Raw genomic sequence first — 72,089 nt, forward strand, 5'->3', positions numbered from 1 at the left:
CGGGACCCTAGTGACGCCCCTCTCCCACATTTGCCCCCTATGTCTGCTTAGGTGATTTAGGTGAGACAGCCAACCTATAATTAACTGTCCTGCCGTTGGTTTGAAGTAATGCTTGGAGCTCAATACTTCCTCGGCGTTCCGGCCACCTGCTACGCGCCTCAGTAGGATGTTGCCTCGATCTTACAGCACGACTCCTACTGGTGTTATCTCCTTTTTGCTTTGATCTTGTTTCTCACTCTCCACAATAAACCTCGCTTCTTGTCCTTTCTTGAGATACCGCCGCGATGTAGTGCAGGCGCGGTTCCTTAACGTTCTTTCCTGTTCGCTAGGCCTCTGTCAGGATCGAAACACTGACAGGGACCCCCCTGAATCTTCCCCTGCGACACCCTCTGCCACAGGATGTTGCCTGGTTCCAACCCAGTCAGCTTCTGTTCTAACTTTCTATCTAACCCCCAGTTTTACCAGATTGTGAGGACTGGCCTAATACATAGCGCCCTTAGCTCCCCCTGGAGGCCAGACTATGAAGTGTATTGGTGTCTGTGATACCTGGTCAGATGAACTCCTTCAGTGCCATCAGACGTACCATCACTCCCCTTAGCGGCGGAGCATCAGTACTGCAACAACCAGGACTCTGGGGCGCTGCATCTACACAGGGCACCATTAGTACTGGTCAGTCCCCGTGTAAAGGTCAGCCAGGGCCGTAGTCGTGGCTGAGCTTATCGGATCTTGCATGCCCTGGCCTCCCAATACATATAAATCATGCTTCACTGTAAACTTACTTGTTTCTCCATCCCCTGCGCCGACAGGGTCTTTTCTCCATTCTTTAAGGTCACCTCTTGCAGCTTCTGAATAAACAGAGACACAGTCCAGGTGCAACTCAAAACGTATAACTTTACTCTCATATCTTCACAGCATATCCAGACTCATTACAACATCAGTGACAGCATGTACGTTACACGTTACTTCATCTTTCCCTGAGCTTCCCTCTTTGCCACTCTGCACTTGCCTGAGTTGGACCATTTCCAATGGCCCCTCAGCATCCTCCGTGACAGCCTCACTGCATACAGGTGTTCCCTCAGCCATTTCGCAACGGATCTGAGGGCATCAGCCCAAGCAATGACCTGCCACCTGGTGAGCGACCTGCCCAGTTTTGCTGCGGTGACTTTTCCTGTAGCCCAAGTTCTTTTAGATAATGTAGCTGCTTTGTCTGTAGCTATGCTGGATGGCTGGGTTCCACCTTAAACATTGAGTGGTACCGAGTAGATCGGGCATTTAGCCCTTCCGAGCTCTTCGGGCTCCCTAGCCCCTTGTGACTCTACCCAGGAAATGCTTCTCTCTTATTCCCCAGCTAACCCCTCCTATGTTAACTATTACACAGATGAACTCTTGTCATACTTATAATGCTCCCATCTAGTGACCGAAGAGTAACACTACACTTTCCTTAATCAGATACATATATGCAGGGCAGCATTATGAGCACATCTTTACATTACACAGCAACAATATATACATTTGTACACTCTAACCCGAGACAAGTGTGGGAGTTCAGGACAGCTTCTGTGACCCCCTTACACCTGCTCCTCAGCTGCTGACACTTCTCTATATGTGGCTGATCACATATAGTTAACCTGTAAGACAAACATTTTTCTGTCCATATGTGGCCTCCTATTTTAGGTGTTGTTTTGCCTGTACCGTGTGATCTCTTTGGTTTTTGTATGTCGCTCTCTTCCTGTAAACTTTCATGTTGTGATGTTGTGATGATGCAGATAATTTTTTATGTATTTTCTAAATAAAACAGTTAATTTCTTTACAGGCATATTGTACTGGTAGATGGAGATACAGCTCTCTATATAAGGCATCACTCAGACGTCTATTTTTCATGTACAATACATGGTTTTCATAGATAAAACATGTACTCAATATCATCTATTTAGCTGTTCACAAGTCTGTATTTTTTATGGACCATGTGTCAGCAAAAAATGTATACTTTTTTTTACCTGTCACAGATGAAAATAGCATATAGCTGCCTATTGATCAATGAAAATCATGGACAGTACATAGATGGCATCAGTGTGTAGTCTGTGTGATTACAATTTATTTATTCAGTCTGAGAGCTTGTGGAAGGTCAGTTTTATTGTCTCCTTTTACCTGGTGTTGGTGTTGTGTGACGGCCATTGTTGCTGTGGTTTTGTACTTATGGGGCGGTGTGGCCAGGAGTTCTGGGGACTCGGTCTTGCAGCATGGACGCTGAGAGGCACCAGGCCGCCCACCCTGTTGGTGCATTGCCGCCGTGCCGTCAGGGTGCGTGTCCACGATCAGGATGGCCGGCGGTATCGCCGGAGCGGCGAAGCCGCTCGGCACTAAGCCCCACCCCCTTTCTGGGACTTTCACAATCGCAGCATTCCAGGAGCTGGCAGAAGGCTGACAGCCCCTCTGCCTTTGGATCGGAGAACCCACGTCCCGGTCATTGGCATGGTGACCCATGTGAGTCACCAGAGGTAGGAAACTTGCTGATAACTTGCACAGTGCATGATCAGCAAGTTTCTCTGTCAGTGCAGAGCTGACAGTTTGTACAGCATGGGAATGATGCTGCTGCTGCATGCCCATAGTATACAAGTGATCAGCCTGCAAAAAATGAAAGTCCCATAGTGGAACAAAGTAGAAAAGTAAAAACATTTTTTTAAATAATTGTAAAATATTTAGAAAAAAACTAAAAAGATAATAGCAAAATAAAAAGATATTGTACCCATAAATAAATATTTGAATGAAAAAAAATATGAACAATAAAAGAACACATGCTTGGTATCGCCGCATCCACAACGACCCTACCTATAAAACTGCCCCAATAGTTAACCCCTTTAGTGAACACCATAAAAAATAAATAAAAAACAAGGCAAAAAAACAATGCTTTATCATCATCCTCCGAACAAGTGGAATGAAATGCGATGAAAAAGATGAATGTAAATAAACATGGTACTGCTGAAAACGTCATCTTGTCCTGCAAAAAACAAGCCACCATTCAACTCCATCAGTGGAAAAAAAATAAGTTATATGTGACATGCAGAAGTAGTGCTGATTGCTATTTCTTCAAAAGGATCAAGCAACTGGAGGGGTTAACACAGTCACAAGAGACAGGTAGTGGGTAGCAGAGCCCCAGGGGAGATTGTGAGCAACTTGTTTACTATTCTGGCAGCAGCAAAAGAGATGAGTAGTGTGTGATCTGTCTATGACAAAAGAGAGACATAGGATTCCATTAACCCCTTTACCCCCAAGGGTGGTTTGCACGTTAATGATCGGGCCAATTTTTTCAATTCTGACCACTGTCCCTTTATGAGGTTATAACTCTGGAACGCATCAACGGATCTTGATGATTCTGACACTGTTTTCTCGTGATATATTATACTTCATGATAGCGGTAACATTTATTTGATATTACCTGCATTTATTTGTGAAAAAAAGGAAATTTGGCAAAAAAATTTAAAATTTCGCAATTTTCCAAATTTGAATTTTTATGCCGTTAAATCACACAGATATGTCACACAAAATACTTAATAAGTAACATTTCCCACTTGTCTACTTTACATCAGCACAATTTTGGAACCAAAATTTTTTTTGTTAGGGAGTTATAAAGGTTAAAAGTTGACCAGCAATTCCTCATTTTTACACCACCATTTTTTTTTAGGGACCACATCACATTTAAAGTCATTTTGAGGGGTCTATATGATAGAAAATAACCAAGTGTGACACCATTCTAAAAACTGTACCCCTCAAGGTGCTCAAACCCACATTAAAGAAGTTTATTAACCCTTCAGGTGTATCACAGGAATTTTTGGAATGTTTAAACAAAAACGAACATTTAACTTTTTTTCACAAAAAATTTACTTCAGCTCCAATTTGTTTTATTTTACTAAGGGTAACAGGAGAAAATGGACCACAAAAGTTGTTGTACAATTTATCCTGAGTACGCTGATACCCCACATGTGGGGGTAAACCACTGTTTGGGCGCATGGCAGAGCTCGGAAGGGAAAGAGCGTCGTTTGACTTTGCAATGCAAAATTGACTGGAATTGAGATGGGACGCCATGTTGGGTTTGAAGAGCCCCTGGTGTGCCTAAACATTGAAACCCCCACAAGTGACACGACTTTGGAAAGTAGACCCCCCTAAGGAACTTATCTAGATATGTTGTGAAAGCTTTGAACCCCCAAGTGTTTCACTACAGTTTATAACTCAGAGCCGTGAAAATAAAAAAATTTTTAGCCCCCCAAAATTTTTATTTTCCCAAGGGTAAAAAGAGAAATTGGACCCCAAAAGTTGTTGTCCAATTTGTCCTCAGTACACTGATACCCCATATGTTAGGGTAAATCCCTGTTTGGGCGCGCGGGAGAGCCCAGAAGGGAAGGAGCACTGTTTGTTGGAATTGAAATCGGACGCCATGTCGCGTTTGGAGAGCCCTTGATGTGCCTAAACAGTGGAAGCCCTCAATTCTAACTGAAACCCTAATCCCAACTCTAACCACACCCCTAACCCGAACATGCTCCTAACCCTAACCCCAACCACACCCCTAACCCCAACACACCCCTAACCCTAATCCCAACCCTAACCACACCCCTAACTCCAACACACCCCTAACCCTAATCCCAACCATAACCCTAACCACACTCCAAACCCTAATCCCAACCGTAAATATAATCCAAACCCTAACTTTAGCCCCAACCCTAACTGTAGCCCTAACCCGAACCCAGCCCCAACCCTACTATTTACTATTTATAGCGGGTTTTTTAGCGGATTTTTGTGATTGGCAGCTGTCACACGCTAAAAGACGCTTTTTATTGCAAAAAAATAGTTTTTGCGTCTCCACATTTTGAGAGCTATAATTTTTCCATATTTTGGTCCACAGTGTCAAGTGAGGTCTTGTTTTTTGCGGGACGAGTTGACGTTTTTATTGGTATTTTCGGGCACGTGACATTTTTTGATCGCTTTTTATTCCAATTTTTGTGAGGCAGAATGACCAAAAACCAGCTATTCATGAATTTCTTTTGTGGGGGGCACTTATACCATTCTATGTTTGGTAAAATTGATAAAGCAATTTTATTCTTCGGGCTAGTACGATTACAGCGATACCTCATTTATATCTTTTTTTATGTTGTGGCGCTTTTATACGATAAAAACTATTTTGTAGAAAAAATTATTATTTTTGCATTGCTTTATTCTGAGGACTATAACTTTTTTATTTTTTTGCTGATAATGCTGTATCACGGGTCGTTTTTTGCGGGACAAGATGATGTTTTCAGCGGTACTATGGTTATTTATATCCGTATTTTTGGTCGCTTGTTATTCCATTTTTTGTTCGGCAGTATGATGATAAAGTATTGTTTTTTGACTCGGTTTTTTTTTTACGGTGTTCACTGAAGGGGTTAACTAGAGGGACAGTTTTATAGGTCGGGTCGTTACGGACGTGGCGATACTAAATGTGTGTACTTTTATTGTTTATTGTTTGTTTTTTTCTTAGATAAAGAAATGTATTTATGGGAACAATATTTATTTTTTTTCTTTATTTATGAATTATTTTTTTTTTACATATGTAAAATTGTTTTTTTTACTTTATAACATTGCCCCTGGAGGGGCATCATGTTATAGGGTCAGATCGCTGATCTGACACTTTGCAGAGCACTGTGTCAGATCAGCGATCTGACATTCAGTGCAGAGACGCTTGCAAGCGCTTACTCTGAGCAGGCGCTTGCAAGCCACCTCCCTGCAGGACCCGGAAGGAGCCACATGGCCATATTGGATCCGGGGCCTGCAGGGAGGAGGAGGTAGGAGACCCTCCCTGCGCGATGCTTGATATGGAAATATTTGGGTTGGATAAATTTATCCCTGTGTGTGCTGTGGCCGCTCCCAATAAGACTGAGTATTTTGAGCGCTCAAGGAATGAGACAGCACACCATGTTGTGTCAATAACATTCCATCAATACTGATCCTTTATTGTACATACATAGTTTTTATGATAGCAGATAGAAAGGAGTGGTTAGGGGTTGTTAGGGGTGGTTAGTTAATGACCATATTGTCTAGCTCCTCTGTCATTGGTTATCTAAACATATATGGAATATTGTGATTAATGCTCATATGACTGCAGATTAAGGAACTAAAATGTAGCTCTGTATGTAGGACAGAGTTGAGACATCTGACCCAAGTTCCGCTTTTGAGATGAAAAACCCCATACAATCTGTCTGGCTTATATCAGTTCATTGTCAGCCATTTTAAACCATTGATTATAATGTATATATTAGCTGTGAGCATATGAGTATATATGATTATAGAGGAGTATACATGCAAGTGAGATCTACATGATATATATATTTCTATCACATGCTTCCCTATGCCGCCGGAACACTGCGATCATGTTTGATCGCAGTGTGCCGGGGGTTAATGTGCCGGGAGCGGTCCATGACCACTCCTGGCACATAGTGCCGGATGTCAACTGCGATAATTCCGGCCTCGATCAGCCGCGCTCCCCCATGAGCGCGGCCGATTGCATATGATGTATTATCTCGTCGCTGGGAATTAAGTCCCATGTCACCTCGACGGGATAGTACATCATATGGGATTAAGGGGTTAAATTGAAGCTGGGCTAACCCATGTACTGCTAGTAGATGAAATCTATCAGGAGCAGGAAAATAAGGACTGGAAGGAATTGTGTCGCAAGGATCATGTCATGGTTAGGACATGGTTAATGTCCTGTTCTCTAAAGGTTAATATTGTTGGCCTCTCTTTCAAGATGGGAGGGGTATTTATACTCACTCCTAGCTGGGTTTCACTGTCGGCTATACATTCTGCTTCAGTCTGTGTGCTAGACCCCTGGAGTGTCTGCCCAGTTTGCACTGTGTTTATCTTGCTCTCTGTGCGGTACTCTGTTTGCTATTCTGGATTTCTGACCTCTGGCTTTGCTTCTGACAATCCCCTGTCTCTCCCTTTTGGTTCCTTGTGATCTCCTGGCTCCGATCTTTGCTTGTTTGGTAACTCTCTAGTATTTATCCCTTCTCTGTTCTCCGACATCTGGCTCCACCCCCTGACCTCCTCCCACTCTGTCACATGTCTATGGTCCTGTTTGGTTACCAGGTTAGTACCTGGCATTTAGCTCAGCTCCGTTGCTGCTGTGTGCAGCTCTCCCCGCAGCATTAATACCCGGGAGCTATGACATTATAGCTGGCCATACAGTCTTTCACCCTGGTGGGAGGGTGTTGGTATGCCATGGATCCGGTACAGGCTCTCACAGGACAGATTAATGAGCTCTCCCAGCTGTTTCAGATGCTTTCCCTGGAGCAGCAAGCCCTGGTCCGCTCGCACCAACAGCTGATGTATCCCTAGCAGACGCCGAACCACCGGTAAAGTTACCCCAGGGCCGGACTGGCCATCGGGCAGTTCTGGCAAATGCCAGAAGGGCCGGTGGCAGTTGTGGGCTGCTCGCCAGCGCCGATTTCACCCCCCCCAGTGCCGCCACATTCAACTATACCGGCGTCTATGACGCCGCTACAGTAGAATGCAATGATGGAGGAGAGAGCGTCTGCTGATGCTCCCTGTCCCATCATTCCCTGTTCTACCTCTGACACTGCGGGTGCGCGATGACGTCATATCATCGCGCACCTGCTGTGTGTCGGGCGGGCAGACTACAGCCGCTGAGACCGGAGCTGGGAGCAGCGCGGGGCACGAGGAGAGGTGAGGAGAGTGTGTTTTGTTTTTTTAAATATATCAATGAGTGATAAGTGGATTGTGGGGCTATTGGGGGGCTGCTTTACATTCTATGGGGGCTGTGCTGTATTACATTCTATGACGCTGGCGGCATTACATTCTATGGGGGCTGGCTGCATTACATTCTATGGGGGCTGGCTGCATTACATTCTATGGGGGCTGGCTGCATTACATTATATGGGGGCTGTGCTGCATTACATTCTATGGGGGCTGTGCTGCATTACATTCTATGGGGGCTGGCTGCATTACATTCTATGGGGGCTGTGCTGCATTACATTCTATGGGGGCTGTGCTGCATTACATTCTATGGGGGCTGGCTGCATTACATTCTATGGGGGGATGTATTACATTCTATGGGGGGGCTGTATTACATTCTATGGGGTGATGTATTATATTCTATGGAGGGGCTACATTATATTCTATGGGGGGCTGCATTATGCTCTATGAGGGGGCTACCATATATTATATATGCAGGTGCTGCATTATACTATATGAGCGGGCTACATTATATTCTCTTGGGGGTTACATTATACTCGGGGCTACAATATATTCTGTGAGGTGGCTGCATTATACTCTGGGGTGGCATCATTATACTATATGTGGGCTGCATTATACTGTATCGAGGACTATGGGAAATACATTATACTATATGAAGAACTATGGGGTGCATTATACTATGGGAAGTGAATTGTACTACATGGATGACAATGGTGGGGCATTATATTATATGGAGCACTATGAGGAATGTATTATACTATTTGGAGGGCTGAGGAATGTATTATACTATTTGGAGGACTGAGGAGTGTCTTATACTATCTGGAGGACTGTGGCAGTACATTATACTATATGGAGGACTGAGGAGTGTATTATACTATATGGAGGAATTGCAGTGTATTTTAATATATGGAAGACTATGAGGAGTGTATTATACTATATGGAGGACTATGGGGAGTGTATTATACTATATGGAGGACTGAGGAGTGTATTATACTACACTGTGTTCCAAATTATTATGCAAATAACATTTCCTCAAATTTTCTCTAAGTTACCTATCTGAATTACAGTCATTGTTATTTTCCAGTCATCTACTATTCTAGTATAATTGCAATGTTTTGGAAAAAACTGCCTATGAAAACAGTATCTTTTTTAAAAAAAAATAAACACTCAAAATGCATGTTCCAAATTATTATGCACAGCAGAGTTTTCAACCTTTTTTTTTTATTTTGAACAAAAAAATGGTCAATTGTGAAGTTATAAGCATTATCAGCTTATTACAAAATGAAATCAAACAGTTTTCAAGTGAAAACTTTATTCTAGGTGATGTTACATTTGCACGTAGGACCCCTTGTTCAAAAGAAGCTTCTGAACTCTCTCGTCCATTGAATTTGTCAGTTTTTGGATGGTTTCTGCTTCAATTGTTTTGCATGTGGACAGAATACCCTCCCAGAGCTGTTGCTTAGATGTGAACTGCCTCCCGTCATCATAGACACTCCTTTTGATGATGCTCCAGAGGTTCTCAATGGGGTTGAGGTCAGGGGAAGATGGTGGCCACACCATAAGTTTGTCCTTTTATGCCCATAGCAGCCAGAGATGCAGATGTGTTTTTTGCAGCATGAGACGGTGCATTATCATGCATGAAAATGATCTTGCTGCGGAAATCACGGTTCTTCCTCTTGAACCATGGCAGGAAGTATTGTTTCAGAAACTCCACATAGATTATGGAGTTCATCTTTACCCCTTCAGGGATCATAAAGGGGCCGACAATCTCTCTCCCCATGATTCCAGCCCAAAACATTACTCCACCTCCTCCTTGTTGGCGCCTTGGCCGTGTTTTCATGGGGTGTCCATCCTCCACTCCATCCATCTGGACCATCGAGCGTTGCACGGCACTCATCGGTGAACAAAACAGTTTGGAAGTCAGTCTTCATGTATCGTTTGGCCCACTGGAGCCATTTCTGCTTGTTGCAGTGGATAGAGGTGGTCGACAGGATGGCTTACACACAGCTGCAAACCTCTGAAGGACCCTGCATCTTGTTGTTCTGGGGACGTTGGAGGCACCAGCAGCTTCAAAAACTTGTCTGCTGCTATGAAAAGGCATTTTTGCAGCTGCTCTTTTAACCTTACGCAATTGCCTGTTGGAAAGAGTACTCAATTCTTCCTTATCAGCACGCACACGTGTGTGCTGGGAATCAGCTACATACTTCTTGATTGTGCGATGATCACGATGAAGTGTCTTGGCAATGTTGATTGTAGTCTTGCCTTGACCTAAATACTCCACAATTTGTTGCTTCTCAGCAGCCGACACATCCTTTTTCTTTCCCATTTTGGCAAAAAATGTAGGCTGCTTAATAATGTGGAACAGCCTTCTTAAGTAGTCTTGCCTTTATTTGGACACACCTGCCAAACTAATTTGCACAGGTATCTGCAATTGCTTTCAGTGATATAAAGAGCCCTGACACACATCACCATCAATGAGTTTAAATGTCAAATAAAAAAATTCTAACCTTATCACTCCTAAACTCTATGTGCATAATAATTTGGAACACAGTGTATATGGAGGACTGACGTTACTGATGTCACCGCTCTTCAGAGTCACCGGGTCTCGTGCTGCACAGCGGAACCAAAAGTGGCTGTAGGCAAAGTTCATGGAGCATCAGAATGAGGTTCCATAGCCTTTGGTCGTCTCAATCCCTTCATTATCTACGAGATCCAGTTATGTAGGTAAAGAAGTGGCTTTTCTTGGTACTGCAACTAAAAGCAATAAATAGGACTGAGCTATAATGCTTGATACAGCTGTGATTATATGTTATATAGTTGTGTTACACTCCCCTCACTTCTTGTAACCTACAAGTGTACAAAGATATTATACAGTCACCATGTGACAAGTGGGCCTGTGTAACTTCAAATGCCAGGGCTGAATTTTAGTCCCAGTCCGGCCCTGCTCCTCACCCACCAAAAGAAATTCAGCAAATTCTCCGCTCCCAAATTCAAATGCCCCCTCCCTTTTGAGCCCCACAGTGTACCTAAACCTCATATTGCTTCCACTTTTGGCATTTCTGAAGCAATGAAAGCCCGTCTAACTTACGGTGCATGCCTCCAGAAGCATGGGTTGGGCATAACGTACTGGTGACGGCAACGTACTGGTCACTAGAGCATACTGCTCACTACAACGGCGGTTTGCAATCACTTGGCAACATTCATTGCTGCTTGTTTCTGGAAAATACCCATGAATTCCAAATCGTCACTACACCTGTAGATAAATTCCCCAAGGGGTATAGTTTGCCAAATGGGGTCACCTGAGGGGGGATTCTGCTCTTCTAGTAATTACGGGCTCTGCATATGGAGTACTATACAGCCACATAAGGGGCATTGCCACATTCAATAGAAATTATGGGACAAATTTTGGTGCCATTTTTACCCACTTCTTGTGTGAAAATGTAAAATCTTTGGCTAAAGCAAAATTTTGGTGGTAAAAATTTAGTTATTTTGTATTCACTGCCCAATGGTATAAAATTCTGTGACACAAACATGGTGTCAATATGATCACTGCACCCCTACATTAATTTATTGAGACGTATAGTTCATAAAATGGGGTCACTTATGGGGGGTTGTGCTGTTCTGGCACCTCAAGGGCTCTCCCAGTAGGTCATGGCCCCTGCAAACCATAAAAGTAAAATCTGGCGCTCCTTGCCTTCTGAGCTTTGCACTGCGCCTGAAAAATATTTCCCGATTACATGTAGAGTATTGGCTGACTCAGGAAAAAATGGACCTCAGTTTGTTGTAAAAAAAAAATTCCTATTAGCCCTTAGAAAAATTTAAAACTTGGGCTAAACTGGTAAAAATATAATGTATTCTTTCTTCACCGCTCATGATGGTGTCAATATGATCACTGCACCCCTACATGAATTCATTGAGGAGTGTAGTTTATCAAATGAGCTCACATTCAGGGGGTTCTGTTGTTCTGGCACCTCAGGAGCTCTGCCAATGTGACATGGCACTCTCAAACCATTCCAGCAAAATCTGAACTCCAATATGGTGCCTCTTCTCTTCTGAGCTTTGCAATGTGCCTCAAAAGTTGTATTCCCCCACATATGGGGTATTGGCGTACTCAAGAGAAATTTCACAACAAATTGTATGATGCAATTTCTCTTGTTACCATTATAAAAATGCTAAGTTTGGGGCTAAAATAACATTTTTGTGAGGAAAATGTGATTTTATTATTTTCACGGCTCAACATTATAAACTTTTGTGAAGCACCTGGGGGTTCAAAGTGTTCACCACACATCTAGATAAGTTCCTTGGAGGGTTTAATCTCCAAAATGGGGTCACTTATGGGGGGGTTTCCACTGTTTAGGCACATCAGGGGCTCTCCAAACACGACATGGCTTCCGATCTCAATTCCAGCCAGTATTGCATTGAAAAAGTCAAACGGCACTTCTTCCCTTCCAAGCTCTGCCATGCATCCAAACAGTGGTTTATCCCCACATATTGGGTATCAGCGTACTCAGGACAAATTGCAAAACAACTTTTGGGGTCCAATTTATACTTTTGCCCTTGGAAAAATAAAATTTTTTAGTCTGAATTAATTTTTTTGTGAAAAAATGTTAAATGTTCATTTTTTAAAAACATTCCAAAAATTCCTGTGATGCACCTGAAGGGTTAATAAACTTCTTGAATGTGGTTTCGATCACCTTGAGGGGTGCAGTTTTTAGAATGGTGTCACTTTTGGATATCTTCTATCATATAGACCCCTCAAAGTGACTTCAACTATAATGTTATTTAAAAATGAGAAATAGCGGGTCAACTTTTAACCATTAAAACTTCCTAACAAAAAAAAAATGTTGGTTCCAAAATTGGCTGTTGTAAAGTAGACATGTGGGAAATGTTACTTATTAAGTATTTTGTGTGACATCTCTCTGTGATTTAAAGGCATGAATATTCAAAGTTGAAAAAAATGCTAAATTTTCACAAAATTTCCATTTTTTTCATGAATAGCGCAACTCATATCAAAGAAATTTTCCCACTGTTATGAAGTTCAATATGTCATGAGAAAAAATTCTCAGAATCACCGCGATCAATTGAAGTGTTCCAGAATTAATACCTCATGAAGGGACAGTGGTCAGAATTGTAAAAATTGACCTGGTCATTAACGTGCAAACCACCCTTGGGGGTAAAGGGGTTAAAGGAGTTCAGTTTATAGCCAAAGAATTTTAATTATCCCTTTTTGCCGATGATATCCTCCTAACACTCACAAAGCCTCATACATCGCTCCCTAGCCTCCATTTATTGCTTTTACAATTTGGCCAATTATCAGAGTATAAAACAAATTCAAGTAAGACTGAAACCCTTCCACTTAACATAAATGACTTCCATTTAGATCACCTCCAGAGTAACTTTAAATACCACTGGCGTACCACCTCTCTCAAATACCTAGGAATTAATCTCACAACCTCGTATTCTACTTTATACGAGAACAATTTCCCTCCATTATATATAGAAATGCGATCCTTATTGACGAAATGGAAATCACTCCCTCTTTCACTATTTGGACACATTTCAGCAATAAAAATGACTATCCTCCCAACAATGTTATATCTTTTTGCATCTTTTTACCCATATTGGTCCAACTCAGAGATAAATTTAATTTTTTTTTAAATTTCATATGGACAGGAAGACATCATAGAATTCCAAAGTTGGTAATGTTGGCTGACAAAAAGATGTGAGGTCTAGCAGCTTTATTCATTATTATTGGGCATTGCACCTCCGCACGATCCCATCATGGTCTTCTAAACCTGCCTATATGAAAAGGATGGAGATTGAAAAATTATGGTTAGCCCCAACTAGACACTCTTATATGCTCAAATGGGAGGAATATCTGGGTAAAACACTGACCGTGGTAGAATGGAGAAATGTTTGGATCAGAGCAGCCAAGGCTACAGCTTGAATTTCATACAAAGAAAATTAGCACAAAATCATTCATGTTTGTTACCATACGCCTGAAATTTTACATAAAATGGACTCATCTATTCCTTCCCTTTGCTAGCGTTCCGTCCTGTCTTGATGTTCTATATGCCACATTTTTTAGGACTGTCCACTGATTAAACCATTCTGTGTGATATTCCAACTCTTTATTAAGCACATTTTTGGAGTGGATCTCCCATTAAGTCCTCAGCCCTTTCTTTTAAATATTTTCCCTGAATCCACATCCAAGAGATCCATTAGATTGCTCTTACATATGTTAACAGCAGCACGGTGTTTGATTTACTACCATTAGAAGCAAACCTCTCCACCTTCCCAACTAGATCAATATTCTCGCATCAAACATATCAGGAACTTTGAATACTGGGCAGCACTTAATGACAACACTGTAGAGAGATTAACCTTGTTTGGTCTCCTTGGAATTCCTTTTGGTCCATGTTAAATATATGACCTCTATGTGATGGCTATAACTAGGGCGTAACATTCCACATAATTTCCCACCCTTTCCTTTTGTCTGAGTCTGTGTGTTTGTTTGTAAACTTTTACTTTTTTTTCTACTTGAAAATGTTTAACTATTACTATAGTATAAGACTGGTTGTTAGCATATAAATGATACTGAAAAATCTAAAATGCCCAATCATTTTTTCTTTTCTTGTATAATTTGAAAAATTTTCAATAAAAATTACAATTTATAAAAAAATGAGTGGGCTCCTGTGCAATTTTGATAACCATGAGAAGGAAAGTCCACATCGGGTAGCTGATGTTAATAATCTATGAAAAGGGACAATACCTCATAAGGTTCCCGGACTATTAATAACAGCTGTTTGCTTAGCCTTTCCTGGTGTGAGTTGATATCAATAGCCTGGGAAGGGGTTAGAGATATTGCTTTTCCTCCTACTCCCCGGCTACCAACATCAACCCTCAGCCACCCCTGAAATGGCGCATCCATAAGATGTGCCAAATCTGGTGCTAAGCCTAGCTCTTCCCACTTGCCATGTGGCCGTGGCAAGTGGGGTAATAGGGTTGGGGGGTTGATGTCACCTTTATATTGTCCGGTGACATCAAGCCAAGGAGTTAGTAATATTGTCCCACGACGCAATCCATCTCAGCTATTACTGCTTTACAATCTGAAAGGTGCCAAGATGCATCTGTCCAGGCAGAAGAACAGGACACAATGAGGTGCTGCGAGCGCAGATTCAGTGACGGGCGGTTACGTCACAGAGTTCACAGCCAATCTCTGAAGAGCTGCGTTAGCACTCCTCAGTGTGAGCGGCCCGATGAACTGCCATGACTTCAAGGAGATCATCACAAGCACCTTGAGAAAATTCCTTTTGCTTACATTTAAAATTTAAATAATAGGTGCAGAAGTTCTGCAGAGTCAAAAACTCAGCAAAAGTTCATCGTGGGAATGTAGACATAGGCCACGTTCAGTATTTAGTCAGTATTTTACATCAGTATATGAAAACCAAAATCAGGAGTGGAACAATCAGAGGAAAAGTATAATAGAAGCACGTCACCACTCCTGGTTAGGCATAGTGCGCATATACCTTTGGGCTATCACACTGAGTTTCTTTAAGAAGTTTTGGATCAAATCCCCACTAAAATTCTCAAAAATTGTAAGTGGAGATTTTTAATATTTTTTTCCTTTAAGCCCATGATGAGTTTTTGGTGGGTTGTTGAAGCTGCAAATTTTAACAACGTCAAAAATGCAGCGTCTTAGAGGTCCTGCAAAGTGGATGAGATTTATAGAAATCTCATGCTCTCTGTGCTTTTTTTTACCCAGCATATTCTGACCTGTCTTGTGTGTTTCAAGCCAGTAAGGCTGGTTTCACACTTGCGTTTTTGTCTGCAGCGTTTTTTGCACAAAAAACGCATGCGTTTTTTCCCCTTTATTTAACATTGAAAACGCATGCGTTTTTTTGCACATGCGTTTGGTCGCGTTTTCAAACGCATGCGTTTTTTGTCTGCATGCGTTCATTTTCAAAAATGCTACCTGCAGTATTTTCTTGCGCGTTTTTTTGCCGCAAAAAAACGCATGCGTTTATTTCGCGGCAAAAAAATGCATTGCTGTCTATGTAAACGCATGCGTTTTTAAGCACATGCGTTTGCGTTAAAAACGCACGCGTTTTTATAGAAAAAAATCAGAAAACACACTGAAAAGCCACCCACCACCATCAAGGTGATAAAGGGATCCAAACCCTAACCCTAACTCTACCCCTAACCTCACCCCTAACCGTTTAATGAACATTTTCTGAGTCATATTGCCACGTATTTAAGTGCCACGTATCACGTATTTAAGTGCCACGTATTTAAGTGCCACATATTTAAGTGCCACGTATCACGTATTTAAGTGCCACGTATTTAAGTGCCACGTATTTAAGTGCCACCTATCACGTATTTAAGTGCCACGTATTTAAGTGCCACGTATCACGTATTTAAGTGCCACGTATTTAAGTGCCACGTATTTAGTATTTAAGTGCCACGTATTTAAGTGCCACGTATCACGTATTTAAGTGCCACGTATTTAGGTGCCACGTATTTAAGTGCCACGTATCACGTATTTAAGTGCCACGTATTTAAGTGCCACGTATTTAGTATTTAAGTGCCACGTATTTAAGTGCCACGTATCACGTATTTAAGTGCCACGTATTTAAGTGCCACGTATCACGTATTTAAGTGCCACGTATTTAGGTGCCACGTATTTAAGTGCCACGTATCACGTATAAGTGCCACGTATTTCAGTGCCACGTATTTAAGTGCCACGTATCACGTATTTAAGTGCCACGTATTTAAGTGCCACATATTTAGGTGCCACGTATTTCAGTGCCACGTATTTCAGTGCCATGTATCACGTATTTAAGTGCCACGTATTTCAGTGCCACGTATTTCAGTGCCACGTATTTCAGTGCCACGTATCACGTATTTAAGTGAAACGTATTTAAGTGCCACGTATTTAGGTGCCACGTATTTAAGTGCCACGTATCACGTATTTAAGTGCCACATATTTAAGTGCCACGTATTTAGGTGCCACGTATTTAAGTGCCACATATCACGTATTTAAGTGCCACGTATTTCAGTGCCACGTATTTAAGTGCCACCTATCACGTATTTAAGTGCCACGTATTTAAGTGCCACGTATTTAATTGCCACGTATTTAATTGCCACGTATTTAGTATTTAAGTGCCATGTATTTAAGTGCCACGTATCACGTATTTAAGTGCCACGTATTTCAGTGCCACGTATTTAAGTGCCACGTATCACGCATTTAAGTGCCACGTATTTAGGTGCCACGTATTTAAGTGCCACGTATTTCAGTGCCACGTATTTCAGTCATGTTTAGGGTTAGGGGTAGGGTTAGGGTTAGGATTTTCTTGTGTTTTCTTGTGTTTTCTTGTGTTTTTCTATAAAAACGCATGCGTCTAAAAAACGCATGCGTTTTACCGCGTTTACATGCGTTTTTCACACATGCGTTTTTTTAAAAAACGCATGCAGATAAAAACGCAAGTGTGAAACCAGCCTTACACATCATTTTTTCTAGTACCCTGAGTATTATGTAGCAATGTTTTCCCATAGAATTACATTAGATGTAGACCGTCAGCAGATAAAAGACACACATGAATTTTTACTGCATTTCCAGCATTTCCACTGTGGAAACCAACTAGAAACGCATGTAATCCACACATGACTATATCAATAAACTTTTGTCAAAGCCAAATACCAGGAAATATAAAAAACAAAGCAGCTTTACTTAAAACATGACAAACTAAAAAGAGGCAAAAAACACATTAAAAAAATGCACTCAGTGAAAACACATAAGTAACCCAATTTACTTAAGGGGTGTAGCAATACTGCAGAAAATCTGCAACATCAAAAACTCATCAAAAGCTCCTTGTGGAAATGTAGCCTAAAGGTACCTTCACACGAAGCGACGCTGCAGCGATAGCGACAACGATGCCGATCGCTGCAGCGTCGCTGTTTGATCGCTGGGGAGCTGTCACACAGACCGCTCTCCAGCGACCAACGATGCCGAGGCCCCCGGGTAACCAGGGTAAACATCGGGTTGCTAAGCGCAGGGCCGCGCTTAGTAACCCGATGTTTACCCTGGTTACCAGCGTAAAAGTAAAAAAAACAAACAGTACATGCTCACCTGCGTGTCCCCAGCGTCTGCTTCCTGACACTGACTGAGCTCCGGCCCTAACAGCACAGCGGTGACGTCACCGCTGTGCTTTCACTTTCAGTTTAGGGCCGGCGCTCAGTCAGTGTCAGGAAGCAGAGGCTGGGGGACGCGCAGGTGAGCATGTACTGTTTGTTTTTTTTACTTTTACGCTGGTAACCAGGGTAAACATCGGGTTACTAAGCGCGGCCCTGCGCTTGGTAACCCGATGTTTACCCTGGTTACCAGTGTAAAACATCGCTGGTATCGTTGCTTTTGCTTTCAAACACAACGATACACAGCGATCGGACGACCAAATAAAGTTCTGGACTTTATTCAGCGACCAGCGACATCACAGCAGGATCCTGATCGCTGCTGCGTGTCAAACGAAACGATATCGCTAGCGAGGACGCTGCAACGTCACGGATCGCTAGCGATGTCGTTTCGTGTGAAGGTACCTTTAGAGATCTTGAGAAATGCCCGGTGGTGTGTATGTCACTTCTCTAAAAGGCACTGTCAAATCAAAAGCATGCAAAAAATGTTTCAGGTAAAAAAAACAACTATTCAAAACCACTTCAGTAAACTCTTCAAAGAAAAACACCATCAAAAACTCAATAAAAAAGAAGGAGTTTCTACTTAAAAAAAACCTGTCACCCCCAAAATCGAAGGCATCAGGGGCTAATCTACAGCATTCTGTAATGCTGTAGATAAGCCCCCGATGTATCCTGAAAGATGACAAAAAGAGGTTAGATTATACTCACCCAGGGGTGGTCACGCTGCGGTCCGGTCTGATGGGCATCCCGGTCCGGGGCCTCCTGTTATGATCCGGTGACCCTGGAGCCGCATGAGACTATCTCTGGAGTAGGTGGTACCTGTACTGACCGCAATCCTAATACTGACACCGCAACTAGAAGTAGCCGTGGGATGTACCTAACCAGGCCTAGACACCTCGACACAGCCGAGGACTAAATACCCCTAAAGATGGAAATGGGAAATCCTATCTTGCCTCAGAGCAGAGCCCCAAAGGATAGGCAGCCCCCGACAAATATTGACTGTGAGTTTAAGAGGAAATACGTACACAGGCAGAAAAAACAGAGTTTAGCAAAAGAGGCACTTCTAGCTAAATAGAAAAGGATAGGACAGAGTTCTAAGCGGTCAGTATTAAAACACTAGAAAAAACCACAGCAGAATATACTGTATACTACATCTAACTAAAGACATAGGATGTATATCTGCATCTCCAGAGAAACCAGCATGACAGAAAAATCCAAACAAGTCTAAGCTGGACAAAAACACAATAGATTGCACTGCACATAAAAGCACACTGCATGCGTGCTACAGAGAACCATAACCAGACACTTATCTTAGCTGAAATGACAGCAGGGCAAGTGGAGCCAGACAGAGATGCAATCCCTCCAAGATACAATGGACAACTGGCAGGGATTGATGGATCCTACAAACTTAAATACCTAATAGAGCTGCAATAAGCAGAAACACCTGCCCTGGCAATAATCCAGAGACCACTGCACTACCACTAACAACCACCGGAGGGAGCCCAAGAGCAGAATTCACAACAGCCTCCCATCTTCTTACGATGACGTCCTCTTCTTGTATTCTTGTATTCACGCTGCAGCTCTGGCCATAAATCATAATGGAAGTTCAGTTTTAGCATTTGGTGAACATGGTAAAAAAATAAATAAATAACTGTGGAATTGCACTTTTTTTGCAATTTAACCGCACCTGGAATTTTTTTCCCATCTTCCACGGTAAGTTAAATCAATGGTGTTGTTCAAATGTACAACTTGTCCCACAAAAAGCAAGCCCTCCCATGGCCATATTGACCAAAAAATAAAGAAGGTATGGCTCTGGGAAGAAGGGGAGCAACAAACAGAAATTCAAAAACTGAAATACCCCAGGTCATTAAGGGGTTAAAAAAAGGAAAAGTGTGTTTTGTTTTTATTTCAAATAAAAGACTTTATACTTGCTGTGTGTTTATTTACCACATAAATATAGGATTAGTAATGGATAGTTGTCTTATAGATGGCTCTCCATTCCGTGGGCTTGATGTCACCAGACACCAACCCCACAAATATGAACCCCACTTGCTACTGCCACAGGGCCAGTGGAAGTGCCAGGCAAAGCGCTCTTCGGGTGGCTGTGGGCTGCTATTTTTAGGCTATCCATGGCTCCTAAGGGTATGCTTCCACGTGGCATATTTTCTGCGGATTGGATGCTGAGTACAGCCAGAGCGCTCCAATCCGCTGTGGCCAGATGTTGCAGCATAGTGGAGGGGATTTATGAAATCCCATACCCACTATGAGTACAAAAACGCAGGTGGCAAACCTGCGTTTACGCACATGCGGCATGTCTTTATAGACCGCAGCATGTCTATTTACCTTGCGGAGATGCACCTTTCTATGTATAGGATGCGGTGATTCCGCATGTGTTCATGCGCTTTGGACGGTACACCACGTGGAAACATAGCCTTACCAGCCTGAGAATACCAGCCTCCAGCTGTCTGCTTTAGCTTGGCTGGTTCTGAAAAATCGGGGGAACCCACGCCGCTTTTTAAAATGATTTGTTTAAATAATATAAAAAAACAGCGTGGGGACCCCTCTATTCTTGATAACCAGCCTTGCTAACACTGACAGCTGAGGATTTCAGCCCTCAGCTGTCAGCTTTGCCTGGCTGTTTTTCAAAAATACAGGGAAACCCACGCATTTTTAAAAAATTATTATTTATTTAAAGCACAGGAGCGGCTGATGAATACTCCCACCAGCCGCTCCTGTTCCCACTATTAGCCAACACCAGTGACTGGATGTAAACTTTATACCTCCAATCACTAATGCGGGCTCATGCGTGGGAACGGCGAATGTCTGACCAGCGGTAATACTTTTAACGTCGATCATAAGATCATCATCATCACTTTGATGATTAAGCATTTATCTCAAGTTACACATTGTTTTTTATGTGTTATAGTTATTTTTTAATTTATATATTTTTTAAAATTCTCTTGGGATCTTGTATCTAAACTCTCCAGTATTCACTTTACATTTTGTACCTTTTGGTCTGTCATAAGTACACATTGTTGCAGAATTATTTACATTTTTTAACCTGATTTTTACCCATGCACAGGCACTTGTTTTTAATTTTGTATTAATACTATCTTTGCCATATGTATAAATAAAGGCATTTTTATCTGAATTTTTCTTTCCCCGTTATTTATATCCCAGTCTTTAAGTTTGGGATAGTTCCTCTTTTGGCTTCATTTGAGTGGTTTCCACTTTTTTTTTTTTTTTTAAGTACACCTGGTAGTAATAATAATAATAGAAACTTATATTTTATCTTTTAGTGTTCAATATTTTTAGGATCCTCAGGTGTACTTTATTGTATTTATTCATAAACCAATAATGTATGTTCCTCACTCTGGCTCCCATACAGGATTTATGTTCCCATCCTGAATTCCATATGTCCATTCCCCATATTGCTTTTAATTAACAAAATTTAAGAAAAAATCTTCTTACTTGTCTGCTGTTCAGTGGTGTCCTCTTCCTGTGCCAAGCACCGACGACGTGCGCGCCGACATCAGCTGCCGGCCTCTGATAGGATGGCGGCTGTTAACTATTACGGCGCAGGAAGCCAATGGCTTTCTGCACCACAATATATTTCAACTGAATGTGCGTCTGAAGATGCACATTGAGTTGAAAATAGCGGGCACACAGAACCAGATCAGGGCACCACTTCTTGCCAGTTCGGTGAACCAGACGTATTTTGAACAATTGCCAAATTCTACCCCTGAATAGGATACACTGGGGTTGGAGCATACACCACAACAAAGACACTGGGGCTGTTGCTACAAGTAATCAGAAGAGAAATAAAATCAGTGATGTATTTTTCTAGGTTTTGGGGTCACCTATTCAGCAGAAAAATAGTCTACAAATCTAGAAATCTACTACCCTCCCCCCCCCAACATAAGACAAACGGTGTCCAGAAGAAGGCCTGTTTCTGATCAGTCATTTATTCCCAGCAATCAGCCCCAACACAAAAGAGAGAAATAGCATATTTAATCTGTGACCACTCTGACTGTGCTTCGGCAGCGAGGATGTGTAACATCAATAAAATTATATATATTTCTCTACAATTTATCTTTAGGCCACCTACAGAGGGGTTTACTGTTCCTAATCAGACTTCAATCCTTCCTTTGCATTATTTATCAGATTTATTTATTTTTTTGCTGCCATAATGTAGAATTTTATCAAAAAGCAGAGTTGGAAGCCATAAATATAGGTAAAGAATAACTTTTTCCGCAAAACTGGCGATCAGATAACGAGCTTTTGGCAAAGGCGATGTGAGAGCGTCTACAATAGTGTCCACAACTTCATAGCTCTTTCTGCTGCCGCTATTAAATATCTTCTTTATAGAGTTTATCGCACGTTCAATGGATTTTTTGCTGTAGGCCTCCTTTACCTCTACAGACAGAGAGTCCCAGATTTTTTCTGCATCCACATATGGTTGAATTTTTGTGGCTGGAGCATAATTTCCAGGCTCGATAATACATACCTACAAGAGAAGAGAACAGTTATAGAAATACAGTATAATAGCTACAGTTTTGGGGAGTGTTCAGTTTCTAAGGTTGTAGATAACTTTTGTACTTTTATCTATTCAATAGTAAATGTGGCACCACAGTACTAGGGCTCCTATACAGGCCTTCCTTACCCCTGACCTGTACAATCTCTGTGCAGTCTGAGGGGGTATTAGGCAATGCAAGTCCTATTACAACTCCTTACAAAATGGTCCCTTAGTCAAAAAATCTACTTATAAGGCTTCTTTCACACTTCAGTTGTTTGGCGTCAGTCTAAATCCGCCATTTTCCTCAAAAAACGGATCCGGTTTTTTTTTCGACGGATCCGTTTTTTTCCCATAGACTTGCATTAGCGACGGATTGTGACGGATGGTCGTCCGTTCCATCCGTCATGCGACGGATCCGTCAAAATTTGGCGGACGTCATCTAGACATTGACGGTCATTGCAACGTTTTTTGTCTGCGTTGAAATGGCGGATCGCGACGGATCCGTCGCGTCCGTCATTTCATAGAATGGCCACCTATGGTCGACGGATCCATCGCGACCGTCATTTCGGCGGATCCGTCGCCCCAATCCGTTTTTTCAATTTTTTTCAATTGCGCATGCTCCAAAAAGTATATACAACCCCCGAGTAACGGATCTGTCAAAAAAACGGATCCGTTACATCCGTTTTTTCAACTATTGTGACGGATCCGTCGATCCGTCATTATGGCGGAAGTGACTGACGCCAAAAAACTGAAGTGTGAAAGAAGCCTAAGCAATTTTTTCCACTTTTTTACAATCTGTTTGATACAATTTCCACATGACTGTGGAATTAAAGTCATTTTTTTCATCTGGCTGCTGAGTTAGGTGCTGCTGACTGTAGCTAATGCATAACACAAAATATATAAATTTTGCTGAATAAGCCCATTAAGGACATTTTCCTATACACTTAAAGGGTTGGCCACCTTGGGAAACTTTTTTATTTAAATGCATGTGTAACACCCCAGGTTCCTGGTTGTTACAGTGGCATTGCTTTCCTCACGGGAAGAGTGATGTCATGCTTGGAAGCGAGGAAGGATTCCTTTTATCAGGTATTCACCAACATGCAACATGTTCTTACTCCGGGCCAGAAGGGGGAGCTCTGATCCAGCTTGTGGGTGGCTCCTCCAAATATATTCTGGCTGGAGGGGAAGTTAGACAGAAAGTCTGTGAAAGAGACAGAGAGAGTCAAGAAAGGAGGGGCCGTGCAGCCATGAGAAGTGCTGCAGCTCCTGTGAGGAAAGCAGGGGCCATGCAGACCAAGTTCTGCAGCTCCTGGAGAGGAAAGGATGGAACAAGTTGTAGAGAGCGTGAAGGAGGAGAAGAGGCATAGGAGAGTGAAGAGCTGGAGAGAGAAGCTGCGAGTGAGCTTCCTAGCTTCCTCCACGCTAAGCGCAGATACCGGTAGCCGGAAGACCAAGGTTGTGGGGGTAACTCTATGCCCCACGGCAGAAACTGGCACACAGCAGATTGCAAGTTACCTGTCCATAATTGACACTTGAGGACACAGTAGCAAATAGAGCCTGGGTCATGATAGAGATCCTGTAAAAAGGCACCACACCATCCTTGCCAAACTGTTATGATCCTTAGTGGCTGAGGATCACAGAACTGACCAGCTAAGTAACTGAACATAGGACGAGCTCTAGGGAGGTGGTAACTGGACTGACCGCAATCCTGATCCTAACCGCACACACTAAAGGTAGCCGGTGAACGTGCCTAAATTCCTAGACGTCTCGACGCAGCCTGAGAAACTAGCTACCCCTAGAGAGAAAGCAAGACCTCACTTGCCTCAGAGAAATAACCCCAAAGATATAGAAAGCCCCCCACAAATAATAACGGTGAGGTAAGGGGAAAATACAAACGTAGAAATGAAACAGATTCAGCAAATGAGGCCCGCTAATACTAGATAGCAGAAGATAGATAGGAAACTGTGCGGTCAGTAGAAAACCCTATACAAAATATCCACGCTGAGAGTTCAAGAACCCCCACACCAACTAACGGTGTGAGGGGAGAAACTCAGCCCCCTAGAGCTACCAGCAAGCAAAGAAATCACATACTAGCAAGCTGGACAAAAACTCATAATAAACCAAGAAACATATTGAACACTGATCAGCAAAAAATGAACAAACAGAAACTTAGCTTCTCTTGGAGAGACTGATAACGAATGTAGTCAGGAGAGATCAAAATAGCACTGAATACATCGACAGCAGGCAACAACTGAAAGTCCAGGTGAGCTAAATATTAAACCAACTAGCAGATAACGAGACAGCTGATCCCAGCCACAGACCAGCAGAATGACAAAAAGAGCCACCAGAGGGAGCCCAAAGAGAGCACTCACACAGTACCACTTGTGACCACAAGAGGGAGCCCAAAAACAGAGTTCACAACAGTACCCCCCCTTGAGGAGGGGTCACCGAACCCTCATCAAAACCCCCAGGGCGATCAGGATGAGCCACATGGAAGGCATGAACCAAATCGGCCGCATGAACATCAGAGGCGACAACCCAGGAATTATCCTCCTGACCATAGCCCTTCCACTTAACCAAATACTGAAGCCTCCGTCTAGAAATACGAGAATCCAAGATCTTCTCCACCATGTACTCCAATTCGCCCTCAACCAGCACCGGAGCAGGAGGCTCAACAGAAGGAACCACAGGCACCACATACCTCTGCAACAAAGACCTATGGAACACATTATGAATGGCAAACGACGCTGGGAGGTCCAAATGAAATGACACAGGGTTAAGGATTTCCAAAATCTTATAAGGACCGATGAAGCGAGGCTTGAACTTAGGAGAGGAGACCTTCATAGGAACATAACGAGAAGACAGCCATACCAAATCCCCAACACGAAGTCGGGGACCCACACCGCGACGGCGGTTGGCAAAGCGCTGAGCCTTCTCCTGTGACAACTTCACATTGTCCACCACATGGTTCCAAATCTGCTGCAACCTATCCACCACAGAATCCACCCCAGGACAGTCAGAAGGCTCCACCTGCCCTGAGGAAAAGCGAGGATGAAAACCAGAATTACAAAAAAAAGGTGAAACCAAAGTAGCAGAACTAGCCCGATTATTAAGGGCAAACTCGGCCAATGGTAAAAAAGTAACCCAATCATCCTGATCAGCAGAAACAAAACATCTCAAATAAGTTTCCAAGGTCTGATTAGTTCACTCGGTTTGGCCATTCGTCTGAGGATGGAAGGCCGACGAAAAAGACAAATCAATGCCCATCTTAGCACAAAAGATCCGCCAAAATCTGGACACAAACTGGGATCCTCTGTCAGACACAATATTTTCAGGGAGGCCGTGTAAACGAACCACATTCTGAAAAAACAGAGGAACCAAATCGGAGGAGGAAGGCAACTTAGGCAAGGGCACCAAATGGACCATTTTAGAAAAACGATCACACACCACCCAGATGACAGACATTCTCTGAGAGACTGGAAGATCCGAAATAAAATCCATGGAAATGTGCGTCCAAGGCCTCTTCGGGACAGGCAAAGGCAAAAGCAATCCGCTGGCACGAGAACAGCAAGGCTTAGCCCGAGCACAAATCCCACAGGACTGCACAAAGGAACGCACATCCCGCGACAAGGAAGGCCACCAGAAGGACCTAGCCACCAAATCTCTGGTACCAAAAATCCCAGGATGACCTGCTAACACCGAAGAATGAACCTCGGAAATAACTCTGCTGGTCCATCTATCTGGGACAAACAGTCTCTCTGGTGGACAACGGTCAGGTCTATCCGCCTGAAATTCCTGCAGCACTCGTCGCAAATCTGGGGAAATGGCAGACAAAATCACTCCCTCTCTGAGGATACCAGCCGGCTCTGAAACTCCCGGAGAGTCAGGCACAAAACTCCTAGAAAGAGCATCAGCCTTCACGTTCTTCGAACCAGGCAGGTACGAAATCGAAACGGGAGAAAAACAACGACCAACGAGCCTGTCTAGGATTCAGGCGCTTGGCAGACTCGAGATAAATCAGATTTTTGTGATCAGTCAAGACCACCACACGATGCTTAGCTCCCTCGAGCCAATGTCGCCACTCCTCAAATGCCCACTTCATAGCCAACAACTCCCGATTACCAACATCATAATTCCGCTCGGCAGGCGAAAACTTTCTCGAAAAGAAAGCACAAGGCTTCATCACAGAGCCATCAGAGCTTCTCTGCGACAAAACAGCCCCTGCTCCAATCTCAGAAGCATCAACCTGGACCTGAAAAGGAAGAGAGATATCAGGCTGACATAAGACTGGAGCTGAAGAAAACCGGCGCTTCAGCTCCCGAAAGGCTTCCACGGCCGCAGGAGACCAATTAGTCACATCAGAACCCTTCTTGGTCAAATCCGTCAAGGGCTTAACCACGCCAGAAAAATTAGCGATGAAGCGACGGTAAAAATTAGCAAAACCCAAGAACTTCTGAAGACTCTTAACAGATGTAGGCTGAGTCCAGTCATGAATAGCCTGGACCTTGACTGGGTCCATCTCAATAGTAGAAGGAGAAAAAATAAAACCCAAAAAGGAAACCTTCTGTACTCCGAAGAGACATTTTGAGCCCTTCACAAATAAGGCATTGGCACGCAGGACCTGAAATACCATCCTGACCTGCTTCACATGGGACTCCCAATCATCAGAAAAGACCAAAATGTCATCCAGATACACAATCATAAATTTATCCAGATATTCTCGGAAGATGTCATGCATGAAGGACTGAAACACAGAAGGAGCATTAGAAAGTCCAAAAGGCATCACCAAGTACTCAAAATGGCCTTCGGGCGTATTAAATGCTGTTTTCCATTCATCACCCTGCTTAATACGCACAAGGTTATACGCACCACGAAGATCTATCTTGGTGAACCAACTGGACCCCTTAATCTGAGCAAACAGATCAGACAATAATGGCAAAGGATACTGAAATTTGACCGTGATTTTATTTAGAAGACGATAATCTATACAAGGTCTCAGAGAACCATCCTTCTAGGCCACAAAAAAGAATCCTGCACCAAGAGGGGAGGAGGACGGGCGAATATGTCCCTTCTCCAAAGACTCCTTTATATAACTCCGCATAGCGGCATGTTCTGGTACAGACAAATTAAAAAGTCATCCCTTAGGGAACTTACTACCAGGAATCAAATTTATAGCACAATCACAATCCCTATGAGGAGGTAGGGCACTGGATCTGGGCTCATCAAATACATCCTGGTAGTCCGACAAAAACTCAGGGACTTCAGAAGGAGTGGAAGAAGCAATTGACACCAAAAGAGCATCGCCATGAATCCCCTGGCAACCCCAACTTGACACAGACATAGCTTTCCAATCCAGGACTGGATTATGGGCCTGCAGCCATGGCAGACCCAACACGACAACATCATGCAAATTATGCAGCACAAGAAAGCGAATCACCTCCTGATGTACAGGAGTCATGCACATGGTCACTTGAGTCCAATACTGAGGCTTAATCTCAGCCAATGGTGTAGCATCAATTCCCCTCAGTGGAATAGGGAATTTTAAAGGCTCCAAGATAAAACCACAGCACCTGGCAAACGACAAATCCATCAGATTCAGGGCAGCACCTGAATCCACAAAAGCCATAACCGAGTAGGATGACAGAGAACAAATTAAAGTAACAGACAAAATGAATTTAGGCTGAGTAGTACCAACGGTGACAGATTTAGCGATTTTTTTAAAGCGCTTAGAGCATGCTGAGATAACATGAGCAGAATCACCACAGTAAAAGCACAACCCATTTTGACGTCTATGACTTTGCCGCTCAATTCTGGTCAGAATTCTGTCACATTGCATAGACTCAGGTTTCTGTTCAGAAAACACCGCCAGATGGTGTGCAGGTTTGCGCTCCCACAAACGCCGATCAATCTGAATGGCCAAAGCCATTGAGTCATTCAGACTTGCAGGCGTGGAGAACCCCACCATAACATTCTTAATGGCTTCAGAAAGACCTTCTCTGAAATTTGCAGCCAGGGCACACTCATTCCATTGAGTAAGCACCGACCATTTCCGAAATTTTTGACAATACACCTCTGCTTCATCCTGACCATGAGAGAGGGCCAGCAAAGCCTTTTCTGCCTGGTTCTCAAGATTAGGTTCCTCAAAGCAGTCCAAGGGCCAGAAAAAACGCATCCACATTCAGCAATGCAGGATCTCCTGGCGCCAGGGAGAAAGCCCAATCTTGAGGGTCGCCACGTAACAAGGAGATAACAATTTTAACTTGCTGAGCGGAATCACCAGAGGAACGAGGTCTCAAAGAAAGAAACAATTTACAATTATTCTTAAAATTCAGAAACCTAGATCTATCTCCAGAAAACAACTCAGGAATAGGTATTTTTGGCTCTGACATAGGACTGTGAACAACAAAATCCTGAATGCTTTGTACCCTTGCAGCAAGATGATCCATACTAGAAGTCAGACTGTGAATATCCATGTCTGCAGCTGAACTCAAAGCCACCCAGAGATTAAGGGGAGGAGAGAAGCTGGACAGACTGCAGCAAAGGAAAAAAAAATTGCACTCAGGACTTCTCTTATCCCACTTCTGCGATGCATTAAACACTTTTTGGCCTGCTGTACTGTTATGATCCTTAGTGGCTGAGGATCACAGAACTGACCAGCTAAGTAACTGAACATAGGACGAGCTCTAGGGAGGTGGTAACTGGACTGACCGCAATCCTGATCCTAACAGCACACACTAAAGGTAGCCGGTGAACGTGCCTAAATTCCTAGACGTCTCGATGCAGCCTGAGAAACTAGCTACCCCTAGAGAGAAAGCAAGACCTCACTTGCCTCAGAGAAATAACCCCAAAGATATAGAAAACCCCCCACAAATAATAACGGTGAGGTAAGGGGAAAATACAAACGTAGAAATGAAACAGATTCAGCAAATGAGGCCCGCTAATACTAGATAGCAGAAGATAGATAGGAAACTGTGCGGTCAGTAGAAAACCCTATACAAAATATCCACGCTGAGAGTTCAAGAACCCCCACACCAACTAACGGTGTGAGGGGAGAAACTCAGCCCCCTAGAGCTACCAGCAAGCGAGGAAATCACATACTAGCAAGCTGGACAAAAACTCATAATAAACCAAGAAACATATTGAACACTGATGAGCAAAAAATTAACAAACAGAAACTTAGCTTCTCTTGGAGAGACTGATAACGAATGTAGTCAGGAGAGATCAAAATAGCACTGAATACATCGACAGCAGGCAACAACTGAAAGTCCAGGTGAGCTAAATATTAAACCAACTAGCAGATAACGAGACAGCTGATCCCAGCCACAGACCAGCAGAATGACAAAAAGAGCCACCAGAGGGAGCCCAAAGATAGCACTCACAAAGTACCACTTGTGACCACAAGAGGGAGCCCAAAAACAGAGTTCACAACACCAAACACACCGGGAGCCCTGGGGACCCAGCTTCACCTGTGGGAAGCCATACCATCCCTGCTGCCACAACATCACCCCAGAGGACCCCTTTAAGCAGCGTCAGTCACTCCTGACTGAGTACCACAGGTGGCATCATGAACAAACTTTATTCAAACCCCTTTAAAGACCTTTCCTTTTACATGGGCGCCCAGGGCCATGGACCGGGTCGCCGCCGCCGTGACACATCCCTTTAAGTACCAGACCTGGTACCAAGTAACCCACAGTCCTGGCGAGCGTTCCACATTTATATTAGGCTAAGAATCATTTTTTGCAATTGGGCTAAACCAGAGAATGAACAGCACATCCAAAAATTATATATTGATCTACTCCCGCTAGGCAAAAATATACAGTGCCTTGCGAAAGTATTCGGCTCCCCGGAACTTTTCAACCTTTTCCCACATATCATGCTTGAAACATAAAGATACCAAATGTAAATTTTTGGTGAAGAATCAGCAACAAGTGGAACCCAATTGTGAAGTTGAATGAAATTTATTGGTTATTTTACATTTTTGTGAAAATTCAAAAACTGAAAAGTGGGGCGTGCAATATTATTCGGCCCCTTTACTTTCAGTGCAGCAAACTCACTCCACAAGTTCATTGTGGATCTCTGAATGATCCAATGTTATCCTAAATGCCTAATGATGATAAATATAATCCACCTGTGTGTAATCAAGTCTCTGTATAAATTCACCTGCTCTGTGATAGTCTCAGGGTTCTGTTTGAAGCACAGAGAGCATCATGAAGACCAAGGAACACAACAGGCAGGTCTGTGATACTGTTGTTGAGAAGTTTAAAGCCAGATTTGGATACAAATTGATTCCCAAAACTTTAAACATCCCAAGGAGCACTGTGCAAGTGATCATATTGAAATGGAAGGCGTATCATACCACTACAAATCTACCAAGACCCGGCCGTCCCTCTAAACTTTCATCTCAAACAAGGAGAAGACTGATCAGAGATGCAGCCAAGAGGCCTATGATCACTTTGGATGTACAGCTCAGGTGGGACAGTCTGTCCATAGGACAACAATCAGTCGTACGCTGCACAAATCTGGCCTTAATGGAAGAATGGCAAGAAGAAAGCCATTTCCCAAAGATATCCTTAAAAAGTGTTGTTTAAAGTTTGAAACAAGCCAACTGGGAGACTCACCAAACATGTGGAAGAAGGTGCTCTGGTCAGATGAAACCAAAATTGAACTTTTTGATGGTTAAAATTGATGGGAAGATGGATGGAGCCAAATACAGGACCATTCTTGAAGAAAACCTGTTGGAGTCTGCAAAAGACCTGAGACTGGGACGGAGATTTGTCTTCCAACAAGACAATGATCACAAACAAAGCAAAATCTACAATGGAATGGTTCACAAATAAACGTATCCAGGTGTTAGAATGGCCAAGTCCAGACCTCAATCCAATAGAATTTGTGGAAAGAAATGAAAACTGCTGTTCACAAACGATCTCCATCAAACCTCACTGAGCTCGAGCTGTTTGCCAAGGAAGAATGGGCAAGAATTACAGTCTCTCCATGTACAAAACTGATAGAGACATACCCCAAGCGACTTGCAGCTGTAATCGCAGAAAAAGGTGGCACAGCAAAGTATTAAGTTAAAGGGGCCGAATAATATTGCACGCCCCACTTTTCAGTTTTTGAATTTCCACAAAAATTTAAAATAACCAATAAATTTCCTTCAGCTTCACAATTGTGTTCCACTTGTTGATTCTTCACCAAAAATTTACATTTGGTATCTTTATGTTTGGAGCATGATATGTGGGAAAAGGTTGAAAAGTTCCAGGGGGCATAATACTTTCGCAAGGCACTGTATATATAACTGAACATAAGGTTCTTAGTTAAACATTTTGATCAGAATGTAGGAGGCCCATCATCAACGAACTGGAGCATCTTGGGCACACCAAAGAAAATCATTCTTGGGGCCCACTATGTAGTTACATAGAAATAAAGAACACCAAATGTGCGATAAGACACGCTAATGATTTGCGGCTGCTAGTCAGCCTCAACACACGTGTGGGGATTGCCTGTTTGTTAGGGAATCCCCATATGTGTTCAGGCTGTCCAACAGCCGCAAATCATTCAGCCGCAGGGACTCGAACATAATATATGAGCACTGGCAGATGCTCAGATAACACCCGAGCCTGCTCAGCTAAGACGTTATCAGAGCTCGTTTGCTCATCACTACTGGTAATGTGTTTATTGTTGGGCTATAGCTCTGATTTAGTAAAACTGATGTTTTTACAGCTTGTGAATCTTCCAACTGATATGTTCCTCAGGAAGACACATTACTCCAGTCAGGGACAGCAGTAAATTTCTGGCATAGTTTACGCCACTAAAAATGTTGTAAAATGTTGAAAATTTGCTAGATGATTTCACTGTGCTCTGTCCTGATCCCGCCCTGCCCACTTTGGTGGTCTGGCCAGAACTGACATAAAAATGCCTTAAGGAATTGTGCCCTATGGAACTGGATTCTTGTGGGCTTTGCGAAGCATACCTCAGGCAGTATCCTATACACGTCTTAGGGTGTTTGTTGCTTTTTATTCACCTCTGCTCCTAAATAATAAAAAAACAGAAATACGAGAGTCTTACCTGTACCCCAAATTGCTTCATTTCTAGTCGGAGGCAATCACAGAATTTCTCCAGCCCAGCTTTGCTCATTGAATACATGCTAGAGAGTTTACTTATGTATGCACTTGTGCTCGATAAAAACACCATGCGTCCTGCAATTATTAAAAAAAAAAAAAATCTAATTTTTGATAGAAATATGATGCAAATTCAACTGGGCGCCTGAACCAAATTCTCCTGAAGTGGCTGTCAGAAGGGGCAAAACTTTTTTCTCTATCAGTTACCTGGTGACAGGTTCCCTGTAATTGCACTGTCGACAGAATAACCATAAATAGCCTATTCACTTACATTTTTACTTCTAGGAAACCTCTTGACTACATATTTAAACAATGTAAAAAAATGTAATATTGCTAAATATATATTAAAAACAGTTTACATTGTAACTCGTTTATAAAAGACACTTAGATTAATAATAAAAACAAAGGATTAATTAAAAAAAGTTATCTATCTTTAGGCTAGGGATTAGCGAATAACTTGCTAATCACAGGAAGTCTGACTGCTGGGACCTCGATCTCAAAATAGGGGCTCTGAAAATCCTGAGAATGTTTTGAATGGAGTAAAAGTGCCCATGCTCGACCTCTGCTCCATTTATTGTCTGTGTCACTGCTGGAGAAAGCCAAGCGATGTACTCGTTAGTCCCATAGACAATGGACTGAGTGGAGACCAAGCATGGACACCTTCGCTTCATTGGGCAGCATGACTGCTCAGTGGTTAACACTGTAGCCTTGCAGTGCTGGGGTTCTGGGTTGAAATCCCACCAAGGACAACATCTGGAAGGAGTTTATATGTTCTCCCCATGTTGGCGTGGGTTCCCTCACACACTCCAAGAGCACACAGAGAGGGAATCTGGATTGCGAGTCCCGATGGGACAGTGATATTGATGTCCATAAAGCGCTGCAGGATATGATGGCACGGTATAAGCAAGCATAATAAATAAATAATAATTCAAGACAGGGCTCTGCTGAGCCCCATTCTCAGGATTCTAGAGCCCTAATCTCAGGAACACCGAAAGTTCCAGTGGTCAGATACCCAGTGACCAGCAAGTTATCTCCTATTCCATGTTTTTAGTTGTTTTTTTATTATTTTTTTAATAGCCCTTTATAGCCAAGTTTACTCATTGCCTTTGTTCATAAAATCCATTTGGCTTGACCTTGTAAAAACAATTTATGAAGGTCGTCCCTTTAGGCTGTATGCACACGTTTCGCATTTTTCACATTTTTTCGCTATAATAACGCAATAAAACTGCAAAAAAATCCTATTAATGGAATGCAGTCTGCATTTTGTATGCAAATGCTGCGTTTTTTTCCGCAGCATGTTCATTAATCTGCGGAATGGGGGGGGGGGAGGATTCCGCACACATAGGAATGCATTGATCCGCTTACTTCCCGCATGGGGCTATGCCCACCATGTGGGAAGTAAGCGGATCATGTGCGGCTGGTAACCATTGTGGAGGAGAGGAGACTCTCCTCCACGGACTGGGCACCATATCACTGTTAAAAAAATAAAAAGAATTAAAATAAAAATTAGTGATATACTCACCTTCCGACGGCCCCCGATCTCCTCAGCGGTGCGCGCAGCGGCTTCCATTCCCAGGGATGCTTTGTGCGAAGGACCTGGGATGTCGTCGCAGTCATGTGACCATAACGTCATCCCAGGTCCTTCGCACAAAGCATACCTGATAACGGAAGCCGCCGCTTGCACCGCTGAGGAGATCAGGGGCCGTCGGAAGGTGAGAATAACCATTTTTTATTTTTTAATCATTTTTAACATTTGCCTATTCCAGTTATATGGACCTTGTCACTTCCTTTCACCTCCAGGACCCGTAGAAGCGCAATCGCATAAAGCGACCGTTGTCCTTGCATTCCACATGTAACAGCCCTCCCGAGGATGATTTAACATTGTTTCAATAAAAAAACAGATTTTATAGGACTGTGAGTGCCACCTTTTTCGTTTTCTTTCAGGAAATGATACCTTGGTTGATAAAATCTGTCTTGTGGTTGTTGCTTAATCTTTATTTTCAGTTTTGAGTTAATGATATGCTCGTGCTCCCGGATGGCCTGTGGGAGGGTCTGTGGGGGTCTTCATGTGGTGATCTGATTAGGTATTCATAATGCAGCCTGCAGACAGGTCACTGATCCCTCAGTGACCTTCCCCCTAGTTTACATAATGAGTATTATATATACATACTGAGAAAAAAAAACTTCTGCAGATGGCGCCACCTTGCTAGAGAAAAAAATTTCCTCCTCCAAGAAGGCGCCATCAGCGCCTGCGCAATCGCAGCTATCAAATCAACTCTATATACACTGATAGCTGCTACTACACAGACACGGCAGCCACCATTTTCAAATGGATTTTTTTTTCTTTTTAATATCAGGATAACTTCTACCATAATAATTATATGCACATTACACATGCGCTTGCCTGCAGAAGAGTTTTTTTTTTCAATATGTACTGTACATGTAATATTTATTATGTAAACTATGGGGCAGGTCAGTGAGGGATCAGTGACCTGTTAGAAGCCATACACATGAATACCTAATCAGAGGACCACATGAAGACCCCCACAGCTCAGCCCGGAGCTGACATGGAGCGCCCCCACGTAGTAGGGCAGTGGGGTACCCGGTACCGGGTCTATCTCTCTCTCGATTCTGGGGATGTCACGGTGGCCCGACCCGGTCCGTGGCCCTTTGAGGGGCGCCCAATTAAAGGTGTAGTTTGTCTGGTGTTCGTGACGCCACCTGTGGTACTCGGTCAGGGTGACCGACGCTGTTTAGGGGTCTGCTGGGGTGATGGAATGGCAGCTAGATGGTATACCTTCCCACAGGTGAAGTAGGTCCCCAGGGCTTCCCAGATGTGTAGGTGGTGATGGTGGACGATGTAAGGCGCAGTGAATACGATACGATACGATACGATACACTTTATTGATCCCGTGGGAAATTATGGTATTGCAGCGCCCCAGAGTCCTGGTCGTTGCAGTGCTGTGGCTTCGCCGCTAAGGGGAGCCATGGTACGTTCGATGGCACCGAAGGAGTTCCTCCAATCAGGTATCACAGACACCAATATGTTTCACAGCTGGGCCTCCGGGGGGAGCTAAGGGTGCTATTCATTAGGCCACTCCCCACCATAGTGGGTAAACTGGGGGTCAGGCAGGAAGTTAGAGAGAGAACGCTGACGGGATTGAACGGAGCAACACCCTGTGGCAGGGGGTGTTGTGAAGGGAGAGACTGTAGGGTCTCTGCCAGGGGTGGGATCCTGGCAGAGGCTTGGCATTGAAAGAACGTAACGGGTCCGCGCAGGCTCCTGGAAGCGGTGGGACTCAAGGAAAGGACTAGAAGCGAGACAGATTGTGCTGAGTGAGAAACGAGATCAAGCAGAAGGAGAATACCAGCAGGGGTTGTGCTGAAAGAGGCAGCACCTTGCTGAGGCGCAATACCGGTGGCCGGAACGCCGAGGGAGTGGATTAGAATACAGCTTCAAGCCATACTCCAAACAGCGGCAGGACAGTCGGTCTCAGGCGGGCTGTCTACCACATATCACCTATGAAGTCTTGGGGGGCAATTGCGGGAGAGGGGCGTCTCTAGGGTCCCGGAAGAACTCCAGGCCTACCTGACAAACGGGTGCCATTCCAACCTGAATACAGGGAAGGGGTGGATTACAGAGGAACATCAAATCGAGTTGTGAGGGAACTTAAGAAACAGACACAACCGTTGTGGGGTCACTTTCCGTGAGCACAGCAGGGAAGGACTACAACACATAGCGCTAAGAAGGAAGGCACAGATCTTCACCTGAGAGGAGAACTCTGGAGGTGCCATTGGACCGGCCGGACTTGCGTAGCCTGGTGAACCGTGTTCTGGACTGAGGACTCAGAGATCTCCAGTAAAGAGGTAAAGAGACTGCAACCTGGTGTCCTCGTTATTTACCGCGACTTACACCCCACAACCGCACCGCTACATCGCTACCATTACTACCACCTATTACACCGGACGTCCCCCACTGACGGACAGGGCCACGGACCGGGTCTAGCCACCGTGACAACCCCGAGACTGAGACCCAGAGGCCCGGCTCCGGGTACCCCTCGGCCCTGCGGCGGTGTGGGGGCGCTCCAACTTGGCGTCACGAACAGGATCTACTTAAGCCTGAAGAATCAGGTCATGTGTGCCTAGAGACTGTGATTTACTGTGCTTGGACTGTACTTTATTGCAAGACTGTGTGCTGCGCCATTTGCCACCAAAATTCGCCGCCATTGCAGCGCTGAGGAGAGCGCAGGAAGAGAAGCGGGGCGTGGAGTGGGCGTAGACGAGCTGGAGAGCGCGAACAGCAATGGCCGCCCAGTCTAAGTATTTTTGTGTCCTGAGGACGTGCCCGTCAACAGCTGAGGTACGCCTCCTGATCTTGGTCGGAGGGTGGAGACCATGGGGACGGGGCCGCCCACGGAAGAGACCGCGGGAAGAAGACGCGGGAAAAGAGCAAGAAATGGCGGCACCAGAAGCACCACGTGGAGCTGAGTTGGCTCAGTCTGAGACCGCGGCGTCCGAGACAGACTCCGAGGCACCGCTGCTGGGAGGTCTGACCCTTACCGAGTCCCCGATGGGCCGACCTCCGACGCCGTTATCGGAGGGATGTGTGGCTGCGGCTGAGGCCCGCCAGCTGGCCCGCCGACTGAGGGCCGATGCCCGCGCGCTCACCCGGGTAGGCCAACCCACCGAGATCAAGCTGTCTCCCATTGCCCCTTACCCGGTCCCGGCTGAAAGCACCCCACCTGCACCGGGTCTGAAGATCATGCCGGATGCGGAGCACTTACGGCGCCTTATGGCAGAGTGGCGCAGCCGGCCCCAGCCTGCAGAACAAGTGGACTTGGTTGGTGTCCCCGAGGTCCCGCCCTCGCACTGGGGTGTTGTGGTGGCCTTCCATCCCCAGCAAGGGAGAGGGGTCATACAGGAGATTGGGGAGCCGATCCAGGTCCGGGTGGACCGAGAAGAGGTGGAACCTTCTGGCAGGCGGTTTGATTGTAACCTGGAGCCGGGGGACGCCGTCACCTATACGAGGTGGAGAAGGAACACCAGTGAGACGGGCTGGTTTGCCCGGGGGGTCCAACGATGTGTCGCCCTCCAGGCTGCTGCTGGGACACCAGAAGAGGATAGTCCCGGAGGAAAAGCAGCGGGACCTGACCCCGCGGAACCGGGGGAAGTTCGACCTCACCGCGCCCCGGAGAGGCGGGTACGCCTACCCACGAGGAGGACCTCCCGAAGAGGGATTCTATCTTTACTGGAGCCAGGACGGCGTCGTGGCTCACCGGACCGATCTGTGGGTCTGGTGAAGCCAGGAAGGAGATCACCTTCCGCTGAACCTCAGTAAGATATTGCTTTCAATGTTGATGAAAATGTAAATAGTTGCTACTTTATTGTTTTAACTGTTCCTGTTGCTGCTAAACCCGCCCAGGGTTAATGGATCCCTCTGTTGACCCGGGATCCCCTTTGTTTGTTTGTTTTTCTTTTTCTTGAAGTTTTTGCACAAAGTTATACAAACTGCAGTAATCATGGACTGTGCATGATTCGAACGTTCATGTAAATAGTTTGCACCTTCTTAAAGGTGCTCCCTACTGGTTTTAGCCAAAGACACTTTGCGAAGATATTTGCCCTATTGGTTTGAGCCAAAGACACTTTGTGAAGATACCTTTTCTACTGGTTCTAGTTAAAGACACTTTGCGAAGATACCATACCGGAACCTTTGCATGGACTGGTAGGCTGAGGAGACGAGCTACCTCAGAAAGACTTGGTCCCCTCTTAAAGGGGATGTGAAGGATTGAACTTGAGAAAGATACTGTTGCAGAACAGTAATGCCATGATGATGCTTTGAAAAGAAATGTAACTGTTTTACATGAAAAGTTATATGTGTTGAATTTGTTTGAATTGTGAAATCTAAAAATAATGTTTTGCAGAAAGAAAAGATGCAGAGAGCCCGTAGGGGTAGAGATAGAGATCTGCATAGCTGAAAGTAAGGAAGTAATGATGAAGGTGAGGATAGAAGGTCAACCCTGCGTCCCCATAGAAAGTTACTTTGTTACTAAGGACAGAAGGCGAACCCGTAGGGGTTAGAGAGTGAGTCCTTAAAGGAGCCGAGTAGAGCTGGCTCAGAGTTCTCTAAAAAGAAAGGAATGTTATGTCTATACTATGTATAGTAGCGAAAGGCAGTAGGCCCTGGCTGAACGGGGCGGTCCTGTAAAAGAAAGGAGAGGCAGTAGTTCTGGTGCCATAGGGACAGGCGGTCCTGCAGGTTCAAAGTAGGAGAATGTGAAGTTACCTTACCCTGTAATGTGATTATAGGAAGGCCTTTGGTAAACTAAGAGTGTATGTTTCTTAAAGGCAATGTTAATTTATTGTTCCAGAATTTGCACTAAGTAGAATACCCGGTTGGGTAACAGGAGTTATGTATAGCCTGTAATTTATAAAGTTGACTATGTTTGTAACGTTAAAAGTGTCCTCACCTCCCATAAAGGGAAGCCTGTTCAAGTATACTTATTGTTTTACACTCAACAAAATTGTATGTCTTTTTGCTAATCTGTATTGTTGTTTTTTCTTCCCAGTCCCGGAGTACTGTGTTTAACCAGGGGGGAGTGCAGCGCCCCAGAGTCCTGGTCGTTGCAGTGCTGTGGCTTCGCCGCTAAGGGGAGCCATGGTACGTTCGATGGCACCGAAGGAGTTCCTCCAATCAGGTATCACAGACACCAATATGTTTCACAGCTGGGCCTCCGGGGGGAGCTAAGGGTGCTATTCATTAGGCCACTCCCCACCATAGTGGGTAAACTGAGGGTCAGGCAGGAAGTTAGAGAGAGAACGCTGACGGGATTGAACGGAGCAACACCCTGTGGCAGGGGGTGTTGTGAAGGGAGAGACTGTAGGGTCTCTGCCAGGGGTGGGATCCTGGCAGAGGCTTGGCATTGAAAGAACGTAACGGGTCCGCGCAGGCTCCTGGAAGCGGCGGGACTCAAGGAAAGGACTAGAAGCGAGACAGATTGTGCTGAGTGAGAAACGAGATCAAGCAGAAGGAGAATACCAGCAGGGGTTGTGCTGAAAGAGGCAGCACCTTGCTGAGGCGCAATACCGGTGGCCGGAACGCCGAGGGAGTGGATTAGAATACAGCTTCAAGCCATACTCCAAACAGCGGCAGGACAGTCGGTCTCAGGCGGGCTGTCTACCACATATCACCTATGAAGTCTTGGGGGGCAATTGCGGGAGAGGGGCGTCTCTAGGGTCCCGGAAGAACTCCAGGCCTACCTGACAAACGGGTGCCATTCCAACCTGAATACAGGGAAGGGGTGGATTACAGAGGAACATCAAATCGAGTTGTGAGGGAACTTAAGAAACAGACACAACCGTTGTGGGGTCACTTTCCGTGAGCACAGCAGGGAAGGACTACAACACATAGCGCTAAGAAGGAAGGCACAGATCTTCACCTGAGAGGAGAACTCTGGAGGTGCCATTGGACCGGCCGGACTTGCGTAGCCTGGTGAACCGTGTTCTGGACTGAGGACTCAGAGATCTCCAGTAAAGAGGTAAAGAGACTGCAACCTGGTGTCCTCGTTATTTACCGCGACTTACACCCCACAACCGCACCGCTACATCGCTACCATTACTACCACCTATTACACCGGACGTCCCCCACTGACGGACAGGGCCACGGACCGGGTCTAGCCACCGTGACAACCCCGAGACTGAGACCCAGAGGCCCGGCTCCGGGTACCCCTCGGCCCTGCGGCGGTGTGGGGGCACTCCAGTATCACAGCAGCACAACTTACATCATAAGAATCATAAAATGAATTACTTAATTGACATGACAGTGTAGTTGACAGAAGGACATTATACATTAGAATAGGACATACACCGCAGGTAAACTGAAAAGTAGAAGGAATAAAGCAGACATTCACCTTGATGATTTAACCCTAATGTTATTGTTGTACATTCCCATAGCAGTTGGCACAAACGATTTCCTATATTTTTCCTTCTTACACCTCACAAGTATTAGCCGGTTACTGAAGGTGCTCTTCTGTCTCATGAATAGCTCATATAGTGGATGTGCATTATTGTTCATGATTGCCATACACTTTTTCAGAGTTCTTCTCTCCACTACCTCCTCAAGAGAGTCCAGATTGCAGCCCACAGCAGAGCTTGCCTTTTTGATAAGCTTATTCAGCTTATTAGCATCAGAGGCCCGCACACTATTACCCCAGCATATGATTGCAAAAAGGCGCAGGCGAATAACGAGGACACAAAGGTTGCAGTCTCTTTACCTTTTACTGAAGACTTCGGCGTCCACAGTCCAGAGTCCACAGAGCAGGCAGAATCCGGCCGGTCCGAAGGCACATCCAGAGTTCCCTTACTCAGGTGGAAATCAGTAGCCTTCGTACTAGCACCTGTGTGTTGTAGTACCTCCCTGCTGAGCACCATGGGATAGTCCTCACAATTTTCGTGGCTGTTTCTGATCTTCTCTCTCTCTGTCCCCCAGATGGTATGGATAGGACAACCCGTATGACGGGGTAGGCCTGGAGCTTATTTATAGGGACCCTAGTGTCGCCCCTCTCCCACAATTTGCCTCCGTGTCTTCTTAGGTATTAAGGTCGGGCAGCCAACTTGGAATTGACTGTCCTGCCGGTCTCTGAAGTAATACGTAGAGTCAAATACTCCCTCGGTGTTCCGGCCACCGGCTACGTGCCTCAGAAGGAGGCTGCCGATCTTGGGGCAGAACTCCTCCTGGTATTATCTCCTTGTGCTGTGACTTAGTTTCTCACTCTCCACAATACACTTCGCTTCATGTCCTTTCTTAGGATGCTGCCGTAATGGGTGCAGGTGCAGCTCTGTAACGTTCTATCTCGTGCTTGGCCTCTGTCAGGATCCCACCCCTGACAGGGACCCTCTGTCTGCAGCTCAGATGTTCCTCCTTCTCCCCCTGTCTGCCTGACAGGTCCTCTCTGGGTCGAACCCAGGTAGCTTTTCGCCAACGTCCTATCCAACCCACCAGTTTTACCCGTGTGTGAGGAGTGCCCTAATAGATAGAAGCAAGGCTCCCCCTGGTGGACTGGAGTGTCAAGTGCAGTGTGTGACTTGTGATACCTGATCAGGTGAACTCCTTTAGTACCATCCGACGTGATATCACTCCCCCTGGTGGGAGAGCGACATTACTGCAATGACCAGAACTCTGGGGCGCTGCACTCCCCCCCCCCCCCCCGTTAAATCCAGTACTCCGGAACTGGGAAAAGAAGAACAACAATACATGTTAGCAAAAGACACACAAAATTTTGGAATGCTTTGAACAAGTAAATGTAACAATGCTTCCCTTTATGGAAGGTGAGGACACTTGAACGTTACAAACAAGAACATATTTACATTGTGCAAAAGCGAATTAAAAACGGTTAATATCTATCTATGGAACCAATTACCCGTACAGGTATTCTACCTACTAAGTGCTATAACAATAATTTAATGTTTTTCTTTCTCTAAGTACAAAGCCTATCAACCATCTATCTATGGCTCTCTAGAGGACCCACTAACCCCTACGGGTTCACTTTATTGAAATTCTGCTTCCAACTTTCTCTTGTCCTCAATTTTATTTAAAGTACATCAGTAAACATTCTACTTTCAACATTATTAAACATTTCTTATCACTAGCTTGCTGACTACATACTACTACTATGTAAAACATTATTACTATCTATCTATTTAAGGCAACATTATCACTTTTAAGCGAAGTGCAACAACTAACATCCCCTTTAAGAGGAAACCAAGTCTTTTCTGAGGAAGTGCAAACAATTAATTTGCAAGTCAATTATCAGTTTGTAAAACAGTAGGAACTTTCACGCTGTCATCAGGAAGTCTCTTCCAAAAGCTCTTCTTTGTAAAACCAGTAGAGAGCACCTTTAAGAAGGTGCAAACTATGTACAAGCAGTTTGTAACCATGCGACTGTTCATGATTCAAATGTTCTTTGGCAAAACAGTGATGATCCGGTGCAAAACTAGAAACAATAGGGATCCCGGGTAAACAAAGGGATCCCTTTAAGAATTACCCTTGACGGGTTTTAGCAGCAGTAAACAGAAAAAACAAACCGTTAAGGAACTATATACATTGTCATGGCTCCAAGGATTATTGTAGGTCTGGAGGTCTCCACCAGGGCTTTACCTGACATGTAGCCCTCTGTGGCTTAGGATGACTCGAATCCAGATTCACTCCCGATGCCGGGTACACCCCATGAGTTTGTTTTTCATGCACGGTCAGGTCGTGCGCGGCAATAAAAGTCTGAGTGGCTTGATGAATGATGCAAGTTACGGTGGGGTTTGCCGCAGCCGCCTCAGCGGTAAGCTCTTCCTCCAGGGTCCTGGATACCGCCAAGAGGGCTGTGCATTTCTGCAGTTCCCGGGCCCACCAGCTCTTTTCCTTTTGGTACCGGCGGTAGGTCACAGCATCTCGGGGTTTCAGGACGGAGTCCGCGCCGTCCCCACCCAGGCAGGACTCCACCTCATCCCAGGCCACATGGACCCTCACCGCTGACCCGATTTCTTGTATGAATCCCTTTCCTTTCTGAGGTTGGTAGACCACCACAACACCCCACTTCAGCAGAGAGCCATCCAGCAGCTCGCCTCCCGCTCCACTTCTCACTGGTATTCTGCAATCAGATGCCGCCGGTATTCTCCCCAGGGAAAGGGCCCACAGTCATGCCCTCCCAGTGGTCTGGGGTCAGGTGGCGGGGACGTCGGGGCTCCAGCAGTCACGGCGGTACACGGGGCATTTTAGAAGCAAGGCTCCCCCTGGTAGACTGGAGTGTGAAGTGCAGTGTGTGACTTGTGATACCTGATCAGGTGAACTCCTTTAGTACAATCAGACGTAATATCACTCCCCCTGGTGGGAGAGCGACATTACTGCAATGACCAGGACTCTGGGGCGCTGCACACGCATATCATTAACTCAAAATTAAAAATAAAGATTAAGCAACAACCACAAGACGGATTTCATCAACCAAGGTATCTTGTTAATCAGTATATCTGCTCTGACCTGACACTGTCTGTAGGCTACTCAGCACAATCCTGCTGACAGGTTCCCTTTAATTCATCGTGTGTCTACCTTATATGATTTATAAGACACAAAAGGAGAAAATTATGAACTTATCACATTTCAATACTATTGTTGCTTGGATCAATATACCATGGGTCCAGCTGGTGAAGATCAGTGAATTTGAAGAAAAATTGTTAGTTTAATTGGTAAAATATATCGTTATTCTGGATATATTAAAAAGTATTCCCATACCGAAAACAAAAAAAACATGGGAATTTTTTTTTAATGCATTCGAAATAAAGGTTTATTATTTTATCGGTGGAAATGCCAATTTTTCTCACTTTTCTTCAAGATTTCTTCCTGTTCCTATAAAATTCTCAATGAACAGTTTGTTAAAACTACAAATTGTTGTGCCTATATACATGTAGGAGGCTGGTATGGTACCTCTTCTCCTGCTACTCATCCCGACATGTGTGTTCTAATATACTGCAAATGTGTTTTGCATATCAGTGAATGTTGTGACAGGACGGCCATTAGATGGCAGCAGCAGAAGACACTAGAAGGGGAGCAGTGGTAGACTACAAGCAGGCATGGGTTAACTTGGAGGGAGGAGCAAGTATATAAGGCAAAAGCAGCAGGAAGTCAGTGAGCAGAGCCTGGGCAGCCATGCCCTGGGCAAGAAGTGAATAGAGTGCAGCGCCTGCGTGGCCATGCCCAGGGCAAGGAGTAAATAGAATTGTTGCAGAGACTGGGCAAGAGTAGGACGATTTCATACCTCTGGGACCAGAATCAGTGTTTGGGAGTATCATCCTGAGGACGTGCCGTAGAGGAAAAGCAACACTACAGAAACAGCGTGGACCAGTGATGGTCAGTGTACACGTTAAGTCAAGGGTCCACGTGAGTACAAGAGTCCAGCAGCCTGAGACCAGGACAGGGTCCAGACGGTGCAGGGGCTAGGTTACTAGAAGAGAGCCCGGCAGCCTGAGACTAAGACAGGGTCAAGAATGTCCGCGGACTGGTGCACAAGAAGAGAGTCAGCAGCTGAGGTTGAGGACTGAATAGAGGCTGTGGAGAAGGGATAGAATTCATATCTGAGCAGCACAGCTTCCTAGGACAAGACTAGAGGTTCAGCAACTAGGACAGAGTGTGTGTTGAATGTGAACGACTGCCTGCTGCTTATAACCTGTGCCTGAAGATATTGATACTGCTTTACCTTCTTGTAACCTGTGCCTGAAGACATATATTCTGCACGTAAATGTTTTCATCATAAAAAGCATTAGACGTGTCATTGTCTGTATCTTCACCGCCCTGGGAAGGAGAAGTGAACGTGGAACAGAGATAATCAACTGTATAGCAGGACTTTATTTATTTTTTCATGTACAAGGTGCCGGGGTGCTCACTGACTGTTGCTTAATGAACTCGCCCATGACTACCACCCCATGCCACCTTGTTACATACAGACGGACAAAACTGATGGCACATTTCTGTTAGGCCACGTTGTTCACACATTGAGTATTTGATCAGCATTTCACATTAGTATTTGTAAGCCAAAACCAGGAGTCGAACAATCTTAGGAAAAGTATAATAGAAACACGTCACCACTTCTGGATTTATCACCCACTCTTGATTTTGTTTTACAAATACTGATATAAATGGAAAAAGACCGAGGGCACAACTAAACAATGTATAAGTGGGATCACTGGCCACACACTTGAGAAATGCTATCAAAGAAAAGAAGGAAAAGAAGTGTGTAAACAGGCTAGGGTCACCTGAAATTAATAAGCAAAAATTTTTTTATTATCAAACAAAATAAACAAGACAAAAAAAGTAAAACACATTTAAAAACAATTAAAAGGCCAAAGAAGGCTAAGCATAAGCACCAACTGGATGGCCGTGTAAGGCCCCTCCAGAATCCTCCACTATGTGCACCAGGGTATAGCAAGATAATACTCACTAGAAAATAACCAGAAAATAAATTTTAAAAATGAAAACAATCTAAATCTAAATAATAAACGTCATGGGCTAAATAAAAGAAACAAAAAAAATACTGATGTAAAATACTGAACGTGTGAACGTGGCCTTGAAGAAAAAAAGTCCCATATGATTACTGAAATAACTTGAAACTGACAAAAGACGAAAGTCCATGTGTGTAATAATAACTATGTGGGTGAAATAAAACATACACTGCAAAGATAGTCTTTAGTTATTTCATTGACTGTGACATACTATGGGTGTTTGAATGTCCCACTGAACAAACAGACACGTGCAACTCTATACTTGTAGACTATTCACAGAGAAGCTAAACGCTCAGCAACTAAAGGCCTCTGGCTGCAACCACATCCCTGTTGCAAGATCTGGGTAAGGGTTAGGTGTAATAAGAAATGCTAATCACTATCCATTATGCCATCTTATAGTACAGATCTCACCTTTGCTTTTCCTGATAAGTGGAGCAAAAGCCAGGGTTGTCCTGATACTTCCCAAAAGGTTGACATCAAGAACGTTCTGGTATTTATCTGTTGTTTGCCATTCAACCATTCCGTATGTGGCTATACCAGCATTGCTCACAAGTCCCCACAGGCCTGGAAGAAAAGAAAAAAATCCGTCTGTTATTAAAGTAGGGCAACGTGAAGCGGGGCAGCAGCCATGGGTAAGGTACTTGTCTTTAATCCCCATATTCATGTTACGTCCCAGCATGCTACATGAAGATGGGGGTCCTGGCTGAGTGTGTGGGCTTAGTCTATGGGGGTCTATGCCCTTGCAGGCCTATTGATGTCAGTGACTTCAGCTGGCCAGGACCAGGTGTTAAAAGATTCACTGAAGGAGACCATCAGCCAACAATAAACAGTTTTTTACTGAACAGTAACTTGGCGGGAACTATGAACAATAGATAGAGTGTGCATAACTTCACAAACGTTTCTTTTAGAACATGGAGCATCCTCACACACATTTTCTCCTTCCCCCATGACAGCACCACGGAGAGAGGGGATCCACCCTTCTGGGACAGGAAACCTACAGATGAAAAGGGAGGTACCTCTCCCTTGCATCAGTTGGTTTCCTGTCCCTAATGGTAACCTTCAGTATAAAAATAAAGAAGGGCTGACAGCACTCACTCTATTGGGGCGCCCGTTCCATGTCCAGGGAACCTTCCTGGATATTCCAAGACCATCCAACATCAAATGAACAGCGCTCCACTCGGGTGTAGAAATCTTCAAAAAGTGCTTTATTAAGCCATGACACAGCAGCAACGTTTCGACCAACACTTGGTCATTTTCAATGCTTGAAAAAGACCAAGTGTTGGTCGAAACGTTGCTGCTGTGTCATGGCTTAATAAAGCACTTTTTGAAGATTTCTACACCCGAGTGGAGCGCTGTTCATTTGATGATGGGTAACCTTCAGTATGGCGTACCAGAACATATGAAGATTCAGGAAGAAGATGGTCCAGGCCCAGCCAGACCGGTACAGGCAGCGGGGAGGCCCCTGCTGCGGATGGTGCAGTGTCCTGAAGCCACCACTGCAGGGACTGAGGGTTATTGCAGGGTGAGCGGGGGGGAGCGCAGCCGCCGCACCATACTCCAGTGCAGGGTGTCCGGTCAGCGCATGGGCGGAGACACGCCAAAATTGCCCCTTGATGACGTGGCTGGGGAGGTCACATGACGAGGAGAAACTTCTGGGGTGAAACCGGAAGTAGTATAGAGGGATTGGGGTGAGATGCTCCCTGCAGCCAGCAGTCCCTGGTAGAATGGAGAATAGCGAACTGCAGCAGAGGCCTAAGAACAGACAACATCATTCTGCAAGCAAGCGGAGTGGATGCTCCAGCAGCCATTCCACTCAGCACAGCAGAAGATCCGGCACAGTGGACAAGTCTCCATCCTCAAAAAGCCCTTCAATAGACCCTATTCCTCCTCTAAAACCGGTACCCGCAGCTGCGTCTGATTGGTGAGTGATCTTCTTGAAAGTTTACCTTGTAATTGGGGTCACCTTTTCTATTTCATTATTCAGGGAGCAATAAAAAGCTGGAAGGAAAGTAAAAGCGCAGTAGGGTCTTATATGGATATTAAGAGATACCTCTAGTCAGATTTTACTCACCAGATAGAGCCCAAACACAGGCTCATAGAAATATTAGCTGCTGCAGATCCACCGGTCTCCTCATGACCAGCCAGAGTAAAAAAAAAAAATGGGATAAAAAGGTGGATTAACTCCGCGCTGCTTGAAAGATACAGTAGACGCCCAAATGGATATTCAGATAAAAAGTGGCTTTATTCCACGCTTTCCGGAGTACTATGACTCCTTCATCAGGAAGCCACAAAAGTATATATTATATATATATATATATATATATATATATATATACAGTATATATATATATATATATATATATATATATATATATATATATATATATATATACATACTTTTGTGGTTTCCTGATGAAGGAGTCATAGTACTCCGAAACGCGTTGAATAAAGCCTCTTTTTCATCTAAATATCCATTTGGACTTCTTTCTTTCAAGCAGCACAGAGTTAGTCCATCTTTTTATCCCATTTTTTTATTATTCTGGGAGGACAGAGTGTGGTAAAAACCAAACACAGAAACTGCCCCATGTGTAACAAAGAGTTATACTGTCACCTGGGATAAGAGACTTTGCTGTTCATGCATAGATCAGGTGTTATGTGAAGAAACCTCAAATTTCGCCTCCGAATTGAGATCAGTGATTAAGTTGGAGGTTGAAAGTACCCTTAGATGCTCACACAAGAGGATACGGTCAGGGAACAGAAGGCCAGCAAGCACCCCCAATCTGAATCCTCTAGCTCCGAGGAGAAAAACTCGGATTCTTCAGATGCTTCCTCATCCTCAGACAGCAAAGTAGGGGGGCGCCACTGTTTCCTTTTGGAAGAGGTATAAAGCCTGGTTAAGGTGGTGTGATCCACTATGGGGGGTGACAGACCTTCATCCAGAAAAAACGGTACAGGATATAATGTTTGGAGGATTGGCGCAGAGAAAACGGAGATCATTTCCCCTGAACGAAAACATACAAGCCCTGATTAAAAAAGAGTGGGAGAAACCAGATAGAAAAAAAATCTTCTATACCATCCTTAAAAAGGAAATATCCCTTTAAGGATCTAGCATTGACATCCTGGGATAAAGCCCCAAAACTAGACGTAGCAAAGGTCTCCAAAAAATTTGCCCTCCCCTTTGAGGACATGGGAGCCTTAAAAAACCTTTTAGATAAGAAGGCATATTCACTTCTTAAAGGCGCATGGGAAACATCAGGGGGTAGTTTTAGGCCCGCTATAGCAGCAACCTGCACCTCTAGATCCCCATTGATCAGATTGGCTCAACTAGAAAACAGCAACGGGATAGGGTGCTCAGGGATAAAGTACTCAAGCCCATTCCTTTAATATGGGGGGCAGCAGCTTTTTTGGCAGATTCATCAGCTGACTCGGTTAGGCTAGAGGCCAAGTTTGTAGCTCTCTCGAATGCAGGCCGTAGAGCACTTTGGCTTAAATGCTGGCCAGGAGACCTGCAAACCAAGTTAAAATTATGCTCAATCCCCTGTGAAGGAAAGTTTTTGTTTGGAGAAACATTGGATGACATCCTTCAGAAGGCAGGGGATAAGAAAAAGGGGTTCCCTAACCTGGCCACTCCCATTTACAAACAGTCCTTTCTGAGTAGAACATTTTTCCGTTGGAGGCCCCTGAGAGAACACAGTAGATGGGAGGGAGCAAGATAGAAACGTAAGGGATTTCTTTTTGGAAGCTTCTCTCATGATAGGAAGCCCTCCAAGTGATGGCCCCTCCCAGGTGGGGGGCAGACTATCCCATTTCCTTCCAGCCTGGGATAAAATTTCCAACAGTCCCTGGATACTAAACCTAATCAGGTCAGGCCTGAGGATAGACTTCCGGTCATTCCCTCCCCAGAACTATGTTGTGACTCCCCTACGATCCTCCCTGGAGAAACAAAATGCCTTGAAGAGCGAGGTATTGGATCTAGTGAGCAAAGCTGCTCTCCAGGAGGTCCATTCTTGGTAAAGGATGGAAGGTTTCTACTCCCCATTGTTCCCGTTAAACAAACCAGATGGGTCATACCGGACAATTAAATTAGACTTAAAAAAATTGAACGAGTATGTAACAACACAAACGTTCAAGATGGAATCAATAAAGTCAGACATCAAAATATTGTTTCCCCAACTGCTTCATGATGGCTCTGGACCTCAGCGATGCACATTACCATGTTCCTATACACAAGCACTCTCAAAGGTTCCTCAGAGTAGCAGTCTCCATAAAAGGGGAAACAATTTCAATACAAGGCCCTTCCCTTCGGCTTGTCAGTAGCCCCTCGGGTGTTTACCAAATTGGTGGCAGAGGCAATGGCGCACCTGAGGGAACAGGACATTTTGATCGTCCCTTACTTGGACAAATTCTTGGTGATAGGTCCAACATTGCAAAACACAACTAGAGAGGGAAATGACTTCTTTAGTAAACCTAGGCTGCCTACTGAACCTAAAAAAATATTAAAGGATTGAGCCAAAGACTACGCAGGAGTTCCTAGGACTTATATTGGATTCCCAGAAACAAAAGTGTTGCCTCCCAGAGAAAAATGGGGAAAATTGCGAGGTGTTGAGGGCATCACAATACCCATCCACGACTTTAAGAAAGGCCATGTCTCTGTTACGTTCAGTGGGCCCATATACACACCAGGGGCATCCAATGGGACACTTTAAAAAACCAAGTCTCTCTTAGGGGTCACTTGGAAGGTCGTATGACTATTTTCGGCAACTATTCATTCCCAGAGTTGACAGAAAGAGATGATAAATCTAACCAAATTGGTCCCTTGGGTGACCAAAGGGTCCCGAGTAGTTACCACAGATGCAAGCCCCATGGGGTGGGAGGCTCACCTGGACAACAAGGTTACTCAGGGGGTCTGGACGAGCCAGGAGTTCGCTGAAGAGAATATATACAGGGTAAATTTACCTGCTTTGCAGATTTGAAATCAGTGTAATGGATAACTGTATTTACAGAAGAAACACATTTTTTTAAACTTGTAACCTTTAAAATCTGCGTCGTTATCAACTCAATACCAATTCTGCAACACCATGCACCCCTTGTAATGCATAAGGTGAAATGTGAGGGTAAGCACATCACATCCACAACTAAATCTGCAGCAGTATTTATTGCTGCTGCAATTCCACTGCTGGAGATTTGCAACAGAAATGTGCTGTATGCCATCACGGGAACACAGCCTAATAAGTAACACATTGTGGAATTTAGGGTTTTAATCTCTACTTCATACTGTTCTCAGATCACATAGCAAAAACCTGCAGACAGATTCCATGCAATAGTTTATTTGTAGCAATTCACAAAATGCAAAGTGAATGAACAAAATAAAAATCTAAAATCAAATTAATGTGTGACCGCCCTTCAATTCTACTAGTTACTCTTGCACAAATGTTTTGAATAAATTCGGCAGTGAGGTTTGTTCCAAACATCTAGTTGAACTAACCACAGATCTTCCTTGCTTGTAGGTTGTGCAAATCCTTCTGTCTCTTTGTATAATCCCAGAGAGACTCGATGTTTTGTTCAGGGCTCTGTGGGGACCATATCATCACTTCCAAATATTTGTTTTACTTTTATTGTCAAAAAATTATTAAACCATGACAAGACTGAACACAGCACACACACACAAGGTAATTATACTGCATCAGCAAAGTTTTTTTCAGGCAATGAGTTCAAATCAGACGATGGTTTCAAGATGCGCTATTCAAGCTCTTTTGAAGAAGCACTGAGAGATGGGGAACGTTGAGGGCCATAAATGCTGTTGATCACCCAACTTAATTCAGCAGATGGAAGACACATCATGCTTACTTCCCTTTGAAATCAGATGTCCAGCAGTGTCAGTAGTTCAGAATTGGTAGTGGGACTCAAATACACCCGTCTATTGTTTAGAGGAAAAATTGCATCCATGAACCCACACTTTTGATATAGAAGCAAGGCAGCTGGTGCTCTGGACTGATGAGTAAAAATTTTGAATATCTGCAACAGATGACAGTTTGTTCACTGAAGATCTGGAGAGTGGTGCATTAATGAGTGTCTGCAGGCAGCAATGAAGTAATACCACCAGGGAGGCGTCTGATTGGCTTCAAATTTATTCTGCAGTAGGACAACACCAAACATACAACCAAGGTCATTAAGAACTATCTTCAGCATAGAGAAAAAAGAGTCCTGGAAGTAATGATATGGCAACCACAGATCCCAGGATAGAATCATAGAATGTTAGAGTTGGAAGGGACCTCCAGGGTCATCGTGTCCAACCCCCTGCTTAGTGCTGTATTCACTAAACCATCTCAGACAGATGTCTGCTCAGCCTCTGTTTGAAGACTTCTGTTGAAGTAGAACTCACCACCTCTCGTGGCAGCCTGTTCTACTCATTGATCACCCTCATTGTCAAAAAGTTTTTTCTAATATCTAATCTGTATCTTCTCCCTTTCAGTTTCGTTCCGTTGCTTCTCGCGTTTCCATGTCCAGATGAGAATAATGATGATCCCTCTACACTGTGACATCCCTTCAGATATTTGTAAACAGCTATTAAGTCTCCTCTTAGCCTTCTTTTTTGCAAGCTAAACATTCCCAAATCCTTTAACCGTTCCTCGTAGGACATACTTTGCACCATCCTGGTAGCTCTTCACTGAATTTGCTTCAGTTTTTCTATCTTTTTTAAAATGTGATGCCCAAAACAGCATCGAGTCTCTCTGGTATTACATGAAGATACAGAGGATTTGCACAGGTGACATCCACAGAAGATCTGTTGTTAGTTCTCTAAGATATTTGGAACAGCCTGCCGAGTTACTTCAACAATGGTGTGCAAATGTACCTAGAAAATTACTGCCCTGGCGTATGGGGCCCGGTGAGCAGAGGGAGCCCCTCTCTTCTGCTCAACAGGCCCTGAACTGCCGGTTCAATGACTGAATGTTAAGTCTCGGACGCACGTTCAGTTAAAATCTGTATTGCCGTGCTGGAAATGATTCCAACACAGCAACAGTAAACAGCTGCCAGCCAATCACAGGCCAGCAGCCAACGTCAGCATGCACATCGCTGGAATATGATGTCACTGCCATACCTTGGCGCATCCACGCCAGATGACTCGGGGAGAGGACACCGCTGGACCTCAGCCAGGTAACGAGAAACTTTTTTTTTACAAAGCTGTACTATGAGGGCAGAATAGGGAAACATGGGGGCACTGTGGAGAGACACTAGGGCGGTATGGAGAGACTCTGGGGCAGTATGGAGAGACATGGGGGCAGTATGGAAAGACACTGGGGCAGTATGGAGAGACATGGGGGCAGTATGGAAAGACACTGGGGCAGTATGGAGAGACAATGGGGCAGTATAGAAAGAAACTGGGGCAGTATGGAAAGACATTGGGGCAAGATGGGGAGACATGGCAGGATAGGATAATACGTGGGGGGCACAATGGGAGGAGATGAGGGGCTAGGAATGAGACATGTAGGACCAAGAATGGAGTAGATACGGGAGCAGGATATGGAACATTGTTATTGTAGGGGCTGATTAAGGGATATTATTATTGTTGTGACGTATTTTATTTCTGACAATACTGTTTTCAGTGTGGGGGAGTAGAGGTCCCGTTACTGTGCAGGGCGACACGGTCACTTTTTTCTTCATCTGGCGTATGTGCTGTAGATAACGGTGTTATTTGCTGGAGAGATGAGCCCTGGCTGAAAGACGTGATGGCGGTCTCTGCTGAATGAAGATGAAGGACTTCAACTTGAGACGTCACCAGTGAGTTAGTGTGTTACCTGTACACTGACAGTAAACACTGTATATTTTATACAGAGCTTCTGTGTATAATGTCACTGGTGATCACTGTATTACCTGGATACTGACACTATATACAGAGCACCTGTGTATAAAGTCACTAGTGATATGGTAATATGTGGTCTTCTCATGGTATGACAGTATTTGTCCCTTGTATGTGGTGTTATTGGTCACTATGTGGTAGTAATATGTGGTTCGGCCATGATGTGGTGGTATTTGTCCCTTGTATGTGCTATTATTCATTCACTATGTAATTGTAATATGTGGTCTGGCCATGGTATGGCGATATTTGTTCCTTTTATGTGGTACTAATTGGTCACTATGTGGTGGTATTATGTTGTCTGGTCATGGTGTTGCAGTATTTGTTCCTTGTATGTGGCATTATTTGATCACTATGTGGTGGTAATATGTGTTCTGGTCATGGTGTGGCTGTATTTGCTCCTTGTATGTAGTATCAATTAGTCACTATGTGGTCGTAATATGTGCTCTGTACATGTTGTGGTGGAAATTATTCTTTGTATGTGATATTATTCAGTCACTATGTGGTGGTAATATGTTGTCCGGCCATGGTGTGACGGTGTTTGTCCCTTGCATGTGGTATTATTGTTCATTTTAAAAAATGTATGTGACACGTTCTCTTAAATAAACATAAGTAAAAATATACCTAAAAAGAGGATTGGATATTTTAACAGGTTTAATAAGTTAGAGTAGAGTAGGACCCTGCCAAAAGAGTCTACCTTGTGGCGGTAATGGCTTATAAAATATTTTGGCCAAAACAAAAGTGGCTGGCTATGTATGTGGTACGGTGTTCGATGAGAACTTTTAATGTGTGATTGGTGAGGATGTGGCTCAGAAGTGGAGTTTTTCCAAGAGTGGGCAGTGAGACTGAGGAAGGTTCTAGGGGTGGAGGCAGAGCTGAGGTGGAGCCTGGGTGGGGTCTCAAGGAGGCCCTAAAATGTTGCCAGTATGGGGGCCTGAAATTCCTGGTGGCAGCCCTGATAAGCTGGGTGCACATGGTGGCATGGAGTGAAGACCATAGGAGCTTCAGTTATCAATGACATTGACTTTACAGGCAATATGTTATAAAAAGAATGTGTTTCACCTGTGAATACAGTCATCCCAAAAACCACATCACAAATCTGTAGCAATTTGCTGTAATTAATGTAAGAATATAACTACACATTGTTAATATGATTACAAAGAATGTCAAATCCCCTGCTTTGTGATATTAATGAGATAATTGCTGACCTACACAACTGGAAGGTTAAGTGGCAAGAGGAAACTTCAAGATTTCTGACATTTCTTTAACACATCGATATGAAAAATGGAAAAAAAAGTTTTAAAATGTTTTAAAAGTACAGCTTTTGGTTTTTTTAAGAATTCACAAAGTAACAATAGATGAGCAAGAACAGATGTGTCAGAGAGGACATTCAATCTGCAAACAGCAGCCCCACAAGTACTAAGAAAAACCCAGCTTTTTACTTTATATATTTCTTTAATAGTGATGAACGAATATACTTGTTACTCGAGATTTCTCGAGTATTTTTTAGTGCTCAGAGATTTAGTTTTTCTTGCCGCATCTGAATGATTTACATCTGTTAGCCAGCATAAGTACATGTGGGGGTTGCCTGGTTGCTAGGGAATCCCCACATGTAATCAAGCTGGCTAAGAGATGTAAATCATTCAGCTGAGGTGAGGAAAACTAAATCTCTGAGCACTTAAAAAATGTTCGGAGGACCCCCGAGCATGCTCGGGAAATCTCGAGTAACGAGTATATTCGCTCATCACTATTCTTTAATAAATATTTACTAATAACCTTCTTACCTTTGTCAGGGAGGTTTTCCTTCACGTATTGTTTCACCTTCTCCATCTCTTCATCACTGGTCACATCGAGCCTGATGACTTTCACCTGCCCAGGGGATGAATGGTTTATCAGAGCCTGAGCACCGTCTCCATCTGGAAAAAGACAAGTAGCAAAGACCGTGAATCCCATATCAAGCAGCCGGAGAGCCAGCAGGTTTCCAAAGCCCGAGTCACAGCCTGTGATGAGCACCGCTCTTCCCTGAGGATTGAAGAATACATCTTTGTCTCTTAGCTTTGTATAGATTACAATCGCCAATAGTCCAAAGAGCAAGATATATACAAGGGTCTGTGAGTCCAGGCAGCAGGACCTCAGCCAAGGAACAGAGACCATAGCTCCAGCTTCAGTGTATGCTCAGAATACCAGGACGCTCGATGCTCAGTCACAAGTCAACACAGAGGAAAAAAAACCCCTTCCTTTTTCACATGTCTCAAACACTTTTAATCACATTGTGGGAAGACTACATACACCTTTGCTTTGCGCCTTAAGATAAACTGTTAGCATATACAATAGCTGCAGGCTTATGCTAAATCTGTCTTAAGCAAATAGCAGATGTCACAGGGTTAATCTTTTAAAGCATGGGTGTACAACCTTTCTTGGTCATACTGAACCAATTGGGGGCCGCACTAAAACTTAACAGGGTATAACCTATGACATTTGTGGCAAATTGAAAGTATATACGGTACCATAAATGTCTGAAATGCACAGGACTCTCACCTCCAAAAATCATCACCGAATGGTACTTTCACACCGATTGTTTTGATGAAGATTTTGAAATACATTTTGCTCCTAAATCCACAATAAAAATATATCAAATACTCTTTGAATAAGTTTCCAATTGATTTTAAAGGAAGCTCCTTTAGTTCACACAGTTCTAAATTTTTGCATGTAATTTTCAACATTTTATAACTCCCATAAACTACAGTAGAGCGATTACAGACACGGAGGCCACCTGTCTATTTCACATACTACTTTCTGGAGTGCAGGACGGATTAGGAGACCCCCTACTCCTGATGTATGAGGCATCTAGAGACGTCTACACAGGGCACCATTAGTACGTGTCAGTCCCTGCTCCTCCGCTGCTGACACTTCTCTATATGTGGCTGATCGCATATAGTAAACCTGTCAGACAAGCATTTTTTTCTGTCCATATGGTTGGGGCCACACAGAATAGCATTGTGACGGGGTGAACGGCAGAGCAGGAAGGGACAACAGGCTGAGGGACGATCCAACGAGATTTATTAAAGCAGGGAGCATACAACATCAAATATCCATAATGTCCTTCAAATCCACGAGAAGTCCACAATAAGTCCAAGTAAAGAAACAGATCTGGAGGTGCTTTCCAGTAATCCCGCACCCGATAAACGAAACAATAGTCCTTCCACGAGTCCAACAGAACAGATTCGGGTGCACCTCCCGATAATCCTTGTGCCAGCTAACAAAGCAATAGTCCACACGAGTCCAAAGGATCACAAAACAATCTCACGAACGACGAGATATGTCCTCAGCTCAAGTCTCGCCCTGTTCGCTTCCGCAGTCACAGATGGACGTGGGGTCTTGCCTCAGCTAAGAATCCCCACTGCTTCTCCTTTAAGGATCAACTCACATCTGATCTCAAAAATAAGAATGGATTGTCTGAGCTCCTGGGATCCGCCCATGAAGGGGGATAGGGGTCACACCTTCTATTCAATGGTTGGGTCCACCAGAAGATTCTAGACTGGTCGGCTCCGCTTAGTCTATCTAGTATGTACATTTGACTAGCCACCTGCTGTGAGGAAGAATGGCTATTCCTTCACTAGTGATGTTGACCAAGCTTAATTACATTATAGATTAGGGCTGCAAGTATTGGGGGAAGGAGACATATTGTTACAGGTGACCTCCCAGCACAAGAAAATACATAAATTACAGCTAATAGAAACCAGAGAACAGTTACATACATCAAATGGCATATTATTCAAATACAGGACAGGGCAAAAGTACATATCATGACAATCCCTTCCCCTCCCAATTTGTGTACGTACTAGGGACCTCTACAGGTCGCTGGTTAAGTACACACAGGCAGAGCGTAACTTACATGTGGCTTCATGCAGCCACGAATTGGCATCGTAGCTCTCCCACATCATTGCCCAGGAGAACATCTGCCGGCATACCACCCATCACCCCAACCATACATCGCCTGACCCCAAAACCAAAGTTCAGATCCACAGTGGCTGTGGGAATAGTCCTCCATTGTCCACCAGCCAGTTCAATGACAATCCCAGGTCCTCTATGGATTCTCTCAGGCCGAACCACTCAGGGATCAGCCAGTGTGAGGAAAGCCCCTGAGTCACAAAATCCAATAAGTCTCTGTCCATCCAGCATGACCTCCTGCAAGTGCTTACCTCGATGAGCAGAAGTCGTCATAGCTGCAGGTCGCACACCATAAACTCCTAGTGGTGCAACATGGGTGGGTGAAGCACTAGGCCAGTCCTCACGTAGTGGTGACACGTCTTCCTCTATGGCACTTGGCTGTACATAAATAATAATATGACTGGGTACAGGATCAATCCTCATTTGAACAGCTGGGCAGGAGGCTTGCAGATGCCCCGGCTGCCCACATCGATAGCATCTGTGCTGGGTCTCACTCCATCCAAGGCGTCCTCTTGGGCGAGGGGTAAGGGAACCTGGAGGCCGGCTCCCACCTGAAGGTGCTGTAGGGGTTTGAGGACGACTCCTCCATGGGCTGGCTGGGCATGAGGCCTGCAGATGCCCCGGATGCCCAAAACCATAACACCTGCGCTCCGCTACTTCCTCTCCTCGTCGTATTCCAGAAAACACAGTAGAAGCAACTGGAGGCACATTTACACGGGTATCAGCATGAGGTGGTGGCTTAGAGGAACGGGGAAAAATGGGGACAGAAGAACTGGGGGGCCACCGGTGTTGTGGAGCTGGTAGGCCTCTCTCCATCCTCCAACAGAACCCTCCACTGAGGCTTGATGGTGAGAGCCTCATCAGCGAGAGATGCAGCTTCTTCCACTGTCGCTGGTCTCCTCTCACGCACACATTCCCTGATCTCAACGGGGCACTGGGCAAAGAATTGTTCTTTTAGGATAACCTGGAGAAAGGTGTTCCAGGTTAAGGCCTCCTCTGCCTCCAGCCAGCGATGACATATTTGTTTGAGTCTATGAGCATATATCTTAAAAGACACTTCCCCATCACAGGCTAAAGTACGGAACTGAGTCCTGTAAGTGTCTGGCGTCACAGCATAATGTTCTAGAATAGTCTGTTTAATCTCCACATACTCACGGTTCCCCCGAGGGTCCATAGCTCTATAGGCTTCGGCAGCTCCACCTTCTAAGAGCCCCACAAGATGTCGGACTCGCTCCCTTTCCGGGACTTCCATTAATCGACACTGATGCTCAAAGACCTGGAAGAAGCCTTCAATGTCGCCTCATTAAAGGGTTTAAAGTCTTTGCGGGACACTCTGGGGAGTTCCCTCATGGTGGGTGCTGAGGTTACAGTCTGTCTGGAGCTTCTAGCTGCTTCCAAAGCGATCTGCCTCTCCAGCAATGCCATCTCCTGAGCTCTGTGAATGGCCTCCCTCTCCCTCTCCTCGGCTGTGAATGGCCACCCTCTCCCTCTCCTCGGTTCTGTGAATGGCCTCCCTCTCCCTCTCCTGAGCTCTGTGAATGGCCTCCCTCTTATCGTCTATGGTGGCCTCTTCTCCCAGCAATGCCAACTACTCCTCGTACCACCCAACCCACTGACTTTTTTTGGGTATTTACCTCCGGCTGCAGTCTTTCCTCCATTTGCTATGAGGATCCTTCCTCAGCGTCATCTTGCAGGCGAACTCCTTCCAAAGCCTCAATTAGCTGCCCCTTGGAGAGTCCTTTAAAACGGACTCCTACTTCACGGGCCTTTGATTGTAGGCTCCCCAAAGTCCAGTTCTTGTACTCTGCGGTGTTGGTTCCCGATGTTGGGCCATTGTCCTCCATTCCTTATGCTCTGATCCCGCTGCTGCCAACCAGTTTGTGACGGGGTGTACGGCAGAGCAGGAAGGGACAACAGGCCGAGGGACAATCCAATGAGATTTATTAAAGCAGGGAGCATACAACATCAAATATCCATAATGTCCTTCAAATCCACGAGAAGTCCACAATAAGTCCAAGTAAAGAAACATGTGGAGGTGCTTTCCAGTAATCCCGCACCCGATAAACGAAACAATAGTCCTTCCACGAGTCCAACAGAACAGATTCGGGGGCACCTCCCGATAATCCTTGTGCCAGCTAACAAAGCAATAGTCCACACGAGTCCAAGGGATCCCAAAACAATCTCACGAATGACGAGATATGTCCTCAGCTCAAGTGTCGCCCCGTTCGCTTCCGCAGTCACAGATGGACGTGGGGTCTTGCCTCAGCTAAGAATACCCACTCCTTCTCCTTTAGGGATCAACTCACATCCGATCTCAAAAATAAGAATGGATTGTCTGAGCTCCTGGGGTAGGGGTCACACCTTCTATTCAATGGTTGGGTCCACCAGAAGATTCTAGACTGGTCAGCTCCGCTTAGTCTATCTAGTATGTACATTTGACTAGCCACCTGCTGTGAGGAAGAATGGCTATTCCTTCACTGGTGATGTTGACAAAGCTTAATTACATTATAGCTTAGGGCTGCAAGTATTGGGGGAAGGAGACATATTGTTACAGGTGAACTCCCAGCACAAGAAAATACATAAATTACAGCTAATAGAAACAAGAGAACAGTTACATACATCAAATGGCATATTATTCAAATACAGGACAGGGCAAAAGTACATAACATGACAAGCATCGCCGGCCGAATGCGCTTCCCTATTTTAGGTGTTGTTTTGCCTGCACCGTGTGATCTCTTTGGTTTTTGTATGTCGTTCTCTTCTTGTAAACTTTCATGTTGTGATGATGCAGATAATTTTTTCTGTATTTTCTAAATAAAACAGTTAATTTCTTTACAGGCATATTGTACTGGTAAATAGAGATACAGCTCTCTATATAAGGCCTCATTCTGTGGCGCCCCAGGGTCCTGGTCGTCACAGTGGTATTGCTTTCCTCTCAGGGAGAGTGATGCTACGTTTGGAGGCAAAGAAGGATAACTGCATCCAGGTATTGTGATGCTGTACAAGGTAAAATAATGTAAAGTGGACCCTCTGGACCGCGACGACGAACCCCTCACGGACGAGCTGACCAGGTGGACCGCCCCCTATATAGGGAGAGTTAGGGGCAGGCCCGTGAGGGACTATCGCCACGGAAGCTGGAGAGGCTAATCCAGAACAGGACCAAAAGACGTAGTGGTACTAAAAGGAAAACCTGGAGAGACACTGAGAGAGTAAGGTAGAGTCAAAGGAGAGAGGGCAGGGGTAAGGAGACACAGAACTGTATAGGCAGTGGCTGCAGGGACAAAGGAACAAAAAGGAGCCGGACTAAGATGATAGTGGAAAACGGGGAAGGACTTGCAGAGTCCCAGAGAGGTACTAGACAGGGAGTACAGGACGGAAGGAGACCAGGTAAGGAGGAACCCAGAGGGAAGGAAGAGACACGGGTATGGCGCCGAAGGCAGAGGAACAAGACCAGGAGGAGGAAGGACTAGGCGGTAGAAGCGGGAGACCAGTAGCACATGTGAAACACAAATGATCTACTGGCACAGAGGAAAGGAGGAGAGCTGCTTACGTATGGACGCGAAGGAGCACTTCCGGGTAAGGTCCTCCGGGATGATCGAGAGGAGAGGAAGGAGCGCCGGCAGTGAAGATCAGCGGTACGCACGCGCAGTGCAGAAACTAGTGTGCGCGCGCGCCCGACGGACAGGAGCGGCCTGGAGCGAGCGCAGAGAAGAGGACACCGCAGGAGAGGAGGCGTGCCAGAACGCCGAAGACTGGTGAGTATGGAGAAGCGGCGACAGCGGCGTGACAGTGCCCCCGTCCTTACGTCCCCCTCCCCTCTTAAGGCTGGAAAGAAACCTAGCCAAAACACGAGGAGCCTGAATGTTCTCCTGAGGCTCCCAGGACCTCTCCTCAGGACCAAAACCCTTCCAGTCCACCAGAAACAAAGTTCTACCCCTACGTCTCTTCATAGCCAAAATATCTTTTATCTCGAAGACATTATCCGTAGATACAGGGGAAGGAGAAGACATGGTCGAGGCATGAAATTGATTGAAAACTACAGGTTTGAGGAGAGAGACATGAAAGGAATTGGGAATATGAAGAGAGAGTGGTAACTTTATCTTGTAAGACACATCATTAATACGAGCCAGAATTTCGAAAGGACCAATGTAGCGAGGACCCAATTTGTGCGAAGGGATTTTAAGGCGAATAAATTTCGACGAAAGTCGGACCTTATCCCCTGGAAGGAATTTAGGAGAATCAAGGCGTCTTTTATCTGCATGTCTCTTCATCCTAAGCTGAGCTGATTCGAGAGCAGACTTGGTCTCCTGCCAGATCCTGGAGAATTCCCTAGACAGAAGATCCACCGCTGGCACAGAAGAGACAGGAGGGACCGGTAGAGGAATTCCAGGATGTTGTCCGTAAACGATGAAAAAAGGAGACTTGGTAGAGGCTTTGCTGGTATGATTATTATAAGATAATTCGGCCCACGGTAGTAAGTCCAATCATTTTGATGAGCGTTGGAGAAGTGCCGAAGATAAGTCACCAGAATTTGGTTAGTACGTTCAACTTGACCGTTGGACTGAGGATGATAGGCCGAAGAAAAGTCTAGCGAGATGTTCATGGACTTGCAGAGAGAGCTCCAGAATCGAGCGGTGAACTGAACTCCTCGATCAGAAACGATATGCAGAGGCAGACCATGAATGCGAAAGATATGCTGAACTAAAATCTTTGCCAGCACCGGAGCCGAAGGTAGACCAGAAAGAGGAATGAAATGAGCCATTTTGGAAAAATGATCTACGACCACGAGGATGACGGTGCAACCGGAAGAACTGGGAAGATCAGTGATAAAGTCTATTGCAATATGTTGCCACGGAGTAGTAGGCACAGGAAGAGGATGCAGAAGACCAGAAGGCAACTGCCTTGGTACCTTGTTCTTAGCACATGAAGGACATGACTCAACAAATCCTCGGACATCCTTAAGGTACCGTCACACTAAGCGATGCTGCAGCGATATAGACAACGATGCCGATCGCTGCAGCGTCGCTGCTTGGTCGCTGGAGAGCTGTCACACAGACCGCTCTCCAGCGACCAACGATGCCGAGGTCCCTGGGTAACCAGGGTAAACATCGGGTTGCTAAGCGCAGGGCCGTGCTTAGTAACCCGATGTTTACCCTGGTTACCAGTGTAAAATGTAAAAAAACAAACACTACATACTCACCTTCGCGTCCCCCGGCGTCCGCTTCCTGCACTGACTGAGTGCCGGCCCTAACAGCAGAGCGGTGACGTCACCGCTGTGCTGTGCTTTCACTTTACGGCCGGCGCTCAGTCAGTGCAGGAAGCGGACGGCGGGGGACGCGAAGGTGAGTATGTACTGTTTGTTTTTTTACATTTTACACTGGTAACCAGGGTAAACATCGGGTTACTAAGTGCGGCCCTGCGCTTAGTAACCCGATATTTACCCTGGTTACCATTGTAAAACATCGCTGGTATCGTTGCTTTTGCTGTCAAACACAACGATACACGGCGATCTGACGACCAAATAAAGTTCTGAACTTTAATCAACGACCAGCGATATCACAGCAGGATCCTGATCGCTACTGCGTGTCAAACACAACGATATCGCTATCGAGGACACTGCAACGTCACGTATCGCTAGCGATATCGTTTGGTGTGACGGTACCTTTAGAGAGAGTTGGCCACCAGTAATAGTGGGATAAAAGATTGAAGGTCTTCTTGACACTGACATGACCCGCCAGCTTAGAGGCATGTCCCCAAGATAGAACTCGACTCCTGTTCCTCTCCGAAACAAAGGTCTGATGACTCTGGTCGGGTCAATGACGTGCGCGGTCTCCTCCACAGTATCCACCGGTGAGAAGGACCTGGATAGAGCATCGGCCTTGAAGTTTCTCTCTCCCGGCAGAAAGCGAAGTTCGAAATCGAACCGAGTGAAGAATAAAGCCCACCTGGCTTGTCGAGGGTTTAATTGGTGTGCCGAACGGATGTACGCCAAATTCTTGTGGTCCGTATAAATTACAAAGGAATGTAGGGCTCCCTCCAGCAGATACCTCCACTCCTCCAATGCCAGTTTGATGGCCAAAAGTTCTCTGTCGCCTATGGAATAATTCCTTTCAGAAGACGAGAAGATCTTAGAGAAGAAACCACAAGGCACAAGATGACCAGAAGAGGACTTTTGAGAAAGCACGGCTCCAGCTCTGATAGCAGAAGCGTTGACCTCTAGGAAGAAGGGTTTACTCGCTTCAGGGCGATGAATTACAGGAGCCGAGGCGAAAGCTTCCTTGAGAGAGAGGAAAGCCTCTTCAGCCTCAGTGGGCCAATGATGAGGATCGGCACCCTTCTTAGTCAGAGAGGAGATAGGAGCCGACAGGGAGGAGAAGTGAGGAATGAACTGCCGATAATAGTTCGCGAATCCAAGAAAACGCTGGATTGCCCTCACTCCGAGTGGACGTGGCCAATTGAGCACGGCAGAGACTTTATCAGGGTCCATACGCAGTCCAGAATCAGAGATGACGTAACCCAAGAACGGCAGGGAGGATTGTTCGAAGGCACATTTTTCAAGCTTTGCATACAGACGATTTTCTCTTAGACGTAGAAGCACTTGCTTGACATCTCTACGATGAGAAAGTAGATCCGGTGAAAACACAAGAATGTCGTCCAAATATACCGCAACACAGGTGTAAAGAAGATCCCAAAAAATGTCGTTCACCAACTCTTGATAGACTGCAGGAGCATTACATAGGCCAAAAGGCATTACCAAATACTCATAATGGCCGTCACGAGTGTTAAATGCAGTCTTCCATTCGTCTCCCGCGCGGATTCGAATCAAATTATATGTGCCTCTGAGATCCAATTTAGTGAAGACGCGTGCTCCCCAAAGACGGTCGAAGAGTTCCGGGATGAGAGGAAGTGGATACTTATTTTTAATTGTGATGTTATTGAGGCCTCGATAATCAATACAGGGTCGAAGGGAACCATCCTTCTTCTTAACAAAAAAGAAACCCGCCCCCGCAGGTGAGGAAGACTTTCGAATAAAGCCTCTGGCCAGATTTTCTTGGACATACTCAGACATGGCTAAAGTTTTGGAGGGTGACAGAGGATATATACGACCTCTGGGAGGAGTGGAACCAGGAACGAGGTCAATCGGGCAGTCATAAGGATGATGCGGTGGTAAAACCTCAGCCTCTTTCTTGTCGAAGACGTCCGAAAAAGAAGAATAGAATGAGGGCAGATTCGCCAGTCCTGAAGCTGATGGAGGGGTACAAGTAGGCTTGACGGGAAGAAGGCATCTGTTCAGGCAAGACTGTCCCCAGGTAAGAATGTCTCCAGATCGCCAGTTGAGGGTTGGTTCATGATTCCTAAGCCAAGGAAGTCCTAAAAGAAACGGATGGGACAAAGAAGGTAGAACATAAAAAGCCAACTTCTCATGATGAAGAGCTCCAATTTGAATCTCAAGTTCCTCGGTGACTAAAGTAACGGACTCCCGCAAAGGCTGACCATCAACAGAAGCTATTTGTCTAGGAATCTCCAAGGACCTGACAGGAATTCCAAGTCTGTTAACAGTCTCTAGTTGAACAAAATTCTCAGCCGCCCCAGAAACTATGTAAGCCTCCAGAGAGAAGCGACTAGAGCCTAAGTGTAAAATAACAGACAAAATTAGAGGGGGAGAGGAATCATCACTACCTAGGAAGACCTCCCTTACCTGTCCTAGGCGGAGGCGTTTCCCGGCTTCAGAGGACAGGAACGCAGAAGATGAGAGGCACTACCGCAATAGAAGCATAAGCCCTGTGCAAGTCTCTCCTTACGGCGAAGTTCTGCGGACTTAAGACGATCCACCTGCATGGGCTCAGGAGATGAAGAGGAAGAAACAGTAGTGGTTTGAGGAAAAGGAGCTCCCCGAATAGCAGAGACCGGACGGAGAGACCTCCTCTCTCTGACAGCCTCACGAGAGCGCTCTTGGAACCGCAAATCAATGCGAGTAGCCAAAAAATGAGGTCATCCAAAGTAGTAGGAGTATCACGCCCCGCCAGCTCATCTTTAATTCGAGAAGCAAGACCTCGCCAAAACGCCCCAACCAATGCTTCATTGTTCCACCCTAAATCAGAAGACAGTGTCCGGAAGCGGATGGCGTACTGAGCCACAGTAAGGGTACCCTGGTGCAGGTTGAAAAGAGACTCTGTGGTAGAAACTAGACGACCGGGTTCATCAAATACCTTGCGAAAGGTATCCAAAAAAAGATTGAGTTGGGAAACCACCGGATCATCCCTCTCCCAGAGGGGGTTTACCCAGGCCAAAGCCTCGCCTTCTAAATGGGAAACCACAAAAGCTACTTTTGCTCGATCTGTAGGGTATAGCAGTGGGGACAACTCAAAGTGTAATTGACATTGATTGAGAAACCCATGACAAAATTTAGGATCTCCACTATAGCGGGGAGGTCTGGCCAAACGAGGCGAGGGCTGCGGAGACCTGGGTAGGAGCCGAAGCGGCACCCTGAAGGGAGAGAAGCCGATTGTCGACAGAGGCCATAAAATTCAGAATATGAGCCTGAGTGTCCCGTTGTTGGCTAAGCTCCTGCTGCAGAGCCGCCAGCTGAGAGGAGTTAGCAGGGTCAGAGGACTGTAAGGCCGCGAGACGAGACTCCATATTCTTTAAGAAGGACATAATCCTAGTCTGGTTTTCTCGCAAAAAAAGTAACTCCTTTTGGGTAGCGGAGACACCAGCGGGGTCCATGGCCAGTAGATACTGTGATGCTGTACGAGGTAAAATAAAGTAAAGTGGACCCTCTGGACTACGACGACGAACCCCTCACAGACGAGCTGACCAGGTGGACCGCCCCCTATACAGGGAGAGTTAGGGGCAGGCCCGTGAGGGACTATCGCCACGGAAGCTGGAGAGGCTAATCCAGAACAGGACCAAAAGACGTAGTGGTACTAAAAGGAAAACCTGGAGAGACACTGAGAGAGTAAGGTAGAGTCAAGGGAGAGAGGGCAGGGGTAAGGAGACGCAGAATTGTATAGGCAGTGGCTGCAGGGACAAAGGAACAAAAAGGAGCCGGACTAAGATGATAGTGGAAAACGGGGAAGGACTTGCAGAGTCCCAGAGAGGTACTAGACAGGGAGTACAGGACGGAAGGAGAACAGGTACGGAGGAACCCAGAGGGAAGGAAGAGATACGGGTATGGCGCCGAAGGCAGAGGAACAAGACCAGGAGGAGGAAGGACTAGGCGGTAGAAGCGGGAGACCAGGAGCACGTGTGAAACACAAATGATCTACTGGCACAGAGGAAAGGAGGAGAGCTGCTTACGTATGGACGCGAAGGAGCACTTCCGGGTAAGGTCCTCCAGGACGATCGAGAGGAGAGGAAGGAGCGCCGGCAGTGAAGATCAGGGGTACGCACGCGCAGTGCAAAAACTAGTGTGCGCGCGCGCCCGACGGACAGGAGCGGCCGGGAGCGAGCGCAGAGAAGAGGACACCGCAGGAGAGGAAGCGGCGACAGCGGCGTGACAGGTATCACAAACATGCAACATTTCACATTCAGGCCACCAGGGGGAGCTTCTGATCCTATTTACTAGGTGACTCCCCACATATATATAACTGGTAGTTTGGAGGGAAAGTCAGTTCAGTTCCTGTCAGATAAACAGAGAGGAAGGAAACAGAAAGATGTGCTAGAGATAGATTACCAGAAGGGAGCTTGTCGTTTAACATCAGCTGAGGTGGAGCTGGTACGATAGGAGAATAGCTGAGCAGACGTGGGGGTCTGCAGCTCCTGGCAGCAAGAGGAAACTGAGAAGGAAAAAACATCAGCTCAGAAAGTTCCAGATAGTAGTCGGAGGAGGACAGAGGGTCCACGGAGCTGTGCAGCTCCCAGAAAGAGACATTTGAAGGCCGAATTGTTTGCAGCGAGCGTGCAGGAGAGGAAGCAAAGGAAAGGATACCAGAAGGGGACTAGACCTGAACAGGCTGCCTCCTTCTGAGGTGCAGAACACCGGTAGCCGGAACACCGAGGTTGTGAGGACCTCTATGCCTTGCATCAAAGACCGGCAGGACAGCTAATTGCACGTTACCTGTCCACACCTACACCCAGGAGGCACGGTGACACCCCACAGAGCCAGGTCATCTAAGAGATCCTATAAACAGGCTCAAGTCACCAGTCATACGGGTTTTGTCCTATACTATCCGGGGGAGAGAGAGAGATAACATCTGTGAGGACCTTAAGTGAAGCCATAGGCAGTAAGGGACTACACCACTACAGCTCAAAGGAAGGCTTTTATTCTCCACCTGGACAAGGGGACTCTGGACTTGCCTCCAAACTGGCCGGACTCTGCCTGCCCTGTGGTCTGGTGCCCTGGACTGTGGATGCTGAAGTCTTCAGTAAAGGTAAAGAGACTGCAACCTTGTGTCCTCGTTCTTCACTGCGCCTCTCACCATCCTACCATCTACACACCGAGAAGCCCTGGGGATATACTTCACCTGTGGGAAGGTATACCATCTAGCTGCCATAACATCACCCCAGTGGACCCCTTAAAGCAGCGTCGGTCACCCTGACCGAATACCACAGGTGGCGTCACGAACATAAACTCTATCCCTTTTAAGACCTTTCCCCTTTTACATGGGCACCCTTGGCCACGGACCAGGTCGCAGCCACCGTGACATCCCCCTGTGAACCGTAGGACCCGGTACCGAGTACCCCTAGCCCGCGGGGCGACTCAATTCAGATGTCCATTTTTCATGTACACGGTACAATACATGGTTTTCATAGATAAAACATGTACTCAATATAGTCTATGAAGCTGTTCAAAAGTCTTTTTATGGACCATGTGTCAGTAAAAATATCATGTATACTTCCTTTTTTTACGTGTCACAGATGAAAATACCATATAGCTGCCTATTTATCAATGAAAATCATGGACAGTACATGGATGGCATCAGTGTGTAGTCTGTGTGCTTTATGATTTACTTATTCAGTCTGAGAGCTTGTGGAAGGTCAGTTTTATTGTTCCCTTTCACCTGGTGTTGGTGCTGTGTGGTGGCCATTGTTGCTGTGATTTTGTACTTATGGGGAGGTGTGGAATGGAGTTCTGGGGACTCGGTCTTGCAGCATGGACGCTGTGAGGCACCAGGCCGTCCGCCCTGTTGGTGCATTGCCGCCGTCACGGTGGTTAGCGCAAAATGCCGCTCCTTTAATGCTATAAAAAGTTAGGATGCACTGAGAGGTTCACTGTGAAGTGGGCTTCATACAGTCTGATCAGAATGCTAAACTAAGAAACTCATGTTCAGTTCAGTAATTTTTTGCCTACTGGCGTCAGATCAGCTTTTATTTTTTGAGTGTGCGGTCCATGTCTTTTTCTACAGTTCAGTCTCTTGCCCTATATTATGCTGCTCTCAGATTACATAGCAGATTCCCTCTAAAGATAATTTTTTCTGATAAAAATCTAGCTCTCCTTTAAAGGGAACCTGTCATCAGAAATAATGCTGTTAACCTGCAGACAGGGTCGGCGTTAGGGGCAGGCATACTAGGCAGCTGCCTAGGGCCCCCACTTTCCTAGGGCACCCAGCCAGTGGAATGCCGCTAGTAGAGGCACACCACGACGCCACTATGGGGCCCTGTAATGCCAAGTTTTTAACACTAAGGTTTGAATACAGCTTTGACCCCTTAGTGACAGAGCCAATTTGGTACTTAATGACCAAGCCAATTTTTGCAATTCTGACCACTGTCACTTTATGAAGCTAAAGCTCCAGAACGCTTAAACGTATGTGACTGATTCTGAGATTGTTTTTTCATGACATATTATACTTCATGTTAGTGGTAAAATTTCTTAGAATTAACTTGCGTTTATTTCTGAAAATAATGGAGATTTGGCAAAAATTTTGAAAATTTACCAATTTTCAAACTTTTAGTTTTTGTACCTTTAAGGCCGGCGTCACACTAGCGAGTTTTACGGACGTATGAGTGCAGAAAATACGTCCAGAAAATACGCATTGCACACGGCCCAATGATTCTCTATGGGGCAGCTCCTATCTGCCGTATATTACGCATCCGTAATATACGGTATGTTACGGGCGTAGAAAATCGCAGCATGCTGCGTTTGTCAGCGTATTGCGCAAAAAATCCACCAATGAAAGTCTATGGGGTGAGAAAATTACACACGGACCATGCGTGTGACTTGCGAGGTAAAATAAATGTGTACACATAGAATAGGTATATATATACTGTATATATATATATATATATATATATATGTCAGTGAGACACATATATATATATATATATATATATATATTTATATTTAATTCAGCGCTAGATAGCAGAAAAGCTGGTAATTCAATTGCCGGCTTTTCCTATCTCCTTCACAAACCCGACAGGATATGAGACATGGTTTGCATACAATAAACCATCTCATATCCCTTCTTTTATCACGTATTCCTCTTTACTAATGTAAGAAGTGTCTGTGTGTAAAATTCGGGGTCTCTAGCTATTAAAGGGTTAAATCCCGGATAAAACTGGCGTGGGCTCAATTTTCTCCGCCAGAGTGGGAAAGCCAGTGACTGAGTGCAGATATTAATAGCCTGCCCCCAGCCACCCCAGAAAAGGCACATACGGATGACACACGGATAAATTTGTGCGTAAAAATCGCATCCTCGCATTGAATACGGAACAGTGTTTTGGGACAATTACTGCGTATTACGGCCGTAAAACATGGACCGTATTTTCATATGCCTTAGGCTTCTTTTACACTTACTGTGGTTTTGCGTCCCGTTTTTGTGGCCCCAATAGATTTCTATGGGGCCGCAAAAATGGGCTGCAATAATTCCACGGGGCGCCGTACTTTGTAGCCTGCTCGATCTTTTTCACGGCTTACGTACATGGGCCCATTGAAAATCAATGGGGCTGCAAAAACAACAAAAGCTTGTTTTGCGGTGTACCGTGACTTCCGGTTTTGCAGTACGCCGTTTTTTTTTCCAATACTTTTTCCATAGTATTGGAAATCAGTTTTTTGCGGTCCGTTATTGCAACAGACCGTGAAAATTGCAGCGATATGGCCAGCAAAAAAGGCCCACAATAACGGGATGCAAAAAACCGGGTAAGTGTAAAAGAAACCTAAGTCAGAGAGTGGTGTCACACAAAATAGTGAATAAATAACATTTCCCACATGTCTACTTTACATCAGCACAATTTGTTTTTGTTAGGACATTATAAGGGTTAAAAGTTGACCAGCGATTTCTCATTTTTCCAACAAAATTTACAAAACCATTTTCTTTATGGACCACCTCACATTTGAAGTAACTTTGGGGGACAATATAGTAGAAAAGTGACACCATTCTAAAAACTCGACCCCTCAAGGTGCATAAAACCAAATTCAAGAAATTTATTAACCCTTCAGGTGCTTCAGAGAGCTAAAGCAATGTGGAAGGAAAAAATGAACATTTTACCTTTTTCACAAAAAATTTACTTTGGAATCAATTTTGTTATTTTCACAAGGGTATCAGGAGAAAATGGACTACAAAATTTGTTGTGCAATTTCTCCTGAGTATGCTGATACCCCGTATGTGGGGGAAAGCCACTGTTTGGGTGCATGGCAGAGCTCAGAAGGGAGGGAGCACTGTTTGACTTTTTGAAAGCAAAATTGGCTGGAAACAATGGTGGTGCCATGTCGCATTTGGAGACACCCTGATGTACCTAAACAGTAGAAACCCCCCACAAGTGACACCATTTTGGAAAGTAGACCTCCTAATGAACTTGACCCCAACAGACCTCTAACCCTAATCCCAACCCTAACCATAACCCTAACCACAAACCTAACCCTAACACATCCCTAACCTTAATCCCAACCCTAACCATAATCCCAACCATAACCACAACCCTAACCAAACCCTAACTTTAGCCAACCCTAACCCTAGCCCCATCCCTAACTTTAGCCCAACCCTAATCCTAGCCCCAACCCTAACCCTAGCCCAACCCTAACTTTAGCCCAACTCTAACCCTAATGGGAAAATGGAAATAAATATACATTTTTTATTTTATTATTTTTACCTAAGGGGGTGATAAAGGGGGGTTTTATTTACTATTTTTTATTTTGATCACTGTAATAGGGTCTATCACAGTGATCAAAATGAACCAGTTGGCAAAATTTCCTATTGTTGCTGGGTGCCAGCCGGCCGATCTCAGCGGGCACACTGCGCATGCGCCCGCCATCTTCTTCCTGGAAGAAGACACCACCGGCATGGGTACTTCACGGGGGGATGCAGGGACATTGGAGGTATTGGGGGGATTGGGGGACCAATATGATGCAGAGAGAGAAATTTTACGAATATATATGAGTACTGGTGTCCATAATACTGTAAGACTGTGGGGCTGGATTATGTTCTATGGGGGGCTGCATTATACCCTATGAGGGGGCTGAATTATACCCTTTGGAGGGGATACATTATACCCTATGATGGGGCTACATTATACCCTATGAGGGGCTACATTATATTCTATGGGGGGCTGCATTATATCCTATGAATGGGCTGCATTATACCCTATGAGTGGCCTGCACTGTACCCTATGAGGGGGCTACATTATATTTTGTGGTGGGGTTGCATTATGTTTTATGAGGGGACTACATTATATTCTATGGGGGCTGCATTATGCTATATGAGGGGGCTGCATTATATTCTATGGGGGCTACATTATATTCTAT

The 72,089-nt window shown here is 45.0% G+C and overlaps 1 protein-coding gene across 1 annotated transcript; it reads right to left on the reverse strand.

Moving 5' to 3' along the window:
• Positions 1-21,880: 21,880 nt before the first annotated feature.
• On the reverse strand, positions 21,881-55,670 carry LOC143804487 (retinol dehydrogenase 7-like). The gene is made up of 4 exons (XM_077282618.1): positions 55,243-55,670; positions 46,015-46,167; positions 32,513-32,643; positions 21,881-22,438 (listed from the first exon to the last, which is right to left on the reverse strand). Exons 1-4 carry the CDS (start codon positions 55,610-55,612, stop codon positions 22,085-22,087), a joined length of 1,008 nt encoding a protein of 335 aa, XP_077138733.1. The 5' UTR covers positions 55,613-55,670; the 3' UTR covers positions 21,881-22,084.
• Positions 55,671-72,089: the final 16,419 nt, after the last annotated feature.

Source organism: Ranitomeya variabilis, chromosome 2 (genome assembly GCF_051348905.1).
Source record: "Ranitomeya variabilis isolate aRanVar5 chromosome 2, aRanVar5.hap1, whole genome shotgun sequence".
NCBI classification, from domain to species: Eukaryota; Metazoa; Chordata; class Amphibia; order Anura; family Dendrobatidae; genus Ranitomeya; species Ranitomeya variabilis.

Bases quoted from the DNA above. Each gene is read 5' to 3' on its own strand.
- LOC143804487 (XM_077282618.1), bottom strand. From the start codon at position 55,612: ATGGTCTCTGTTCCTTGGCTGAGGTCCTGCTGCCTGGACTCACAGACC. The intron at 46,168-55,242 runs GTAAGAAGGTTA...CTTTTCTTCCAG, and splicing joins GGAAAACCTCCCTGACAAAG to GCCTGTGGGGACTTGTGAGC. The intron at 32,644-46,014 runs GTGAGATCTGTA...TAATAATTGCAG, and splicing joins ACTTATCAGGAAAAGCAAAG to GACGCATGGTGTTTTTATCG.